Source organism: Eumetopias jubatus, unplaced genomic scaffold, assembly GCF_037043125.1.
Source record: "Eumetopias jubatus isolate StellerSeaLion01/CBP00866 unplaced genomic scaffold, mEumJub1_p1.0 scaffold_13, whole genome shotgun sequence".
Lineage (NCBI taxonomy): Eukaryota > Metazoa > Chordata > Mammalia > Carnivora > Otariidae > Eumetopias > Eumetopias jubatus.
This window is the reverse complement of record NW_028274819.1, coordinates 88,710,211-88,782,299: the sequence shown is the minus strand read 5'-3', so window position 1 is coordinate 88,782,299 and position 72,089 is coordinate 88,710,211.

Here is a 72,089-nt window from a genome sequence, read left to right as displayed (position 1 = left end):
GATGGCTGGCTTTTGTTTTTTTTTTTGTTTGTTTGTTTATTTTGTTTTTACTGGGAAACCAAATTCAAACAAAACCAAAAGGCTCGCTCTTAAGTACAAGACCCTGAGAACAGGGACTCTTTCTCTCACTCAGTCAATTCAAACATCACCGATTAAGGTTTTGCTGTGTACACAGCGCTGTGTGTGAAATCTCTGGAAGAAACTGAGGTACTGTGGCTGTCCCCTGGGTGCTCACAGGCCCGCTGAAGGGACAAGATCCTCAGACCAAGTAGAGGGAAAAAGACAAGACAGGGTAGTATCATCCTAGGAGGCTCTTGTGGACATTTACCATTTTTGTCAGCTCTTCGGGGAGCCACCCTTCCACAATGCCTGTGGTCCTGGTGGGGCTGGCCACCACAGTCTCCTGTAGCCCAGCTTCTACCAGAGGAGTGAATGAGTGAGCTCGGTCCCTTTTCTACTGAGGACTTGTGTTTTGAGTGGGGAACAGAGCGACACAGAAAGGGTTTAATCTCCCCAAAGTTGCCGTGTGGTAGAACAGAGCCTTAATACCAGGTCTGTCTGGCTCTGAGCCTACGCTCTTCTCCACAATGTCACTATCACCACCAGGAAATGAAGGGAACAAGAAGTAAAAAAAGTGGAACCCAGAGCTTACCATGGAAACCCCTCTGTGGAACTGCCAATGCCAAAAGAGGAACCGGAATATGGATTCATGAAACTTAGCCGGGGGAGAAATCATTTGTAAAGAAGGACCCAATGTAGCCCTCAACTCCTGATAATGAGCAGTAGACTGAGGGTAGGAACAGTGCCCTACTCCTCTTTTCTCACAGTTCCTAGCATGTGTTTATTGAACAGTCTAATGACATGCTACCATTTCCTTACAACAGCAAGAAACAATCACAATTAAAAGCACAGGCTTTTTGGGCACCTGGGTGGCTCAGTTGGTTAAGCATCTGCTTCGGCTCAGGTCATGATCTCAGAGTCCTGGGACTGAGTCCCACGTCGAGCTCCCTGCTCAGTGGGGAGCCTGCTTCTCCCTCTCCCTCTGGGTGTTCTCTTTCTCCCTCTCTTTCTCAAATAAATAAATAAATAAATCTTAAAAGCACAGCCTTTCAAGTTGGATAGATCTGGGTTTAAATCCTCCCTTCACAAGAAAATGTGGCTTTTTTACTTGGAAATAATTGGAAATGGATTGCTGTCTCACACCATTATGAATCAATACCAAATGGATTAAGAATACAAACATCAAAGCAGAATTGGAAAACTTTCAGAAGACACGCATAGGTGAATGTCCTTATGACCTTGGGATAGGTACCGATCTCTTAATCTGGACACAAGCTTTGCTAATTATAAAAGAAAAGACACATAAAATATGACTGCATTAAAACAAAGTCTCCAAACTTGAAGGCAATACTGGAAATATGTATGGCTAATAAATGATTAGTTTCAAAAATATGTAAAGCACTCCTACAAATAAGGAAAAACTCAACTCAATTTAAAAATGGGCAATAACTATACAGAAGGGTTTCACAAAGCAAGAAACATATCTGGAACGAGGTAGTGCAGCCTGTGTCTGTGGAGGACTTAAACAAGATGAAAATAAAGGAACATTTTGGGTTTGCTTCAAGTTTTAAGTAAAAGTTGAGTTTCATATTTTTTTTCAAGAAACACATAAATCTATAAAGAGATGTTCACCTCACCAATCATCAGGAAGAGACGGATCACATTTCATCTCCATGAAATGCCAGTGTACACACATTTGATTGACAAATCTAAGAAGTCTAATGATACCAAATGTTAGATATGAACAGGGTGTCACATTCATTGCTGGTGGGAAATTGGAAAACCATTTAGCGTTATCTTGTAAAGTTGGATGCCTGCATACCCAGCACATCTATTATGTATATATCCAATTTCTGTATGCATATACCCAAGGGAAAATTCAGCACATGTATACCAAGAGACACATACACAAAAAATTATCACAGTCAAATTTATCAAAATAGCAAAAAACTGGAAACAACTAAATACGCCTTGGAAGGAGAGTGCATAAACAAATTGTAGTATGCTTTAAAAAATGGAATGTTCTGCAGCATGAAAACAAAAGAGCTGCAGGGGGACTCTTTCACATGGACGAATCTAAATAGCATCATGTTGAAGTCCCAGGAGACCACATACAACATGACAGACTTGTTATAAAGTTTGAAAACCATTCAAAATTAAAATGAAACTAAGCCAAGCTGAATAATATGCCACTTAGGCACCCATTATTGCTGGGGGCAGGAGAAATTTTTTAAAAGAGGCAAGGAGGGACGATGCCTGGGTGGCTCAGTCAGTTAAGCATCTGCCTTCGTCCCGGAATCGAGTCCCGCATCAGGCTCCTTGCTCAGCAGGGAGCCTGCTTCCCCCTCTGCCTGCCACTCCCCCTGCTTGTGCTCTCTCTCTCTCTGTCTGACAAATAAATAAATAAATCTTTAAAAAAATAAAAGAGGCAAGGAAATGCTAAGCCCAATATTCAGGGTAGTGCCTATCTCTGGGATGGAGATAGGGAGTAGGAAAGAAAGAAACACATAGGAACTGTAAGTTATTGGTAATATTCTAGCCTTGGTTTGGGCAGTGGGTCCAGAAGTGTTTATTATATTATTTAGAGTGCATACATACATAAAATAAGGTAAAATAAAAGATGGCCTTCAAGGGACAAATGAGGATAATGAACTAATGATTACGATTAATCCAATTCTGGGAACCTAAGATCCCATCAGTCAATCAGTAAGGAGGAACTCCTAGGCCCATCATGTGGTAATTATACAGGCCAGATGTTGCTTACCCTATCTTAATCTCATTTTTCTTGACTGTGGGGAACTAAAAATCATGGGCTATTATAAGGATTAACTGAATAACAGGGGGAGCTAATATATTTTTAGAGCAGCTTTATTGAGGTATAATTCACATCCCATACAATTCACCCACTTAATGTCTACAGTTCAGTGGCTTTTAGTATATTCAGCATTGTGCAACCACCCACAATCAATTTTGGAACATTTTTATCACTCTAGAAAGAAACTGTGTCCATTAGTGGTCATTCCCCATAATCCCCCATAACACAGTACCCAGCCCTGGGCAACCAGGGATTGGGTATGGATTTGTCCGTTCTGGATAGTTAATATAAATGGAATTGTACAACATGGGGTCTTTTGTGATGGGAGCTAGTATTTTTATCTCTCCCTACAGCAGAAATTCTTCAAGTGTACCTGTGTGAATCCCTGTTGCTCTATAAATATAACTTGGCTGCTCATATAAGTGTTCACTGTAATCATGACCATCAAAATAACTTTCTTTTAAATGACTGAGCACTATGTATCACGTAGACACTGCATGATGTTGTCTTATTCAACACAAGTCTAACAATGCCCTATGTAGAAGTCAGGGTAGAAAAGCCAAGTCACTTGGTCAAGGTCCCATCTTGAAGAGGTATCCCATCGAAGCAGGGAGCCATACCTCTCTCTGTCTGACTTCAGGACCTTAATCACTACGCAGTAATGCCTCTGTATATGACAGCCTATTGGGGGGAGGATGGTGTCATGAGCTTAATTTTCATACAATGATGTTTTTGTTCTAGTGAAGCTAATTTGCAGTGTCCGTTGGAATAAGGAGGGTTAAGGTCTTGAGGTATTCTTGGCCTGACTAAAATTATCCAGTATTGAACCTTTTTTTTTTCTAGAAAAACTTACCTGTGGGAAGAGCAGTGATTATCATCTGAGAGAAAATGTGCCAATGAGTGAGTCGTAGACTGTGACTTAAGGGTTGGTAAAACATAAAGAGCTCGCTAAGTCCTTAATTATTGGTGCTCAGTGAAGGGTTCATTTCCTGTTCTGCGTTCCTGTGGGTAACAAGTCAGAGAAATAGGAGCTTCTATATTACGGGCATTGGGACAGATCTTCTCTGAATGTCTAGCAGCTCCCACGGCCTGCATATTGGAAATAAATGACAGATAACAAAGAAAGGAGATGGGGGAACAATTTCAACCTAATTTGATTTAACAGATATTTTTAAATTACTGTGTATATTGTTACTCTGCTAGGCCACGGAAATCCTCAAATTTCTGTAAAGGAGGGGTCAGTATTTTTGTTGGAAGAGGATATATACTCAGGAGGGTATTTTTTGTGCTCATTTTATAAAGCAGAGAAACTTTTTATCTTTGGTTACACATTTGTTTGGAGGAAAGGTTGTTGCTTTTGGAAATTGTACATTCTCACAGAAAGACACAAAATTCACCTCCCCTTCTTCCTTATTTTGCCTCGAGGGAGCTTAGCAGGGCCTGATTAAGCAAGGAGAGTCATCAAACTTTCTTCGACAGGTCAGAAATCCCTGGGGTTGAGTTGAGCTCTAGGTGAAGGGTTCACATTGGTGTCAAACGAGTTCGCGTCATCTCGTCACTGTCCATCCTTGACAGGACAACCGTTTCACTACCCTCACACCGACAGCCAGCAGACAAGCGTTCATGCTTGACGCCTGAAGAGAGAAACACCTGGCTGTGATTACCTGCAACTACACAGGTTTTTTTTGAATACAATTTTTTTAAAGATTTATTTGAGAGAGAGAGAGAGAGAGAGAGAGCATGCATGCAAGCAGGGGCAAAGAGAGGGAGAGAATCTCCAGCAGACTCCCTGCTGAGCTCAGAGTCTGACATGGGGCTCCATCTCATGACCCTGAGATCATGACCTGAGCCAAAATCAAGAGTCAGACATTTAACAGACTTGCCACCCAGTTGATTACAGTTGATTTGTTATTAAATTACTTCATGATCTATTTCCAGGAGAGCGGAGACTTCAAATGGATCGCAGGCTCTACAGGTCCACATTTCTGTCCCTGTCCCCTGACCTCCTTCCCACCTACCTCAGAGGTTTCTAGCTTTTTCCTCTTTGCTGAGCACCTTTTCCTTCTCCCACACCTCATTGTAAAAGGGGAAAACAAGGCATTGAATTATATGACAACTTCAGCCCAAAGTGGCACAGCAATTCTCAGTCTGCTTCCCGTTCCAGCTACTAGGAAGAGGTCTGAATTCATACCTTACTTAATCAGGGAAACATTCCTTCCACTCTGAGAAAAAATAAAATAGCCTTAGAAGGAAAACTGGCTAGTTCCTAACAATAAGGAGAAAATCACCAGCGGCTGGTGGGTGTCTATGCAGGGTTTGAGCTGCCTCGGTTTATTGTTACCTGGAGTGGGTTGTGCTGGAGATGGTATGGGATGGTAATGGAAAGCAATAAAGATGGGAAATATGAAAGCACTATATTAAATCTGGAGTGATCCAGAGGTTTCTCTCCCAAAGTCACTAGTACATAAGCCCAATGAGGGCAGAGATTTTGTTGCTTAGAACTTACGGGGCACTCAAACTATTAAATGAAGGCACAAACCCAATATAGACCAATGATGTGGGTCATCAAACCTGTTTCCATTTACTGACAGGATTTAGGGCAAGGAGAGAAGGCTAGAGGTCAGTTCCTCTCACTCCCGCCCTCAGGAAATCTATTGCATCTGTCACTACCACCTCCCCTACTACCATATTAGTAGTGCTAATTATACTCATTGCTATTATTAATTGTCTATTCTATGCCAGATACCATACCAGGCAATTTACATTTATATGTACATTTAAATTGAACTTCACCTACCTGTGAGGTAGGTATTAGATTCCCATTTTATAGTCAAGGAAGCTAAAACTCACAGAAGTAACTTGTTCACAATTAACAATCAGCAAAATAGGAATTATAATGTAATCTGACTGACTCCAAAGCTCACTATATATTTCTAAACTACCAAGATGTAAAGGGGAGAACGGTATCTATTTCTGAGTTGCTCTTAAGAGGTTCTAAAGGGAAACCATGTACCTTGTTATGAAAAAAAAAAAAAAAATCAGCCCCAGTCAACTCCAACATGAGTCAACCACTTCCATCCTAATGTTATTATTTATGGTGTTGATGTTGTGGGTTACTATTGCATTCTTCTAGAATTCATCTCAAGTTTGTAATACATGATCAGACATTTGTATGTGGTCTCACTAATTTATATATAGCGTTATCCATTGTGTAAATATTCACAGTAAGATCAAGAATCTGGCACTAATCTCCAGAGACTTAAAGAATATTTAAATAGTTCCTTGATGCAACATCCTTATTGACGGATTACAGTAAGACATTATGAACCATATTGCTCCTATCCTGGAAGTGATAAATCATTTCACCATATAAAGTCTTGGAGTCGGAGCTAACTGCTCTCCCTTCTTGGCTTAGGAGCCCCCACCTGGGAAGCAGAAGCTGGGGGTGGGGCGGCGCTCAGAGGATGGGAAGGGGGGAAATGAAGGTAAAAGGGAGGAGCTCTCAGGTTAATCCTGTAGGTTCATTACACCGGAAAGGTGGGTCCAGGAAAGCCATGTTTGGCAGGTAACGGGCCTTGCCTGGATGACTCAGCAGCCTCCAGCATGGCAGCCAAGCTGAGTCGGTGAAAGGAAGCACAGTTCCTCCAGGCCTGATGAGTGAGGTTATAAAGAGCTCACTGAAATGCATTTCAAAGCCATCCACTATCCCAGTAAGATGCTTCAAAACCAGGCTCAGAACTAATCCAAAAAGAGGGTGTCTTGATCCAAGTTCACAATGCATGCGAACAAGTCACCCAGCATCTGCCAGGAGGCCTTGGTTCTGTGCAAATGGGGAAATTAACAAAGTTCCGCTGAGTGTGCCACCCATTAGTAAAGGGCCACTGGGCTCTCAAAGGCTCTGGGATTTAGATACTCAGCCTCCACAGTGAGGGTCCTGGCTTCTTCCACTGAAGAAGAAAGAGAACAGCCAGGGAGTTGGCTTCTTCCACTGAAGCATCCCAAAGTGCTTTCCCAGGGAGGATTATTTATCTCATTGGGTCGATAAGGCTCAGAGAAGCCAAGTCTTGCCCAAAGCCAACCAGCAAGTCAGTTCCTGAAGTGGGAATTGAGATCCAAAGCTCCCAGCCCTATTGTGGCCATTGGATGGCACCCTCTGAGGGGCTCCTGAGGAGAGCAGAGGACATGGGGCGAGCCCTCTTGCATGGGAACTGTGGCAGACTAAGGGAACGGGACCCATGCGGAGGTGGAGCCTTACAGACCCAACAGCACGCAGAAAACAACTCAGAGCATGCATCCTACCTGAGGTATATCAGCGGCATTCTCTTTGTAAATAAGGACATCAGTATTGAGATTAGTGGTTGTGTAGTCATAAAATACTAGAGTTGGAAGAAGCCCCGGGAGAGCATCCATCCAATTTCTTTTGTTGCCTGGTGAGAAAATGGAGATCCAGAAAGATTAACTCGATGCTCAAGGTCACACAGTTGGCTCATGTCAGAGTGAGGGTTGGAGCCTGCATATCTTAAGTATTGACCCTCTGTTCTTTCTAAATGCCAAAAGTTCTGACAATAATGAAAATAATTACCTGATCTTTGACAGCACCTTGAAACTAAGTGAATCACCACCTTAAACAGTAGCTAGTCTTCCCCTGCACTTTCCTGCTATCTGAACAGAAATGGCATGAGGAAACCAGAGGTAAAGGGGTGGTGTGCACTGCTCAGACCTGTAATCTAAGATGGAAAGCCTCCTGAATCTTCTACTCCATTGGTCTTGGAGAAAATGAACACAGCCATGGAAAGAAATGGTGGTACATTTCACGGAGGCTCTCAGAGAGCTGGTGAAGCTGGTCTCACGGGCAAGGTCAGGCCCACTCTGGGACAGGTATCTAAAAAAACAAAACAAAAAAACAACAAAAAAAAAAGACGTGTCTGGAACAGTGTTCTCAGGCTTCTTGCGTGGGCCTCCACTGAGTGACAACGGGCTCTCGGCAGAGGTGGCAACTGGCAGCGGGAGGCTCTCCCATCGCTCACCCACCAGGTGTTCTTCCCAGCAACCACATCAGCTTGGCAGGGAGTGCCGCATCCAGGGCGTTGGGAGGGGCAGAGAGGTGCAGCTCCCTCTCCTTTGCGGTCCAGGTGTCAACAGATGGGATATGGATCTGCCCCTCCCTTAACAAATAAATAGGACTTTTACAGGCTGAGTAATCCCACATGGGATAAGCCAGACTGTCAGTTATCTCAGGTTTTCCAGCCAGGGTCTGCCCTCCCCAGTCTGCCCTCCCCAGACCCAGAGCCCATCACAATTCCTGTAAGGAGCGGCATTTCTAGAACGCCGGCCATCCCCTGGGCAGCCATGAGGCTGCATGTGCCCCCACTGGAGTTATGGGGAGCCAAGTCTTCCTGGGAGCTGCCGCTCATCCTTTAAATCCCCCCCCCCCCATTTAGCAAATGTCCTGCTCCCGTTCCCAGTCTTTACGCTCATGGTTGTGTGCAGGTGCAGGCAATCCCTCCCGTTCAGCCCCGAGAGACAAGAGTGAAATTGCTGAGAAGACGGATTTAAGGAAGGAAAACACTTCCTTGTTGAGAACGGCATCAGCCCCAACCTTTTTACGCTCCTAACCACTGCCAGGCTTTAGTGAAATAGACCAAGGGATGAGCTCCCTGGCTGTTCTCTTTCTTTGGATTCCCTTCCAATGCCAGGCCTCTGAGCAAGAGGGGCAGTCTGCTGGGTCCTGAAAAGTGAGAAGGGGACACTGGCAGGTGGACAAAGACCAGGTTAGACGCTAAGTCCTTGAGTTCAACAGTGCCTGCCTTCTAGCCCCCTGCAAGAGAGAGAGCTCATGGAGTTAATGTGGAAAGAGTGTTAGGAATTCAGAAGTCCTGCGGTCTGATACGGGCTTAGAGGTCAGTAAACCTTCCTAAACCTGGGGTTCTTCATCTGCAAAATGGGGATAGTAATACCTCCCCTCCTCCCTTCACATAATTGTGAAAATTAAATGAGTTAGAATAAATGAGAGCTTTGAATCGCTGACGAGTACTGCACTCCAAGTGAGTCCTCATTTTGCTCTTTTGAGCAGTTAGTTCACGGCATCCGCACCCTGCCGGTGTGGTTGAGCCACTCCCAGCCGTTGCTGAGTTCCCCAGGTGGGTTCCCACCCAAGGGAGGGTAAAGGAGGTGAGCCCTGGGGTTCTCGTTTGCCTCCCTCCTTCCTATAAGTATTCTACAAGCACTGAGCCAGGCACTGCTCGGAGAGGAAAATAAGACAAAATCCCTAATTTCAAGGAAGGACAGTAGAACCAAGCCCCTAGTCCTAGCCCATGGTGGCGATTGTCTGATCTAGGGGAGAGTAAAGTTTGGGACAATACAAACTGTCTCAGTCTTCAACAAGCACCTCATGGATGGATACCAATAACGATAAGAGATCTTTCTGGACCTTTCAGGCCTGAACCCCAGCCGAGAACCCACGGAAACCAGTGATCCAACCCATTGTGAGTGGTCACCCACTTCCCATCTTCTCACTGGTCAGAAAGGCTGGAGCCTTTGACTCACACAAGCCTGCTTTGCAGCATGGGGTCACGTTAGGGTCAGCTGTCAATCCCTAACACTAGAAAAGCTCACCTCTGACTTAGTCATGATCTCCAGGGTTTTCATCTACAAGCAATGAATTGGCACTTTCCACTGAGGGATGACGATTGGACCCTGTAGAGCCTCCTTAAGCTCCATGACTTAATGACTCCCCAGGTTAATGGAAGCAAAAGCCATGTAAGAAGTCACAGCTGCCAGGAACTTTTGGTGAAAGAGCGAAACTTTCTGAGCAGGTTGGGGAGTAGCAGCGCTAATCCCCCGAGCCGTCCCCCTCCCCCGCTCCCCTTGCCCCCCCCCCCCCCCCCCCCCCCCCCCGTCTCAGGCTTGTTTTGACAGCTCGCCCAAGCTGGGTCCCATGAGAAGAACATCAATATTGCTCCTTTCCCTTTTCACGTCTTTCGTCTTTCGCTCCAACCCATCGTTTGCCGCAGGGGGAAGGAAGAAACAATCAAGCATTGTCTTGTTCTGGCCCGGTGTGTCAGGGCCTCATGGAATAAATATTATTTGCCTGGGAGGGGAACTGGCTGGCAGACAGCTCACAGTGTAAAGTAAGGGCTGGGTAGGACAGGGAGGGCGGTGATGTTTGGGTTTGGTTTTATTAGGAGTTTAATCTTTTTCTCCCTTGGTTCTGTGGGTTTTGTTCCCCCGGACAGGCCATTAAGCATGAAGCCGGTCTTCTGCAGGGCCCCTGCCAAAAAGAAACAAAAGAGATTTTTTTGCAGCGTGTGCCCTTGGTCACTCCCTCCATGTCCAGCTCTGGGTGAGCCAGGGGTGTGCCTTCTGGCGACTCTCACAGGCCAAAAAGAACATCTTGGAACATTCCACCTGCCATGGCAGCCCCTCAGCAATTATGGTCGGGACAGCAGCCCCCGTCTGGAGAGACAGGGGCCCCAGATATCCCAGTCAGTCTGCATCTGTTGTGTTCCTACTGTGTGCAGTTCAGTAGATGCTCTAGTATGCTGCATTTCAATTTTCCTTTGCGCCTTTTGCCTGAAGAAAGCCTCCCATCTCTCTGGAATAGAAACTGAAGATCAGTCACTGACTAAGAGGCCGGCATTGGAGGGACTGCACCAGAAAGGCTCTCAGGAGGAGGAGTGGGTAAGAAACACAAGGGCCTTTCTGCCTTGGGACAGCCACAGAGCAGTGGGGGTAGGAAAGGGGTGTCTCTCTGCTGTGCAATCAAAAGTCCCCCCTTCCCCTCACCACAAAAATCCCTCACCCCTAAAATCCATTCTGAGTGCAAGCTACCTACCCAACCTCTGTAATAATAGCTCTTCATGGCCGAGAACTTACTGTATGTTGGACATCATGTGAAGTGCTTTTACATATAGTATCTCATTTAACAGAATGGCATCCCCACCTGTCCAGTTCCATAGATGAGAAACCGAAACTTGGAGAGGCTGTGGAACATGTCCAAGGTTACACAGCTGATTAGAAGGCTCTGAACCCACCTCTATCTGCCTCCACAGTTTTATGCTTTCAGAGGCACTTCCCATAAGCAGAGACGGATTTGTGAAGACCCTCCTACCTCCAAGCCAGCCAGGACACACCTTTGCTAAGGGGACAGGTACCATCTGTCACTGTGGTGAGAGGCTCCCTGGCCTCAGAGAAGGGCAGCCATGCCCTGGGCTTTGGGGCCATTGTGCCGTCTTCACCTGTGGGAGACCCTCTGTTCCCAGAGGGCAGAAAGCCTGTCTGTGGACTCTACTTAATTATTTCTGTATCCCAAATTATTCAGTGCTTTCCTCGGTGCCATGTACAATTAGGGATTTAATACATGTTTTCTGAGGATGATAATGATCTCATCATGCCAGCCAGGGAAATAAATATTGCCCCCCTTCTCTTAAGGAGAAACAAAGAGCCACAGAAGGCTAAGCCCTCCTGGGCACTCAGTGCCGTGTGTAGAGGGCATGGGCATGTGAGTTCCGCAGACCTTGCTTTGGATCCTGGCTCAGCCATATACTAGCAGGGCGCCTGGGGCAAGCCAGTTGACCCTCTGTGAGGCTGAGTTTCCCCAGACACCTACCTTATAGGTTAGTGTCAAGATTAGGTTGAGAAAATGCCCCCAAAGCTCCTTGACTGGCAGAGTCCTGGTTCAGTGTTAGTTTCCTTATCAGTGCATCTCTTTCTTTCAGTAAGACTCTCATGGTTCAAGAATCTTGATTCTCTTCTGCCTTGGGGACATTCCCACCACCACACACAGCTGGTGCCACACCGGGCTCACAGGCATGAGGCCCAGACTCGGGGCCACTGTCCCCCCTCAGTGGCACGGCTGAGACCAGGCTGGAGCTTTGCAACAAGATGTAACTCAAGCAAGGAATAACAAAAGGGGACATAAAGCCAGAAGAATGTGCCAATAAGTCACAGGGTGACTTCTGCTCCTTGTGGCCTACTATAGGGAGGCCTCTCTGTCCAGCCCCAACTGTCTCCAAGGAGCACCCTCCAGCCTGTCTAGGGTCCTCAGGGTCCAGGCTGAAGAGAAAGAAGTTGAGGTACTAGAGTGCTCTCTCCCACCCAAGACCTACTTTTGGAGTTCCCGCTTCGAGTCTGAAGACAGGCCTTCTCCCCAGATGATAGCCAGAGTAAGCGTTCCTTTCCCAGAGTCCCTGCTTCCTTACACTCAGGAGGATAACCATATCAATCCAACATCAATAAACCCTGCATCTATCCAAGAGAAGGGGACATTTATGACAAGTGCTTTATCTTGATGCCATCTCATTGGATCCTCACATCAACCCTGTCAAGTAGTTTTGTTTTGTTTTGTCTTTTGTTTTAAAGATTTATTTATTTATTTTAGAGAAAGAGAGTTGGGGGAGGGGTAGAGGGAGAGGAGAGAGAGAGAGACTCTCAAGCAGACTCCCTGCTGAGCAGGGAGCCCGATGTGGGGCTCAAACCCACGACCCTGAGATCATGACCTGAGCTGAAATCAAGAGTCAGACGCTTAACCGACTGAGCCACCCAGGTGCCCCCTGTCAAGTATTTTTGGATTATCATTCCTAACCCGCCGTTGAAGACATTTTAGCTTGGAAAGATTATGTGAATTGACCAAGTTCATGGCCGGCTAGCAAGTGGCAGAGCAAACACTCATTCTAAGCCCAGCTGTCGGGTCTCTCTGTCCTTAAGCCCAGGATACCAGCCCTAGCATCTGCACCTTCCCTAGGAATGAAGCTGGGGCTCTCCTACACAACAAAGTTTCCTGGAAGTACTGAGTGAAAGAAATGAGCACCGGATGAAGCCACAGGCATGAGGCAAGGGGACCTGAGAGTTGTCCCTCCCTCTGCCAGGTAGTCGATCAGAAGACCAGGGTTCAAGTGCAGGTTTCACCACGTGAAGAGTGTACAGGTCAGAAACATTACCCTCAGTGCCTCAGTTTCTGCATCTGTAAAAATGGGGGAACAAATGAATTAATATATATAAAGTCCTCAGAATGGTACCCAGTACATAGTAGTTATTAAATAGATATAGGTATTTTATCAACGTTGTGTTGTTGTTACTATTATTTCCTCTCAAAGTTCTGTGAGGAATAAATGAGGCGATGGATGTGGAAACACGTTACAAGCCGCAAAGGTCAGGGATGAGTACTCACATATGCTGATGGGATAATAGGAAAGGAGACTTGGCTTCACGTGATGTGTTCCAAGAGTCTCAAAACCTTCAACGTGAGACACAGAACTACTCCAAAAAGCAATCTTCTGGGCGCCTGGGTGGCTCAGTCGGTTAAGTGTCTGCCTTCAGCTTCGGTCCTGATCCTAGGGTCCTGGGATCGAGTCCCGCATTGGGCTCCCTGCTCAGCAGGGAGTCTGCGTCTCCCTCTGCCCCTCCCCCTGCTTGTGCTCTCTCTCTCTCTCTCTCTCTCTCTCATGTACTCTCTCTCTCAAATAAAATCTTTTAAAAACAAAACAAAAAGCAATTATTTGCTTTCTGGTTGTTTTTGTGTGTCCTACCTCCATTTTAGACCAGATCTTTTCTGTCATGGAGCTAGCTGTTTGCATTTCATTTAGTTATCCTCGATCACTGCATACCACAGGTGTCAAAGAAGCAGCACCTGGTCTAAGAGGTCCTTGGATGTCTTAGTGTGAACAGAGAATACAATGCAGCTCTGTCTCTTTCTCAGGTAGTCCAGGTGCGTCCTTTCCTGACAGTCTGGAGGAACCCGGCAGGCAAGCCACCCAGCCAGGGGTGCTGCTAGCTGGTTAATGGCCACGAACCGCAAAATACCACCCTTCCAGGTCTTGTAGCAAAAGCTCCTTGGCCAACATTGGGCCAGTTTCAAATGTGTCTGGTCAATTAGCCAAACAAGAGTTACTTGAGAGCAAATTTGCACCCAGCACTATGCTGGAAACACAGGGTTATGTAAGGGAAGTGGCTACGCCATGGTCCCGGCCCTTATAGAGGTCAGTCTGGCTGGTGAAACAAGGCCAATGAAACCGAAACAATGAGAGAATTATAAAAGATGGTGATATAATGAAGGGTTAGATTTTACGGCACCGAATGTAAATGCTGGAGTATAAAGGGAGACAGACAAAAGCTAGAGGCGGCAGGAAGGCTCATGCAGGAAAAGGTTCGTTAGCTGGGCCTTGATGGCTGTGTAGGAGTTGCATTGGTGGAAGGCATTCCAAGCCCGGGAAACTACATGAGAGAAATCTAGGAGGTCGAAGACACCAAGGACTGTTTATGGGACAGAGGCGAAACTGGCATGATTGGAGCAGCGTCCTTATTCCCAAACCTCTCCCCTGCTTTGCAAGAACCAGGAAAATGAATTCCTATTGGAAACACAAGTAGTTGAAGTTGGTCCAGTCGGTCCTATTTGGCCTCCCCCATCGATAGCCCTGTATAAACCCTGGCGAGCTACGTAACCACTTTGAAACTCACTCTCCTCCTCTGTAAAACGGGGATGACAAGAGCTGTTGAACAGAGTGAGAATTCAAAGGGAGGGTATGTGGAGGCTCCCAGGGCCAAGTGCTGATAGGCAGGTGATGAGGACCATTCTCCCCTCAAATTCCAGAGTCAGTAGCTCCCAGCTCAGGTTCTCTGGAGAAGTGCCCTTCCATGCTCTCCCAGGAGCTACTGCCCATCTCTCCTTGCAGAGAGCAGCAGGAGTTGCTTTGTCTCTCTACCTCTTCAACTAAGTTCCAGGCAGAGGATAAAGACAGAGTTCTCTGCTCTTGAAACTCACTCCTGCCCTGCAGAGGAGGGTGAACCCGATTTGTGTGAGTCTCTTGCTGTTGACATTGATCCATAGAGGGCGCAGGAGGACGCTGCCTGGGACCCACCTACCCGCAAAGCAGACTGCACCCTGACCTTGTGGGATCCTAACAGATGCCCTCAAACTTGACAGGGGGCCCTTCAGAGCTAGGCCTCTCTGAATGAAGCAAGCTGTCCTGGGGGGGGGGGAACCCTGCTAGTTTTGCCACTCTCCTTTTTCTCTTCCTTGAGAAGAGCCAGGAAGGTGGAAAGGGCCTTGGGAAAACTTCTCAAAAGTGCTCACTGATCCGAGAAAAAAAAGTGGCCCGGTAAGGAGCTGCCCCAGATTGGGAGCACCCGTGAAAGCGTGAGCCAGAGAAAGGAATGATCGCCTGGCCCTTCTGCGCAGCCTTGCGGCGAGACTGTGTCTGTAAAGAGCCGCGGAAGGCAGTTGCTCAGGGTTGGAAACAAACAACACACTGAAATGCCTTGGGACAAGGAGCATCTAGTCGATCAGCCCCGAGGGACAGGCCCGCACCTCCTGACACTGCTCCTCGGTCCGGTTTCAGGCCACTGAGTCCAAGTTTCTGCCACAGACCCAGGGCTGAGGCTGTTTCCAAAGAGCTTGATAATAGTTTTCCACCTGTGCCTTGCCCCAGCCCCACGGCCCAGCGCGCCTGCCCTGTTTCCGCCCGTCGGGCCGGGCCCGCAGTCATTGCTGAGAAGGGAGTCACGGTCCAGCGAGGCCGGGCCTGGGGGGCGGGGAGGGAGGAGAATGGGGGGGCGCCCGGGGGTCCGGAGGGGGCCGCCCCGCCCGCCCCGCAGCCCGGCCCGGGAGGGACCGGCACTGCCTGCGGGCGGAGAAGAAGCCGCCGGCGCCAGCACGCGAGACTCTGGCTGCCCGGGCTCCGCACCCTCTCCGCCCTCCCCTGCGCCCGGGGCCGTGAGACCGTCCTCTGGGCGGCTGCGCTCCGGGACACTGCCGGGACCTCCGCACAGACACCCCGCGTGAGAGGGGGTCGCGGGGGAGGGGGGGCAGGGCGTGCGTGCACACGTTGTCCGTGCGTGCGCAGGCGTGAGCCTGGGAGGGGGGGCTGCAAGGCGGGGCAGGGCGTGTGCGCGCTGGTGCGTGCGGGTGCACTCGAGAAGGCGTGTGTCCGCCTATGCGCCCGTTGTGTCCGTGAGTGTGCGCCCGTGCGCGTGTGAACGGAAAACCTAACAGAGAATTCCATGCAGCCTAAAAGACAGCCCCAAGCCCCTGGATGGGAACCCCTAGAATGTAAGCTCCATTGGGGGGGACTTGTGTTTGATTGTTCACTGCTACATCCCCAGTACCTCTTAGGGTACTTGGTACATAGGAGGTGCTTAATAAATCGTCGTTGAGTTAGTGAGTGGATCCCAGAAGTGGAGGGAGGCCATTCTGGAACCGGAGAGAGTGGAGAAGGAAAGCACATCTCACCTACTTGGCTGTTCTGGGTACCAGCCCTGTCTGTCCCGAGTCAGCCCTTCTCCGCAGGCAGGTTGTACCACGTTCACTTCCCTGCTCCCACTGGTTCACGCTTTCCCCTTGACCGGCCTGTTTCCCGGGTCTCCTACCTGTTAGCCCACAAGTGACAGAGCGCGGGAGACGGCCAAGCCGAGGAGCAGGGCGCTGCCTATAGAGAGCTACCGAGGCGGCCTCCCCCTTCTGGAAGCACAGGGTAAGATCCGATGAGACCCGGCGCTGTTCCTTTGCTGCTCCGTTGGGGAATTTAGACTGGGAGCTTCAGTTTCTCCACTTTCAAATAGTAGCTGTTACATTTGCCCCACAGAGTTGTTGCAAAGTCAAGGAGTCCCTAGAAGGAAGAGTTCTGGAACACATGGTAGGTCTTACAGAAAGTTTGGTTTCGCAGCAGTCTGGGAGTGTCCCGTGTGTGGCGGGGGATTGGTTATGGTTTGATAATAGCTACCAGAACACCCTTCCTTTTTTCACAAGTTGCCTTGAGGGGAATTTAATGGCTGTTAAAAACTGAGGCAGGGGGCGCCTGGGTGGCTCAGTCGTTAAGCGTCTGCCTTTGGCTCAGGTCATGATCCCAGGGTCCTGGGATCGATCCCCACATCGGGCTCCCTGCTCCACAGGAAGCCTGCTTCTCCCTCTCCCCCTGCTTGTGTTCCCTCTCTCGCTATATCTCTCTGTCAGATAAATAAATAAAATCTTAAAAAAAAAAAACTGAGGCAGGCTTCATTTCTAAAACCTTCAGAGGTTCTCTGCTGTGAGTCATGTATTCAGCTGGGGCCTCCTCACACTCAGGAGGGAGGTTTTTCCAAGTCACCTTGCCACCAAACTGGGGTGCTCCCAGGTCTGGCCTCTCCGCTTGGGGACCTTCTCCTGCCCACACGGGCTGCCTCCATAGCTACCCTGGAGGAGATTAGCAAATTCTTCCTTCGCTTGGAGAGAGAGACACTAACGTGAAAATCTAATCCTGCAGTAACATTTTTCATCACTAAAGGAAGGATCAGCTTTCACCCTTCTCAACCTGATTTAAGGACTCACCAGAAATAACAACCTTCATGGAGTAATTAGGAAATTATCCTCTTACAAATTGGTAGATGTCTCCTTTCTTTTCCTTGGGATAAGGAGGTTGTTTTTCTTTTACCCTGGTGAAGCTGGTGCGATTAACCACACCACCCGGGTAATTGTTCACTTGTGGGTAAGTTGATAGCCTGCCCTTCCAGGGCGCGCCTGCCAACACTCTCCAGAATAACATGTTACATCCTCTCTGCAGCCCTTCCTGATGAAAAGAAAACTTCAATCATATTTAGTTAAAGGAGTTCTTTAAACCTGGCCTGTCAGTACCCTGGAGGTGGAGAATGACACTGAGGTTAAGGAAAGGTTTTGTAGAACTGGCTAGACATGAATTTGTTTAAAGGGATTGGGTGCCTTCAGTCTGAGCCTAATCGATGCTGACTGTTCCTGGGCTTGTGGAAAACTGAGTCCAGGAAGTCCTGAAAGGCCCCAGGAAGAATTTTCAGTTGATAGCAATGAGAAATCCCCAACTGTGAAATTTCTAAGTCCTAATCTGTTTTAATTTAGAAATCTACAATTTTAGTAGAAACGAGACCAGAAGCCCAAAGGTAAAAATGGAATTAATATCAGCCTCCTCCTTCCACTTTGATATGTTCCGTCTCACTCTGTACCTTCCCAAATTCTTTCTCTCTCTCTGTCTTACACACACACACACACACACACACACACACACACAAACATGCACACGCATGCACACAGAGCAACAACCAACAGGCTTGACAGATCTCTTGGATTCATTAAGAATCTTCTGGAGTTTTCAGTATGCTAAAAAAGTGCTGAAAGATATGTCTGTGTATATATGTGTATGTGCGTGCACACACTTATCTTTTAGGGCTTCTGTTTAACACTTGATATATTCCAGGAGTTCTTACATTCTCTCAGTGCAGTCATAAAAAACACAGCAAAACAAACAAAATGACGCTCTGTGGCAGGTGTTGTTACTCTCCCCATTTCGCCAAGGAGGAGCCTGAAACTAAGACTCAGGGAGGGGCAGTGACATAGGTGATGTCCTGCCGTCAGCGTGCAACACAGCCGGCATTGGAGTGGGTGTTCCCTCCCAGGGCATTAAAAATCATCATCTCATCGGACACTGGTGTAGAAAGGATCTCATCATAAAATCAACGCTGTATAGTGAATGGCTGATAGCAATTTCATGTGCTGCCCCTTCCAGAAGTATTTGCCCTGAAATAGGAAGCAATTCATAATCCAAATGAAGAGAGCTCTAATGGTAAAAATTTCAGGCGCCAGTGACAGGCTAGTAAAGGAAATAAACATAAGGATTTAGATGGACAGGAATCTCTTGACTTACGAAAGTTGACAGGAGTTTTATTTCTAGGAGCCCCTACAGGCCTCCTGGATGTCTCTCTGCTCTCAGCTTGTCTCCTTCCAACCTGCTCTGTGTAGTACCAACTGCTCATACAAGGATCAGAAGGGAAGGCTCCCTAGTACAATGCTTCCCAAAGTGTACACCCAGGACTAGCAGTGATTTTGGTACCTGAAAGTTTGTTAGAGATGCAGATCCCCAGGCCCTCAGATCCACTCAATCAGAAACTCCTGGGGAGGGGATCAGCAGTCTGTGTTCTAACAGGCCTCCTAGGTAATGCTGGTGCACCCTCAATTTTGAGAACCACGGCCTTAGAGCCTACAAGAGGATGCCCAGACACCTCCCCAAAAGTTAACTGACCCCAATAGGTCCGTTAGAGTCTAACTACACCCCCAGACTCTGTTTCCTAAACATTTCTTAACCAACTGAGCCACCCAGGCGCCCTGTTTCCTAAACATTTCTTTTTCATGTATCTCTGATACATGGTGCCTGTTATTTTGAAAGGGCTTGCTTTCTTCTTTAATTGGCAAACTCCTACTAATTATTTAAAGCTCAATTCAAAGATTTCCCCCTCTCAAGACTTCACCTGTTTTCTCCTAGCAAAGTTTCACTCACCCATTCTCCTGTCCCCCTACAGCACCTGTGCGTACCTCTCCTTCCCCCTACAGCACCTGTGTGTACCTCCCTCTACAGCACCTGTGTGCACCTCCCCTGCCCCCTACAGCACCTGTGTGCACCTCCCTCTACAGCACCTGTGTGCACCTCCCCTGCCCCCTACAGCACCTGTGTGTACCTCCCTCTACAGCACCTGTGTGCACCTCCCCTGCCCCCTACAGCACCTGTGCATACCTCTCCCTATAGCACCTGTACATACCTCCCTCTACAGCACCAGTGTGTACCTCCCCTGCCCCCTACAGCACCTGTGCATACCTCTCCTGCCCCCTACAGCACCTGTGTGCACCTCCCCTGCCCCCCTACAGCACCTGTGTGTACCTCCCTCTACAGCACCTGTGCATATCTCCCCTGTCCCCCTACAGCACCTGTGCATACCTCTCCCTACAGCACCTGTACATACCTCCCTCTACAGCACCAGTGTGTACCTCCCCTGCCCCCTACAGCACCTGTGCATACCTCTCCCTATAGCACCTGTGTGTACCTCCCTGCCCCCCCCCCGCACAGCACCTGTGCGTACCTCCCTCTACAGCACCTGTGTGCACCTCCCCTGCCCCCTACAGCACCTGTGCGTACCTCCCTCTACAGCACCTGTGTGTATCTCCCCTGCCCCCTACAGCACCTGTGTGTACCTCTCTCTACAGCACCTGTGCATACCTCCCCATTCCCCTACAACACCTGTGCATACCTCCCCATCCCCCTAGAGCAGCTGTACATACCTCAACAGCATTGTCCTATTGTGTTCCTTTGGTTTCTCTGCATACCTTTATAGTGGACTGTGATAATGTCTGGGATTTCATCTTATTCCTCTCTGTATCTCCAGCACCCAGCATTGTGCCAGGAATGCAGTAGGTGCTTAATAAATACGTATTGAATAAATGAATAAGTGAATGCACAATCCCAAGTATTATAACAAGCATATTGAGTAATAGAGACAGGCGACTGGCCTTTGGGCACATACCTGGTTGCTTCAGAGCCGGATCTGACCCCAGGCATCCTGACTCCCAGCCCAGGATAGCAATTGTAACTGTTTCACCTAGACTGGGCGTCTTTAGGTAATGTAATTGTTAAACAAGAGAATCGTTTTTGGCTACTTCGTGACAGATAATTACGCCAAACACACAGAACTGGTAAATTTCTTCCCTTTAGGCTATGGAGCTGCGACTAGATGAGGTCACAGGCTCTGTCAGTTATCTCTGTATCTGTTTGTCTTTATATATGGCACTAACCTATCGCAATGATATCTAGACCAACTATTAAACCATTTATAATGCCCAGGAACCAATTTGTAGCAGCCAGCAATTAGCTCTATTCATGTTTTTAATTTTTCTCCCTTTGAAGTTTAATGGATGGTTATTATGATGTAGTCTTCACTGCCTCCGAGTCTGCAAGCTGCTCGCAGCCCGTCTCCAGCTAAGTATTAGCTTCTAGAGAGAAACGGCACAGAACCTAAAGAGACTCTTAGGATCTGTTTCCAAGTCTGCTGCTTTGCCTGGGTCTTCTTTCCTCACGAAGAGAATCAGGATGAAAAAGGATAAGGAATATACCCATTTGTTCATTCATTCATGGCAACACACGTCGAGTGAGCCTTCCTATGTGTTAGGTACCGGGGACACACAGAGAATGAGATATACCTACCTTCACAGAACTCCTAGCCCAGTGAGGGAAGCAAGGATTGCAAATAGGAATCTATAGTGTGATGAGTGCTGTTGCTAGAGGAGGCACAGGGGAGGGAAGTGTATCTACACTGGGAACTCCAGTGTGAGTAGCCAGTTGAGACGGAAGGGAAGGAGAGGTCTGGAGGGAAGAGGGAGGAAGGCGCTCCTGAGAAATTGAAAGTAGTTCCCATGGCTGGACTCCTCTCGATAGACATTGGCGCTTCATCTTGGGTGGGATGCCTTGAAATCCGGTAATGCACGAGAGGCCCGGGCTATGAAAGATGGAGAGCAGTTACAGTCTGGTGTGAGGAAGGAAGGAGACGGTAGGAGCCATGATTTCTCAGCAGTGACTTCCTTGTGGGTGGTAGGTACAGCCGACAATTTGCTCCTTGTACCAAGGAGAATCCATTTCTTCAAGCCGTTTGTGGCTTTGGGGACTAAGGAGGTTGCCGAAGACAGGGAGTTGTGAATAAAAGGTTTTGAAGTCATCATTTCTCTTTCAGATAGCCCCTCTCCTCAGAGCTTAAAAAACATACTCAAAAGTCTCTTTCATCCTAAAAAGAAAAATTGACCTAACTCAACATAAGCCCTCCCTCACCCTGTGACAGTTGCAAGCTCTTTCTCTCTTCCCTTCCTTTGTTAACCAGGTTCACCCCCTCCTTTCATTCACTTTTCCGTACATGGCTGCCATGCTTGTTTCTCTGCCCCCAGAGAACCACTACAGCAGAGGTTATCAGTGGCCTTCGATGGCCATATCCGATGCCTTCATTTATGTGTTCAACGAGATTTTATTACGCATCTGCTCTGACCCAGACACTGTTACAGACCCTAGGATATGGCGCTGTAAAGCCTCTCTTGGAGCTTACATGTTACTGGACCCCTTTTAGTTCTTAGGTCCCTGTAGCATCTGCCTTTGTTGCCTTCTGGAAGCACTCGCTTGCCTTCCGTGACACTCGTCTCCGATGGTGCTCCTATCTTTTATGTCATTCCTCCTCAGCCTCCTCTGTTAATTCCTCTTTCTCACCCTATTCATTAAAACCTGACATGGGGTAGGGTTGTGTTCTAGCCTCTAGACTTACCCTCCAAGAATGGATCATTTTCTCTGATTTCAGTTCTCAAACGTGTATCTCAGTATCCGTATTATTAGCTCCCTCCAGACATCTGCCCGTGGATGGCACCTCCATGTCAGCATAACTACGCTGAACCCCATGTGCTGTTGCCCCCAGGCTGCTCCTCCTGAGTTTCCCATCTTAGTGAATCCTGCCACGTGGGGCTCTGTGCTTAGCGGGTAGTCTGCAGGAGATTCTCTGTCTCCCTCTCCCCCCTCTCCCTCTGCCCCTCCCCCGGGTCATGCTCCGGCGCTCTCTCTCAAATAAATAAATAAATCTTAAAGGAAAAAAAAATTTTTTTTAAGTGTAAAGGGCTCTTAAAACCAAAAAAGTTTGAGAACTGCTGACAGAGAGGATTAAGGACCCAATTTAAAAAAAAAAATGGGCATTTTTATTATTAAGCTTTATGTTAATTTTACAGATTAATTTGACTCTTAATGTTCAGGAATAAGATACAGATAGCAGATAAGTGACAGCTTGGGAAATGATTACAACAGAAGTTAAATCTCTAAAATTGAGAAATGTTCATACTTAAATGATGATTCGGCTTAATGATAAAAAAAAGTTTTGATTTTGATATAATCCAGTTAACCTATGTTTTTCCTTTTGTTGCTGTGCTTTGCTGTTGCATCCATGAAAACATGGCTAAATCAGTGTCACAAAACCTTTCCTCTACATGCTCTCCCAAGAGTTTTACAATTTTAGCTCTTGCACTGAGGTCTTTGATCCACATTTAGTTAATGTTTGTTTATGGTATAGGACGGTCCCACATTCTTTGTATGACGTATCAGGTCATTCATTAATTGGCCTCCACGCCCTCACTCTCTCCTGTGCCATCCCCAGCATGGCATCATCACCCTCCCACTCCTGCCATGGCCACACTTCCACCATCCCCACGTGTTGGGGGAGGTTAGCCAGAGGATGTGAGCTCTGATTGACCCGGACCCCAGCCGGCCCCCAACAGTCAGACGCTCTTTACCCCCTTTCCTGTCCTTGGAATGTGCTTCCCACTTGCTTTCTCTACTCTCAGAAGCCACCCAAGAACATAACCTTCAGGTGGCAATGTGGTGCCGAGGCCACCTGGACTGAATATGGGACTGAGCTCGGTGAGAGCCTCCATAAAAACCTCAAGATTTGGCCCATCATGAGTGCAGGGACCTACTGCTCTTGCGAGTGCCCAAGACAAGCCTCCTATGTAAGTTCCCTTGCTTATTAAACCTGCCACCTCCTAACCTGGGGTGGCCGGCCTCTTTTCTTCGGTCTCTTCCTGCCCTCCGCATGTGGAGGCCAGTTTCAGATTACCTCCAGAAGCTCCCGAGGAGCTTGCCAATCGACACCATGGGCCTGGCTGTCTCCAGCCTTTATGCTTTTGCTTACCCTCTGCCTGGTCTGCCCTTTTCTTTTTGTTGCCTTTCTGTTTCTGACTCTCAAACTCCTATTCATCCTTGAGAAAGCACTATTGTCATCTTTATTTTTTTTAAGATTTTATTTATTTATTTGAGAGAAAGAGAGTAAGTGAGAGAATGAGAGCATGGGGGGGGGGGGGACAGAGGCAGAGGGAGAAGCAGACTCCCTGCAGAGCAGGGAGCCGGATGCGGGGCTCGATCCCAGGACCCTGGGATCATGACCTGAGCCGAAGGCAGACGCTTAACCGACTGAGCCACCCAGGTGCCCCACTATTGTCATCTTTAATGAGACACCCTCGACTCCCTCAGGAAGACTAAATCCCTCCCCGCTTTATGTCCCCTAGGTCCTTCTATCCGAGCACCCCTAACACCAGTGCTGGTTCTCCAGCTTAACATGCAGGCCTTACCCCAGGTAAACTTGCGGATGGTTCCCCAGTGTTAGGCAATGGATTGCTTCTCATTTCTGCTGTTCCTAATGAAGCTGTCCTGGGCCTGCTTGTACGTGTCTTCTTGGGCGCTTGTGCAAGAGGAGATTCCTGCAAGGGGGATTACGGTGTCACAGGGTTTGTGTCTCTTCACCTTTAGCAGGTATTGCCAAGTGTTCTCCAAATGCATCGTACTGATACGTACTACCACCCGCCATGAATAAAACCTGTTGATTCCCCCACATTTTTGTCAACACCTAGTATAATCAGACTACATTTTTTTAACTGATGAAATAATATCTTACTGTTATTTTCCTAATTACCAATGAGGCAAAAATCTTCCTGTCACCCACCCAGGATTCCTCCTCTGAGAATTGCCCATTGAGAAATATCCTTTGTCTGTTTCTCTGTTGTTTGTCTTTTTCTTACTGATTTGTAATTCTTTATGTGTTCTGGATACTAATCTTTTTTCTGCTGTATGCCTTGCAAATCTCTCTTCCCTGCGTGTGACTGGTGTTTTAACTTGGTAGATGAAGTTTTTTATTGTACAAAAGTTTTCATTTTTAATATAATCATATTTATTGATTTTTTCCTTTATGGTTGTAGCTTTTTTTATAGTTGAAGTTTTTAATGTATTATTTAACACAGTCTTCCCCATCATAAGTTCAGAAGATATGGCATATATTTTTGTCTAAAACTTTGAGAGTTTTACTTTTCATATTTAGGTCTTTAATCCTTCTGCAATACTTTTTTTGGTAATGTGTAAAAAAAAGATGTACTTCTATTTTTTCCCATCTGTATAACCAGTTGGTCCAAATCCACTAACTGAATATTTCGTCCTTTCCCAATTGTATTGAAATGCCATTTGCCATTGGTCTTTTATTTTATTCCATTGGCCCGCTTCAAGGGTCAACAAAAATTTTCTGTAAAGAGCCAGATACTAAATGCTTTATGGTTTGTGAGCACTAGAGTCTCTGTCACATTACTCACCTCTGCTGTCGTAGTGCAAAAGCAGCTAGCAGGTGGGGCTGTGCTCCAATAAAACTTTATTTACAAAACAGGCAGTGGGCTGGATTTGGCACATAGGCCTTAGTCTGATGACCCCTGGTCTGTTTATCTACTGTTGCACCATTAGGACACTGTTTCAATTATGTGGAGCTTCGATCTTTTATCTTTCTGTTTGGTAGAATCCGTTTGCCCTCCTTATTCTACTCTAAAATTGTCAAAGCAATCCTTGGCCCTTTATCCTTCCACATAAATAAGACCACCTTAGGAATTCCATCAAAATCTCTGATTTGAAGGGAGGAGGAGTTTCTTCTATTTTACTTTTCTAACTTCTCGAATTGAACAGTTAACTCTCAATTTTCGGTCTTTCTTGTTACACACTTTCCTTTAGCTGTTGCCTATCTGGGTCTCACAGGTTTGGTTGCTATGTTTTCAGTTGTTGTTATACTTTCTAACACCCGTTATGATTTGTTTGAACTATGGATTATTTAAAAGTGTGCTTAAATTGTACAGATGTAAAGGAGTAGTGAGGTTTGTCTATTAGTTATTAATTTCATATTTAATTACATTGAGCTTGGAGAATCTGGTTTAATTAAATAAACTGCGTTTTTTTAATTTACTGCAACTTGCTTTGTGACCTAGTACATGATAAAATTTTATAAATATTCTAGAATGCTTAAAAGAATGTATGTTCCCTAATTATTGGTAACCAAGTTCTATATTTTTCATTTAGATCAAACTTATTACCTGTACTATTCTAAGCTTTCCAACATGACTATGGATTTCTCCATTTTTCCTCATAGTTCTGAACATTTTTACTCTTTCTATACATATTTAAGGCTATGTAATTGTGTGCTATTGGGGGTTTTGAGGAGGTCTCCAATAAGTACACCCTCTTTCCTGCCTGAGTCTGATTATATTGAGAAATAAAACAAAAAGTAAAGATGGACAAACTATCACCATCACTGATGATAAGGCTAAGACATATCTTGGTTTGAGAACCAAATGGCCCTGCACACAAACCCCAAAAGGGGCAGACATCCCCACCCCCAGGTGCAGGCAGCTCTAGGCCAGGGCATCCCCGCCCAAGAGGAGCAGAGCCCCTGAGGACCACTTGCTTCCGAGAGGGTGAAGACAAGGGCAAAGTGAACGCCACGTGCCATTTATCAGTGCCCACATACCAATCAGGCAAGTTACTCCCAAGGGCTGGGTGAGTCAGGTGACAGAGGGAGGTAGAACATGCTTCAGGAACATCTCTGCTCATGGAAGTGAGGAGCAAATAGTGTTTCCTTTAGCCCATGCCTACACATTTAAAAAAAAAAAAAGATTTCATCTTCCTGCTGAATTTACTTTTTCTATTACTGTGTACTGACTTTATGATTAATCCTACGTTTTGATTTAAAAATATCTATTTTGTGTGACATTAAAGAAGTTATGTGGCAACTTTTAAAATTTAGTTATGCCTCATTTATCTTTTTTTTCAACCCTTTACTTTTAACCTTTCTGTGTCATTACATTTAAGTTGTGTCATTTTCAAATAACATCAGCTGTTGGTGGTGATTGGAATTTTTGAATAAATGTATTTTGTTTGTTTTTCTCTTGAAAATGTTTAAACGTATGCAGTGAACACCACTATACCCCTCAACTAAGATTCGCCAGCTGTTAAAAATCTTGCTAAATTCATGTTCTGTGTGTGTATGTGTGTGCCTGTGTGCACGTGTATCCATATCACGCTCTTCACAATACTTCACTCCTGAATATTTCAACACCTTTCCAAAGAACAAAAACATTTTTTATGCAACTATATCACCATTACCGTAGCTAGGAAAATCAACATTCATTCAATAATATCTTGTGATACTCAAATTTTCCAAGCTGGTTTTTCATCTTTGATTTAGGATCCATTCAAAATTTATGTCTTGCATCTGGCCATATGTCTCTCCAATTTCCATCAACCTAGGTATTCCCTACCATTTCCTTCTGTTCTCCATTATATTGACTTCTTTAGAGAGTCCAGGCCTGTGGTCCTGCACTAAGGTCCCCATTCTCAGTTTGTCTGACTCTTTTCCCATCATGACATTCATCTTAAACATTCTGGGTAAGGACACCATATAGGAGATGGTGTGTATCGGTGGGTAATGCCAAGCTTGACTCCTTGATTAAGTGAGTAGCTGCCAATTTGCTCCATTGTAAAGGCACATTTTCTCCTTTTTAACTAAAAGGTAATCTGTGTAGCGATACCTTGGGACCAAGTAAATATCTTTCACTCAGTTATTTGAGCATTGATTGATCATCCTTGCCTGCATAAATGGTTACGTTGAGGAGTTACAAAATAGTGATTTTGAGATTCCATCCTTCCTTCTGTATTTGTCAGGGAGCATTCTTCCATAAAGGAAGAAATTTCTGTTCTACCACTTCTGTCTCTCTCCCACTTTTGCTCTCTCTTCCTTCCTTACAACTTCATCGAGGTATAACTTTCCATACTACAAATTGTACATATTTGAAGGTTATACTTTGGTGACTTTTGACATGTATATGCCCCGATGAAACCATCACTACAATAAGACCTGAACATTTTTGTCACCCCCAAAAAGTTTCCTCATTTTCCAACCCCAGGCAACCACTGATCTGCTTTCTGTCCCTACAGACCTGTTTGTATTTTCCGAAATTATACATAAATGGAATTGCGCCCTAGATACTCATTTTTTTGCCTGGCTTCTTTCATCTAGCATAATGATTTTGAGATTCATCATTGTTCCTATTTATTGCTGGGTATTATTCTCTTGTGTGAATGTACCACAATTTATCTGTTCATCTGTGGATGAGCATTTGGGTTGTTTCCAGTTTAGGGCTATTGCAGATAGAACTGTTGAGAGTATTCTGTACAAGCCTTTGTCTCAGCATAAGTTGCTATTTCTCTTGGGAAAAATACCTTGGAATGGAATGGCTAGGTCATATGATAGGTATATGTTTACATTATTAAAAATCTGCAAACTCTGGGTGGCCTCATTGGTTGAGTGCTGGATCTTGGTTTCGGTTCAGGTTGTGATCTTGTGGTCATGGGAACGAGCCCCACATCGGGCTCCATGCTCAGCGTGAAGTCTGCTTCAGATTCTCCCTCTCCCTCTGCTCCTCTCCCCGCTCTCTCTCTAAAAAAAATAAAATCTCTCCAATATGGATATACCATCTTTCATCACCAGCAGCAGTGTATGAAAGATCAAGTTGCCCCACATGCATTTCATATGTGGTATGGTCAGTCCTCTTCATTATAGTTGGGTGTGTGCTGGTATCTAATGGGGATTTTAACTTGCATTTCCCTGCTGAGTCATGGTGTTAAGTATCTTTCCATGTGATAATTGCCCATACATATATCTTCTTTTGTGAAGTCTCTGTTCAGATCTTTTACCTTTTTCCCTACATTGCTTCTCTTCTTATCAGATTTTTTTTAATCTTTACATTTTTTTATTCTTCTTATCAGATTTTAAGATTTCATTTTATATTCTGCATATAGGTCTTTTGTCATATATATATATATGCACATACCATATATATATATATACACATATACATACTATATATATATATATAGTAAATATTTTCTCCCAGTCTGGCTTTATTTTGTTTGCTCTTTCAAAAAACAAGAGTTTTTTTTATTTTTATAAAGTCCAGTTTATCAATTTTTTTCTTTTATGGTTGATGTCTCTAGTATCCTCTCCTTTAGTATCTAAAAATATTTGCCTGACCTAAGTTTATGGAAGATTTTCTCATATATTTTCTCTTAGAAGGTTTTTTTTTTGTTTTAGACTTTGTATTTAGATATATGGTTCACTTAAAATTTATTTCCATGTATGGTGAGAAGTATGGTTGGTGTTCATTTTTCTCATATGGATATTCAGTTATTATAGCATCATTTCTTTAGAAGACTTTCTTTTCCACCATTGAATTTCCTTTGCATTTGTGTTGAAAATCAATTGAGTTTATATTTGTGTCTCTCTTGCTGGGCTCTATCTGTCCTATTGATCCATATGCTTACCATTTTGCCACTACCAAACTATCTTGATGATTGAAGGTTTATTTTAAGTCTTGAAATTAGGTGCTATAAGTCTTCCTACTTTGTTCATTTTAGACATTGCTTTGATTATCCTAGGCCCTTTGTATTTTCATATACAATTTAGAATCAGATTGCCAATTTCTGCAAAATAGCCTGCTGGGATTTTAATTGGGATTGTGTTGACTCTGGAGATCTATTTGGAGAGAATTGTAATATTAACAATATTGAGCCTTCTGGTACATGAACATGGTAAGCCTTCCCATTTGCATGTTAGTCTTCTTTAAGTTCTTTCAGGTTTTGTTATATTTATTCCTAAATATTTCAGGTTCTTTGGTGCTGCTGTAGATGAAACCATTTAAAATTTTTATCTTCCACTGGTTTGCTACAATTGATTTTTGTATATTAACTTATGACTTGAGACTTTGCTAAATTCGCTTATTAGTTCTAGGAGTTGTTTTATAGATTTCATTGAGTTTTCTTTGTAAACAGTCATATTATGTGCAAACAGGGACAGTTTTACCTCTTCCTTTCCTATCTTGATGCCTTTTTAAAATTTTTATTATCTTATTGCAATGGCTAGGGCATTTAGTACAAGGTTGAATAGAAGTCATGAAAGTGAGGTCTTAAGGGCAATTTAGTCTTTAATTCATATTAAGTAGGATGTTATCTGTATGTTTTTTGTAGCTGCCCTTTATGAAATGGAGAAAGTTCCATAGTTTCCTGAGTTTTAAACATAATTCTCTCGGAATTTACCAGCTAGTATTCGTCTATAAAGAAAAACACTCCTGGGGCGCCTAGGTGGCTCGGTCATTAAGCGTCCGCCTTTAGCTCTGGTCATGATCCCAGGGTCCTGGGATTAAGTCCCACGTCGGGCTCCCTGCTCAGCGGGAAGCCTGCTTCTCCCTCTCCCACTCCCCCTGCTTGTGTTCCCTCTCTCGCTGTGTCTCTCTCTGTCAAATAAACAAATAAAATCTTAAAAAAAAAAAGAAAAAGAAAAACACCCCCTTTTCCTATACTTCTTTCTCAATCTCTTCTTTAAAAAAAAAAAAGACGATTAACTTGTAAATTATTTTGTTCCATTTGTTGTAATCCATTCCCATCTTTCTGATGCTCAAATTATCCCAATTTTGGCCACTGGGAATCCCTTCTTGTCAATTCCTGTGTCCTTTTAATATATCCTGTTAATCTTTGAGCACTTGCTTGCTTAATGGCACAGTAAATGTGTCAGGTTCACCTTGTGCTTTCCTTGCCCCAGACACAAAATCGTACATTTCCTTAAGCAACTGTAACTTCTTTTAGTGAGGAATGATATTTAGAAACCAAAAGATGGATGCTAAGCATATTCATTGTTACCTTAGATGCCACTGCTTCTATATACTTTCAGAAGATAGAGCTAACACACACACACACACACACACACACATACACACACACGCACGCACACGGTTTATATTGATAACCCCAAATAAAATCCAATAGTATAGGGTTCTTCTTTTTAAAGATTTTATTTGTTTATTTGACAGAGAGAGACACCGCGAGAGAGGGAACACAAGCAGGGGGAGTGGAGAAGGAGAAGCAGGCTTCCTGGGGAGCAGGGAACCCAATGTGGGGCTCGATCCCAGGACCCCAGGATCATGACCTGAGCTGAAGGCAGACGCTTAACGACTGAGCCACCCAGGCACCCCTAGTATAGGGTTCTTCTTTACTGTCCCTTATTCCATGTTTGATTCTGCCTTCTCTCACAAAACATGTTTTCCCAAATATAATATCTTTACTCTATCCTAAATATTACTATTTTCATTGGGTTACTACATCCCACGTGATCAATACATTTATGCATGGAAATAGTGAAGAGCACCCTAGTGAATACCCTGGGTTCCAGACATAGTCCTCCTTGTCCCCATTATATAGAAGGAAAAAAGCCATATTTCCCTTTTCTAATTCAAACCATTTATGCCAGCCAGTAGAGTGACTCTCTCTCGAGACTCTGAGACCTGAAAGGCCCCTGATGGCCATTGGAAAGTCTCAGCTTCCAACTTAACCATTTTTCATGGTGAAAGTATTTTGCTACCTTGGGCATTATGATCTCAATCCTATCGAGCCTAATGATGCATGGATAGAAAGCAAAAAGTCTTAAGGAAGTTATTTATGGCACTATAAAGTGCTTTCTGCTCATGCTCTTGGATAACATCCTAGCCTTGCAAAATGTTGTCCCCGTTTGGTTTCATAAATGACCAGGCTATTTTGTCATTCTCCCAAGCCTGTAGGTAATGAGCCATGAAGTAAGACCTTTGAAATCTGAAGCCATGAGCCCATTGCCACTCTCTCTTCACTGTAAATACTTTTTCTGATTGGAGGGTATGTTGAGTGTAATGCCATGACAACAAATCAGGTTTTCTTTATGTCCACAAATGATGATGCAGGCATCATCTTTACTGGCAAAGACAATAAATCTGTTTCTATTCTTATGAAAACAAACCACTGCCCTTCAGTGATGTAAGGTATCTAATGTAATCAACCTGCCATCATGTGGTAGGTTGCTATCGCTAGGTAATGCTGCCATATTGGGACTGAGTGTTGCCTTTTCCTGTTGGCAGGTGTCATTTGGCCGTATAGGTAGCCAGAGTATCTTTGCTGAGGAAAAGTATGCTGTTGCACCCATGAATGATGTCCACCTTGCTACAGAGGTAACTATTTTTCATGGGACCATTGAGCAAGCACCAAGGTAGCTGAAGAAGGAAGCTGAATCATGTTCACAAGATGGGTCATCGAATCCGCTTGATTGTTGAGTACCTCCTTTCCAGTGGATGCCCTCTAGTGGGCAGCTATCTTCATGCAGGAGTGCAAAAGATCCATCCACATTCCTGTCTCCCAAATCTCCTGGTTATCAATCTTCCAATCTTGTCTTTCCAGTCCCCAGTCAGCCATCCAACCTATTAGTAACTGCCCATAAATTAGTGTAGAGTCATACCTCAGGCCATCTTTCCTTCCACACAGAGAGCAATCAGATGTATTTCCAGATATTCTGCCCAATGGGGGGATTTTCCTTCACCATAGTTTTTCGGGATATTCTTGACTGATTGCATTGCCATGCAGGAACAATCCATTTCTAGCCAGCGCCAGTATACTGTGCAGACTCATTTTAAAATTGGTCCTGTGATCATTCTGTTAACTGGTCATCAAAAAAAAAACCACTCCATGAGGTCGAGGTTGTAGCTATGGGTCGAGGGTGTGTTGGCAAAGGAGTAGGAATAAATACCATGGGAGTTGAAGCCACCTGTTCATGTAATTTATTTGTGCATTCCAGACCCACCCACTCCATTTAACACACTGCACATATCCAGTTTTATGATTTACTGGATCAGACAAAACCCAGCTTATGATGGGTGTTTCAGATCACATAGTTACTTGGTGTCTCTTGGTCAGGCACTCAGCTTCTACCAGAGCGTGCTAGAAAGCCAATAACTGCTTTTGTCATTATTAGCAAAAAATAAACAGCCTTACTCCAAATTCTTAGGAGTCCATGCCATAATTCTCTCATTGGGTCTTCCTCGAGGCTCCATAAGCATCTCTATTTACCAGAGACACTAATTACTATTAGAACTGCTAGGTCGTAATATCCAAGTAGAGGGAACCTTGCACTGTGGTCTGGATCTGTTTTAGAGTTCCTTGCTCTGGGACATATTCAGAACTGATGGCTTTTTTTTTTATTTTAATTTTTTTATTTAAATTCAATTAATTACCATACAATGTATTAGTTTCAGAGGTAGAGATCAGTGATTCATCAGTCTTACATAATGCCCATTGTTCATTACATCACATGCCCTCCTTAATGTCCATCACCCAGTCACCCTATCCACCCACCCTCCTCCCCTCTAGCAACCCTCAGTTTGTTTCCTATGATTAAGTCTTTTATGGTTTGTCTCCCTCTCTGATTACTTTTTGTTTTACTTTTCCCTCCCTTTCTCTATGCTCCTCTGTTTTGTTCCTTAAATTCCACATATGAGTGAAATCATATGATAATTGTCTTTCTGTGATTGACTTATTTCGCTTAGCATAATATCCTCTAGTTCCACCCATGGTTGCAAATGGCAAGATTTCATTTTTTGTTGGCTGAGTAATATTCCATTGTGTGTGTGTATGTGTGTATGTGTGTGTGTGTGTGTGTGTATCTACATCTTCTTTATCCATTCATTTGTCGATGGACATCTGGGCTCTTTCCATAGCTTGGCTATTAGGGACATTACTGCTATAAATGTTGGGGCACAAGTGCCCCTTTGGATCACTACATTTGTATCTTTGGGGTAAGTCCCTAGTAGTGCGATTGCTGGGATGTAGCTCTACTTTCAAGTTTTTGAGGAAACTCCATGCTGTTTTCCAGAGTGGCTACACCAGCTTGCATTCCCCCCAACAGTGTAAGAGGGTTCCCCTTTCTCCACATCCTCACCAACATCTGTTGTTTCCTGACTTGTTAATTTCAGCCACTCTTACTGGTGTGGGGTGGTATCTCATTGTGATTTTTTTTTTTAAAGATTTTATTTATTTGACAGAGAGAGACACAGCAAGAGAGGGAACACAAGCAGGGGGAGTGGGAGAGGGAAAAGCAGGCTTCCCATGGAGCAGGGAGCCTGATGTGGGGCTTGATCCCAGGACCCCGGGATCATGAACTGAGCCAAAGGCAGATGCCCAATGACTGAGCCACCCAGGCTCCCCTCTCATTGTGATTTTGATTTGTATTTCCCTGATGCCAAGTAATGTTGAACATTTTTTCATGTGTCTGTTGGCCTTTTGTATGTCTTCTTTGGAGAAATGTCTGTTCATGTCTTCTGCCCATTTCTTGACTGGATTATTTGTTCTTTGGGTGTTGAGTTTGATTAAGTTCTTTATAGATTTTGGATACTAGCCCTTTATCTGATAAGACATTTGCAAATATCTTCTCCCATTCTGTCAGTTGTCTTTTGGTTTTGTTGACTCTTTCCTTTGCTGTGCAAAAGGTTTTTATCTTCATGAAGTCCCAATAGTTCATTTTTGCCTTTGTTTCCCTTGTCTTTGGAGGTGTGTCTAGCAAGAAGTTGCTGTGGCCGAGGTCACAGAGGTTGCTGCCTGTGTTCTCCTCTAGAATTGTGATGGATTCCTGTCTCACATTTAGGTCTTTCATCCATTTTAAGTCTATTTTTGTGTATGGTGTAAGGAAATGTTCATTCTTCTGCATGTGGCTGTCCAATTTTCCCAACACCATTTGTTGAAGAGACTCTTTTTTCCATTGGACATTCTTTCCTGCTTTGTTGAAGATTAGTTGACCATAGAGTTGAGCGTCCATTTCTGGCTTCTCTATTCTGTTCCATTGATCTATGTGTCTGTTTTTGTGCCAGTACCATACTGTCTTGATGTTTACGGCTTTGTAATGGATCTTGAAGTCTGGAATTGTGATGCCACTAGCTTTGCTTTTCTTTTTCAACATTCCTTTGGCTATTCGGGGTCTTCTCTGGTTCCATACAAATTTTAGGATTGTTTGTTCCAGCTCTGTGAAAAAAGTTGATGGTATTTTGATAAAGATTGCATTGAATGTATAGATTGCTCTAGGTAGCATAGACATTTTAACAGTATTTGTTCTTCCAATCCATGAGCATGGAACCTTTTTCCATTTCTTTGTGTCTTCCTCAATTTCTTTCCTGAGTATTTTATAGTTTTCTGAGTACTGATTCTTTGCCTCTTTGGTTAGATTTATTCCTAGGTATCTTATGGTTTTGGGTGCAATTGTAAATGGGATCGACTCCTTAATTTCTCTTTCTTCTGTCTCATTGTTAGTGTATGGAAATGCAACTGATCACTGTGCATTGGTTTTATATCCTGCCACTTTGCTGAATTCCTGTATAGTTCTAGCAATTTAAGGTGGAGTCTTTTGGGTTTTCCACATAGAGTACTATGTCACCTGCAAAGAGTGAGAGTTTGATTCTTCTTTGCTGATTCAGATGTCTCTTATTTCTTTTTGTTCTCTGATTGCTGAGGTTAGGGCTTCTAGTACTATGTTGAATAACAGTGGTAAGAGGAGACATCCCTGCCATGTTCCTGACCTTAGTGGAAAAGCTCTCAGCTTTTCCCCATTGAGAATGATACTCGCTGTGGGTTTTTCATAGATGGTTTTTATGATATTGAGGTATGTACCCTCTATCCCTACACTCTGAAGAGTTTTAATCAAGAAAGGATGCTATACTTTGTCAAGTGCTTTTTCTGCATCTACTGAGAGGATCATATGGTTCTTGTTCTTTCTTTTATTAATGTATTGTATCACGTTGGTTGATTTGCGGATATTGAACCACCCTTGCATCCCAGGAATAAATCCCACTTGGTCGTGGTGAATAATCCAGGTGATCTAATACTGTTGGATCCTATTGGCTAGTATTTTGGTGAGAATTTTTGCATTCATGTTCATCAGGAATATTTGTCTGTAATTCTCCTTTTTGGAGAAGAATAGGTGAACAAGGGAACAAAATATTAAAATGGCAACAATGACCCCAGAAAAATATACACTAAACAAATCAGAAGAGACTCAAAACTGAAAAAATAAAAAATTAAACAAACAAAAAAAGAGAATATAATCTGACAGGTGAACAGAACAGAGCAGTACACTGGATCCTGTGTGCATTTTGGTCTGTTTGTTCAAAAACTAGATCCCAAAATTGTAAAAAAAAGGAAAACTTATATATGTACAAAAATAAAAAATTGAAAACATCGAAAGGATAGAATGTAACTGTAAAAATGACAGTAAAAGGACAAAAAAAGAAGAAGGAATATAAACAGACAGGTGAACAGAACAGAACAATACACTATATTCTGAGTTTATTTTGGTCTGTTTGTTAAAAGATACTACATACCAAAATTGTAATGAAAGTAAAACTTTAATATATATACAAAAATAAAATTAAACACAATGAAAGGATAGAATGAACTGTAAAGATGAAAGTTAAAAAAGACTTTAACAAAAAAGAGAAGACAAAAAAAAAAAGAGAGAGAGAATATGATCAGACAGGTGAAGAGAACAGAGCAATACACTAGATTCTGGGTATATTTTGGTCTGTTAGAAGAAACTACATTCCAAAATTATAAAGAAAGAAAAACTTATGTATATACAAAATAAAATTAATGAAAGGATAGAATGTAAATGTAAAGATGAAAATTAAAAAAGATTTAGAAAAAAGAGTTGATAAGAAATTGGTTGAAAAAGGAAAGAGAAAAAAATTAAAATTGAAAGACTAAAGAATCATGGGAAAAACAACCATGAATTCTATATACTATTTTCCCCTAGCGCTGGAGTTTTGCAGTTCTCTATGATCGATGAATTTGGTCTTGGCTGGATGTTCTTGCCGGTCTTCTGGGGGAGGGGCCTGTTGCGCTGATTCTCAAATGCCTGTGGTGGGGGGGATGTTGCATGGCCCTTGCCAGGGCCAGGCTAAGGAAGGGGCTCTGGTTTTCTCTCTGTGACTTTTGTTCTTCGAAGGCTTTCCACACAGCTTTAGAGAATGAGAATGAAAATGGTGGCCTCCCAGTCTCTGGCCCTGGAGCTGAGTCCTGGGGTCCCCACTCCTCAGTGCACCCCCAGAGAAAAGCAGTCAATCACTCCCATCTCCCTGGTCTCCGGCCACACTCCGTGCTCACCCGGCCTGTGACCGAGCATTTCTATCTCTGGCACACAACCCCATGTGGAGTCTCCAAACCCAGCAGATCCCTGCGGTGCGCTCCCGCGCCGCTCCTCCCAGGGGGAGGAAGGGGAGTCTCCCCGGATCTACCGCTTGTTGGGTCCCTGCTGGAAGAGCAGTGGGCCTAGTGTGCCGTGGATCATGGTTTATGGCAACCCCGAGCTGAGAGCCCACTCCTTGGCTCCGTCTCTGCAGCGGGTTTCCCCGCTCCGATACCTGGGAGCTTTGCTGCACTCAGGCACCCCCATCTTCCTGTGACCCTGAGGGTCCTGAGACCACACTGTCCCAGCTAGGATTCTGCCCCATTTTGCCACTTGAGCGTGTTTCAGGCTGGGACATCCCTCACTGGAGCAGACTTCTGAAAGTTCCAATTTTGTGCTCCACTGCTCTATCACTTGCCAGTAGCCAGCTGATGGAAGCTCCCCAACCCCGTCTATCTTCCCATATATCACCTCGGATTCACAACCCCTACCTTGCAGAAAGTGGTTGTTTTTCTCTTTGTAGAGTTGCAGCTATTCTTTTCTTTGATTTCCGGTTGAGTTCGCAGGTGTTCAGAATGGTTTGATATCTAGCTGAATGCCTGGGACCAGACAAATCTAAGTTCTCCTACTCCTCCGCTATCTTGGACTATCTCCTCAGAACTGACAGCTTTATAAATTATTTGGGAATAGATCTATTGGTACACTTAGTTGCCCTGCATTTTTTTTTAAAGATTTCATTTTTTAAGTAATCTCTACACCCACCATGGGGTTCCAGCTCACAACTTTGGGTTGTTGCATGGGAGTTGCATGCTCTACCAACTGAGCCATCCAGGCTCCCCAAAGCCAGTGGTACACTTAAATGAAGTATATGTTTGCCTCCAACAGCTAAAGAGGTCCATCAAATAAAATGCCTCTTTCTGCATAGTAGGCAGTGCAAGCTACATCAATTGGCTCACTTTATAAGAGGATATCCTGACATTATCTAGGCCAATGATCTTTTTTTTTTTTTAACTGGTCTTGTTGTGTCCTCAAGTTTCATGGGGTTTATATCCCATCTTCTGGCAAGTATGTGTTTTATTAAGACATTTAAGGTATGTGATATTTCCTGCTCACCAGATCTAATTAGCGTAATATCATTGTGAGGGCCAAAGTAATGCTCTGTGGAATATCAAAATACTCAAGATCCCTTCATACTAGATTAGGAGAGAGAACAGGACAGTGAAGGTGTACTTCTGAACCTGCCACAGAATGCAAACTGCTTCTGATCATCCTTATTGATGGGACTAGAATAGAAAACATCTGCTAGGTCCAAGCTGCATTCCAGAGATCAGGAGATCCATCTACTTTCTCCATTAAATACACCAGGCCAGCAACTTAGAGTTACCAGATTATTAAGTTTCATTCTCAAAGACCCATATAACTTTTTCACCAGCAAACATGAGCATTAAAGGCAGATGGTGTAGGAATCACCACCCTCTGCATTTAAAAGTCCTTGGTGGGAGAAATGTATCTCAAATTCCTTTATGGACGGACCATTCCAGGGACTTCTTTTTGGCCCATTGCAACCTAATAGCTTTCAATCCATAGATCAGATAACCAATGTGGAGATTTTGTTAGTTACTAAGCATGTCTAAGTTCCACCATACATTCAGGGGCTGGGGAAATCCCTATAAATTGGGTTCTTTATTTCACTGGACCCACCGTGAGCGAGCCTGAGTCAGAACTCCATCTATCACCTCATATCCATATGCCTCCAATCTTAACAGTGAGCTCTGGATGCATTTTCAAATCCAGGAATTAGAATCAGCCCAAAGCCAATATCTAAGAATACCTAGAAGTTCTGTATATTTATTTTCACTGTGCACAGTCACTCTGGTAAATGCGTACCAGCTTCTCAGGGAAAGATTTGCAGAAATAGTTATAGTATATACATTGTGACAACATTGAAGTCCCTTTTCCACAGGACTCAAATTTCTCCTCAATCAAGAGACTCCAAGTCTTTTTGAACTGAGCTATGTCTGATAATTAGGTAAGAAACTATGAAACCCCACTATAGTATCGTGAATCATGCTGTTGCCCACCAGACCTAGAATAATTCCTTTTATATATTCCAGTGAGCACCATTGCATATTGACTATCCATTCTGTTCCTTCATAAGCCTGATTAATTTGCTCTCATACAGATCCATGTGAGTAAAAATATAGATTGCCTCTACCCCAATTTGTCCAGCATGTCTCTGATGGCTAAGCACCACCACCAGATCTCTCCAATGCCAGGATCCATCATTTCTACCAAAATGAGGGAACCCACCTCTATTGCATCATCTGCCTCCATGATCTCTGGCCCATGTCAGATTACTACACTTTTTCAATAATTCTGGTGCTCTCCTGAGCAATGCAGTTATTATATTTTAATGAAAGGGATATCTCCTAGGACCTCCTGGGGGGATAAACAGCAGCTGAGCTCATGATAAGTCCATTCCAACCTTCTCAGCTCCTAAGCCTTTAGACGCTTTTCTCCATATTATTGGTTACAGGTTCTTGCTATTTGAATATGATACATGAGTCAGAACTTGTTCTAAATGCACAATCCCAGGCCCAGCCCAGACCTACAGAATCAGAATCTGCATTTTAACAAAATTGCCAGGTGATTTTCTTCATATTAAACTTTGAGAAACCCTGCTGTACACTATTATTGAGTCCAGGCTTCAATTAAGTGCCACTTCTAGGTGTTTGAGTCAACATATTAAATCTAGAATACCAGGTGAGTGCTCCAATAGCAATAAATTCTGCCTGACCTAATTTTATATTCTATATTCCTATATTTCACACTTTCAGAACCCACTCCCATACATTCTGCCTATAACGGAACACCTTAAAATATGATCTGGCAGAGAAAGAGAGCCTGAAGCAGAGCTACCCCTGTGGTATGCTGGGTTCTAGGCAGATACAGTAGGGCTCTTTTCTACATAAACAGTTTAACTTAAAAATGTATTGCAAAGTTCATGGAGACCTGTGTGTTGAAGTAATTTATAGTATATGTGCAACTCTTTGGAACCTATATGAATTGAAATAACTATGTCTCTTTGCCTCTGCCATTTTCTAGAACCATTTCTCTAATGCTGGTTACATCATTACCCATGATATCACATCATCCATCCATCTTGCTGCTCATGAACACCGGCTTCCAGTGACTCTCTCAAAAGTGGTTATTGTGTTTCATTCAATGACTATAGGTCAAGTTTATCCAGAGTATGCAGAATGAAAATGATAATTTGTTTTCTGGGCATGTTAAACATACCTTTCAAGACTGACCTGGGAGAGCAAATTGATACTACATCAATCAGGAGCAACAGAGGATGTGGGTTAGGAGATGGGTAGCAGTCTTGAAAGCCTTCGGAGGATACAAGCACAGCCACTCCCAGAGGACTGCCTGGCATATGGCTCAGAGCCTATGAAGAGGGTGGTGGCCACCTGGTGAGCCAGCAGTGAAATGTACACAGGGTAAAGGACACTTGCTGTTGCCCCCACTGCCTTTGGGTACTACTAATTAGAGTCAGCCCCACTGTCAGAACACATTCAGGCAAGATATAATGGGTCTACATAGAAGGCACAAGCCCAAAGGTCAATGGTCCAGTAACCTAGAGCTCTGAACTCATCCTCTGCCTGATGTGAGTCACCCAAAATCAGCATATCAGCACCATTCTGTTCTGTTGGCCCGATCCTAAATGGATTACAGGATCAAAATATTCCTCAAAGGTGATAAATAGGGCCTGGGGCCCATGCAGGTCCCAGCCCAAGCTCAGAGCTCCCTGCTCAGATTGCACGTTGATTCCAGTTAGTCCCAGGCACTGGAAGAAGGCTGAGAACATTTTGAGTAAAACACTCACCTTTTGGGACCCACGTAGTACCCAATATGGCCTGGGGCTCCTTGCCTAGACAGCACTACCAAGTCCAGCCAGTTCCATTCACTGAAGGAAGAGTTAGAAAATTATGATTCAGTTAACCTGAGATCATGCAGAACCATGTGCAGGCCATGGTGTCCTGCTGGTCCTAGCTGTCCGAAGCACTAGACGGGGGCCTAGACGATTCTGAGGAAGGCATTCCAAAACATGTCTCTACTCCATTCCCCACCACCACACACACACTTTAGTGCAGGGCCCAGAGCAGGGGTCCTGCTTGTCTGGATCTAAAGGCAGTCCTGGTTAGGGGAATAAATATTCTGCTCTCTCTTTTGGGAGATCTTACCACACTCTACCCTTACAGTGATGAACCCAACCAGAAGCCAAAAAAGCAAGTGACCTTGAGTAATGCAATCTATAAAGATCATCCTCCTGGGACAAGAAGCAATGTGAAGAAAGGTGGAAGTAGTCTGGAGAGGCAAACTGAAAATACCTAGCACATAGATTGACAATTATTTTTACTCATCCTTTTGATGGTATTGGTCCATTTTCTTCATTTCTATCACTGCTAATAAATTGATTTCAGTTGAATTGTCACTCTGTAAATATTCTGGATAATTTTCTCAGCTCTGTATTCTAGTTCTCTAATTCTCTTTCTGACTCTATTTAATAATCTGTCACTTAAATAGTCCATTTGAGTTTCTCATTTCAATAACTTATTTTCATTTATAGAAATTCTATTTTTTACCTTTCCTTTTAAAATAGTGTTTTTTATAGTTTCTCTTCTTCCTTTTATCTCTAATTATTTGGTTTGTTTCAAATAAAGCATAGTTCTTAGATGAAATTTTTTTTTAAATGTTTGCTGGCTCTTATTCATGATGAATTATTTCCTTGCATGTTTTGTGATTTTTAATTGTGCGTTCATCTTTGGTGGGGTTGTACTTTCTTTTTTGGGGGGGTTGTACTTTCTATGCAAGTCTTGTACAGCCTGAATTATGGCGGTATTCCCTCCAGAGTGGTCCTGCATTTGCTTTGCCAAATGCGTTAGAGCTATTACTGGACAAGATGCAAATTTTATGTTAATTTCTCAGGCTTGGGGTTCCTAAACCACATGATTCAGTAACATTGGGACTCCAGTCCTGTGCATGGTGGAGGCTTGGCCTTTAATTTCTCATAAAAGGAATGTTCTTTCCATCAGCACTCTTGAGAGCAATAAGCTCTTGTCACCTTCATAGATGGCCTTCTTTCTTTACATGGTTATAAAAATCTAAGCTTAATTCCTGGTCTGAAACTGCACCGTCCTTCCAGACTCCCTTACCACTCTCTACCTAGCCCCCATCCTCTACCCTATCCCAACCCCTGCCATTGCAATGTCAGCTTCTGGCTTATACCCCTGATTTTCAAGGTTCTTGTTGGATTTTCTGTTTCTCAGTCTTTTTGTTTGTGGCACCTAAAAACTTCCTTGTTTTTTCTTCTGAGCTCAGCTCTGTTTTAGAGTTTTTAGTTATATGTTATCTAGAATTTCTAGGAATCTGGGGGCACCTGGGTGGCTCAGTCGGTTAAGCTTCTGCCTTCCACTCAGGTCATGATCCCAGGGTCCTGGGATCGAGCCCCACATTGGGCTCCCTGCTTCTCCCTCTCCCTCTGCCTGCCTGCCTGTCTTCCTACTTGTGATCTCTCTCTCTCTCTCTCTCTCTCTCTCTCTGTCAAATAAGTAAATAAAAATAAATTTTAAAAAATCTTAGAATTTCTAGGAATCTGCAGTGGGAAGGTGTCTTGTTGTCTCAGCCCACAAGTTTCCAGAATCAGAAGTCCTCATCGTCTTTCTGTTTCAAATAAATTTAATTCCTCTAAGTTCATCAAGAATTGATTGAGAATCTAAAATATGTCAATTCATTGCTAGACATTAGAGATAAAGAACTAAATAAGACTCAGTCACTGCTTTTAGGAAATTTGCCATCAAGTGGGAATCACAAGCATATTTTTTTAAAAGATTTTATTTATTTATTTGACAGAGAAAGACACAGCGAGAGAGGGAACACAAGCAGGGGGCGTGGGAGAGGGAGAAGCAGGCTTCCTGCAGGGCAGGGAGCCCGATGGGGGCTCAATCCCAGGACCCTGGGACCATGACTTGAGCTGAAGGCAGACACTTAACGACTGAGCCACCCAGGCGCCCCATCACAAGCATATTTAAAAATTATAATAAAATTAGGTAAGTACATTCCATTTTACAGAATAAGCAGTGGAGAGGATGGGTCAAAGGATACATGGCTAGAGTCCAGAGACCAATAAAGTGATTATTTGACAACGAGATTATGGAAATCTGTACTACTGTTTCCATGTAGGAATTCCCTCCTGACATTTCCTTAAGATGTTTATGCTTTTCTAAACCCTAGACCTAAAAATAATAATAATAATCAGTTGAAAAATCAGAAAAATGAGAGAAAGTATTATAATTTGCCTGTGAGAATTACAGCTTAACTATTAACACTAGAAGCACTAATGGCTCAAAGAAATCCATTCAACATCAAGTCAAAGACAAGAGCAGGTAACATGGAGCCACAGAGTCGAATAGTGAAGTTGACATTCTGGGAACCAGAGCCGAAGTGTGTAAGAAAGAAGCAGTCACGATCCAGTCAGTCTTGCTTAGGGCTGTTGACATGCTATAGGTGTGTTTCTGAGGCTCTGTCTGCTAACAATGATGTCATTCTTGCAAATAAAATAAATATTAATAAGTTTATACACATCGTATACTTTATACAAATTCTCTCAGTGGTCGTGCAAAGAAATTAACAAGTTTTTGGAAGCAAAATAAGTCCCGAATGGGCAATTTGGGCATGCAATCCTGTGGGGTGCTGTTGAACTTGTTAGAAGATCTAAATGTTATGTTATTTGAATATTACCAAATGTTCATTAGCATTCCTAGTGTTTAAATATTCACCAGAAGCCATAGGTCTTTGCAAGTATTTTGACAAAAGAAATATAAAGAGAAAGGCAGATAAATGTTATAGAATGTTCTAATAAGAGACCAGGAACTGATCTAAAATTTGAATTTAAAAAAGCATGGCAAATGGCATGCTTAAATGGCAAAACAAAAACCAAGGCAAGCAGACAAAATATTTTCATTGTTCAAAAGAGAACATGAGGTTATTTGAAGCAACATGTTCACTAACACCCAATTTGAAGATGTTTTTAACACATCTTCATCTAACCAATTCAACTAACCTCAGCACAAGGTAAAAGACATTTTCTGACATCTAGAATGTTTGTCCTAAAACAAATCCACTATTGGTCAAGAAAATTCATGCTTGTGTGATTTATAATTTTATTTTAAGAATAATTGTAAAATATTAAATATTTGCAATACTGTCTTTTTTTTATATAACATAGGTTTTTATGGATGAATCAGTAGAGAAGTTTGATACAATATTGAGAACATGACAAAACCAGGAGACACAGTGACAGAAGTTGTAGGGGAGTATGAGGCCACGTGGTGTGAGACAACTCCAGCGCTTCTCATTGGAAGCTGTTTTTCAATAGTTTCCTTTTTCAACATTTTTTTCTTTTCTTTTCTTTTTTTAACTTAAATTCAATTAGCCAAGATATAGTACATTATTTTTTGATATAATGTTCAATGATTCATGAGTTGAATATAATACCCACTGCTCATCATATCACGTGCCCTCATTAATTCCCATCACCCAGTTACCCCATCCCCCCACCCACCTCCCTTTCTGCAATACTGTCTTTCAATTCTTAAAATGATTTTAAAATCAATGATTTAAAATTATTACTCATGGCTAAAATTAACAGCACAGGAAACAGCTGCTGTGGAGAAAGAGGAAACTTCTTGCACTGTTGCTGGGAGCACAAACTGGGGCAGCCACTCTGGAAAACAGTATGACGTTTCCATAAGTTAAAAAGTTAAGAATAGAACTACCCTATGACCCAGCAATTGCACTACTAGGTATTGACCCAAAGGATACAAACATACTGATTCAAAGGAATGCATGCACCCTGTTGTTTCTAAGAAAGCAGCATTACCAACAATAGCCAAATTATAGAAAGAGCCCAAATGTCCATCAGTTGATGAATGGATGAAGAAGAGGTGGCATATATATACAATGGAATATCACTCAGCCAATAAAAAGAGTGAAATCTTGCCACTTGCAATGACATGGATGGAACTAGAAGGTATTGTGCTAAGTGAAATACATCAGAGAAAAACAAATACCATATGATTTCACTCATATGTGTCATTTAAGAAAAAAAACAGATGAACATAGGTGAAAAGAAAGAGAGAGAGGCAAACCATAAAATAGACTCTTAACTAGAGAGAACACACTGATGGTGACCAGAGGGGAGGTGGGTGGGAGGATGGGGGAAGCAGGTGATGGGAATGAAGGAGGCCACTTGTTGTGATGAGCACCGGGTGTTGTATGGAAGTATTGAATCACTATATTGTACACCTGGAACTATATTACACTATAAATTACCTAACTGGAATTTAAATAACTTAAAAAAAATAAAATAATTACTTGGCATGTATGTTGTGTTAATGCTCCCTTCTAATTTTATATCCTCATTATTTTATCATCTAATTATTATCAACTGTCTATATTAGGCAGAGGTCATTTTTCGTGTTACTGAATTATGTAATTTGATCACAACATTTTGGTTCATAATAGTAATAACCAAGCATTTATTATTAAATCTTTTTCTTCTTCACAGAAAACCTTTCAAATGTTTCTTATAACACTATCACAGAAAAACTACACATTGTTTATTATGGTGGCCAATCTTCATTATTTAAAGACACCCAAGCAAGGTGTTATGAAAACTGTGATTTCGGAAATTCTGATTTCTGGTTTCTGCCTCACAAAACTTATCGTGTCAGACATTTGGAAACACTGGCCTGTGCTAGGGCAGTCACAGTGGAAGTGAAGAGGAAAGAAAACAGAGATCCTGAAGAGGTAGAATCATTGGGCTTTAGTGTCTGAGCCAATGTGAGGAATTGGGGAGAAAGGAATCTAGAACAAGTTCTAAGTGTCTGATTTTGTTGACTTGGTTGATGTGGATTTCAGGAAGAAAAGCAGCATGGGGCATTGAGATTGTTGGAGCCTAGAAAGTCTAGGGAGCCTGAGTCATTTGTCTGCGGATGGCCTCTGGTGTCTGGAACTCAGCGAAGAAGTTTGTTCTGGAGATGGAGGCTTGAGACAGCAGTGAACAGAAGGGAGTTAGAATCATGGGCAAGTCAGTATTTGTTTCTGACTGTTTCGGACTTGTTTAAAACATCTAAAATATAATAGAAGAGGTGGGTGTGTGGGAGCAATATGTGATAATTATTTTATAACTTTCCCAACCTTACACATCATCTTAGTCATTTTGGCAAACAAAATATGACAGCGGGTCATGGCTTTTAGCCTCTAGACCTTCCAGAATTACAAATTTATATACTTCAAAAAGTAAAACAGAAATACTGTTTGGTTCTACTTCAAACTGAAACCAAAATTTTAGCCAGGGAAGAAATCTTATTTAACCCTTCCTTTTCCTTGAATTACAACAATGTTTACACAAATGGAGAGGAAAAAACTGATAATAAGTTAAAGCAACGAGGAAATGCTAATTATTTTTTTGTAACTGAACATCCGTGACTGTGTTCTGATTTGTATGCTGTAGAGCTTAGAGTTAAAAGCCAAGGCTCCAGAGTTAGACTAATTGAGGCTTGGATCTTGACTCCTCTGCTTCCGAGCTGTGTGACCTTGGGAGAGCTGCATGACCCCTCTGAGCTTCAGTTTCCCTATGTGTAAAATGAGTCATCCTTGACTTCCTCCATTCTCTAAGCCCTCCACCAGTCATATACTGAACAATTTCTTGTATCTGCTACCTTCTCAAGCCCAGGCTAGGGAAATCTCAATAGCCTCCTAGTTGGTGTCCCTGCATTCAGTCTGACTCTCTTGAAATCCATTCTTGATCCTATAGCCAGAGTGATTGTTTGAAATCCTAAACCTGATCATGTCACTTGACTATTTCAAAGTTTGCAGTATCTCCCCATTGCTCTTAGGGCTTACCACCCACCTTCCTCCCTCAATGGGGCACCTACCGAAACCCTCCCTGAACTCCCTCTGGCCTCTGGGCCGATGCACAAATTGAAGACGGTCCCCATCTCCTCCACTCCTTGCCCTTTGGCTGCCTAACCCCCTTTTATCCTACAAGCCTCAGCTTGGAGACCACTCAGGGAGTCTCTCTTCTCTCCCACCAAATTTGAGATTTGGTTCCCTTCAAGGTATTCCTATAACACTGTATACTTCTCTCCGTCCTGTTTTCCTCACTGTGTATTAAATTATTTAATAATTACTTACTGTAGCAGTCAGCAGTTTATCAGGAAAATAGAAGCCACTCTGTGTATTATGAGTATTAAGAGTTTTAAGATAGGAAAGTACACAACCATTGTGGAAGCAAAGATCAAGCAAGCCATTGTTAATGTCCTCAAGAGCTCACCTGGGAAATTACGAAACCTATGAGTCTGTAAGGTGCTCCCACCAACAATTTCAGTCTGTATCACAAAAAAGACAATTCTCAAAAAGTCCATCTGGAAACTGTTTGAACTTCACACTTCTCTGTGCATCTGTTCACATTCTGCCTCCGGAGAATAATGGTCTCTGTCTTCCCCCTTCCTCATATAAGAGCCTCTCACTGGATGATCTCTCTTGGAACCATGTAGAGAAAATTCTGGGAAATGTAGCTACCAGCTTCTCTTCTACAAAGCAGGAAGACATCAGAAAGGAATGTCAGTGATGTTCAAGTTCACAACACTCGGTTCAGCACACTTGTCTTATGAAAACAGTTAATTACAGTTACCTTAATGACATTGATGATATCAAACTGAATGGATATTTATTTGTTCACTGAGCACCCATGCTCGTTTTCCTGTAAAATCACAAAAACCAAATGGTGATGCACATTCATTATGGTCCATATGATGAGTATTATGGCTGAAGCTGAGTTGTTTGTGTACTTTTCTATGACTGTTAAGTGGATAGGTGAGTCACATCCTTGTGTCCTGCACATAACCCATTAAAACCAACAGGCCTCTACAGACCTGGGGAAAAACAGGGCTGTCTTGCACTCCTAGAATTCATTCCTGGCAAAGGCGCTATAAGTCAAGATGATGTAAGCTGAATCAGATTTTCCAGTAGAAACTAAGCCACATGCATTGCCAACAGCCAAATGACCAACTTTTTATAGAAAATGATCACAAATGCAACAACGAACTAAATGCAAATTATGTATCTGCACACACCTCAGTACGAAACTTTATGAAATGTGTAGACACCAACCAGGGCAACATAGAAGCTGATCACTGTAGTATAATAATCAGTTAAACCTTTAATATCTTCTTAATGATTTTTTAATATTTACCACAATGACTGGAAAGTGAAATTGCATTTTTCTAGGGAATCTTTGGGTACATTCTCATAAGAGTCTTTAAATAGAACTTCGGAGAAATTTAAGAGTTTTCAGTGGTTTCTCAGAAATAAATCCAGGGATGTATACTCCTGCTGCCAAGTTGTTAGTGCACAAATAATTGTCCACTTAGTATTTGAATTCTGGGTTTTGTTTTCTGAACTGCCACCCCATAAACACTAGCTAATCCCTCACACCCAATCTTATGCCAGGCATGCTTTCTTTAAAAACTTTGCTTTTAAGACATACAACCTAACCTTTGCATTGAAATTTCCATCATTTTCTCTCCTATTATATTGTTTCACAGTGTCAAGAACTCTCCGTTCCTGGCCTGGAATTATAGCTAGACTCATTAATATACATCATTAGGCTGGTCGTGAGTCCAGAATTCATCCTTTTGCAGCTACAGTTGAGTAGAAGCCTCTAGGGGAGAAATGTACTTTCCATTAAAAAAAAAGGCGGGGGGGGGGCGGGGAGCTCTAAAAGAGTAAGTAGTTAGAATATGTTTAAGTTAAAGAGCTGCTTCTTTTCTCCCTAAGCATGCTGGAACATAGAGATCCAAATTTGTGGTTGTCTTCCAAAGCGGCGGCCGTGGTCGAAGTTTTCTGATTCCTTAATTGTCTATAGAAATGGTGTAATCAAGCTGATCAGTCTCGTTCACTCTGTGCTCCCAGAACAATTTTCAGGTGTCTGTAGCCTTTCTTTTCTTCCTCTTTCTGTCTCCTCCCCTCCACTTTTATCTGCTGGAGTCCCGTCTTTCCTCTTCCTCTGCTGCTACCAAGCAGGAGGGGTCTGTGAGTGCTGGCGTGCATGGCAGGGACAGGGATGGTGGAGGCCGACCAAGGCAGCCAGGACAGGAAAGGCAGGCAGAGGTGGAGCCCAGCTGGAAGGCAGATCCCAAACCCAAGCCACAGAACAACAGCCCTGCACTGACAAACATGACCTTTGTGTTCCCCAAAGTCACTGACGAGGCGAATAATGGTCTCCGGTACCTTCCGTGTTCTCATCTGTGAAATGAGTGGGCTGCAGTTAGTTAGCCCTTCTTCCCACTCTGACATGCTTCGGCTATGGGATGTGTATTGTCTGCCTGCTGAAAGGAACAGTGGCATAATTTACTAAGCCAGTAAAATGTAAATATGTGCCACAGGCCAGTGTGAATATAGGTAGAGAGCGCAAACACCCATTTGAGTGCGAATACCATTTGCAGAAGGTGAAGATACCGGCTCTGGTTGGACACCTCCTGGGAAGAAGCTGTGGTGCAGGAGGTGGGATTTCCAGAGACAGCTGAATAATGAGAGAAAGAAAGACAACCTAAAAGCTTCTAATTCAGGGTGCCTGGGTGGCTCAGTTGGTTAAGCGACTGCCTTCGGCTCAGGTCATGATCCTGGAGTCCCGGGATCGAGTCCCATATTGGGCTCCCTGCTCAGCGGGGAGTCTGCTTCTCCCTCTGACCCTCTTCCCTCTTGTGCTCTCTGTCTCTCATTCTCTCTCTCTCAAATAAATAAATAAAATCTTTAAAAAAAAAAAGCTTCTAATTCAAGTGGTCACGTCCTTTAAAGCTCTGGAAAATGTTGGTCCTCGTTATATGAGCTTGTCCACTCTGCCTTCAACATCTTCCTCGTACCACCTCTGCCCCTCCCAAGTTGTCACGTCTCATCGACTTCCTGGAATTCTCTCCAACATGGAAACTTTCCTAACTGACTGGCACGACAGAGTGATTTTTTCCTGCTGAAAGCGCTGTCCCATATCCAAAACCCAAAGCCCTTACCCCATCCTGAGAACATCAGAGCCCCTGACCTGAGGCCAGGATGTAATGGGTATCAATACTGGACCCAAAGCTCTTAAAGGCTGTCCAGGATTTGTTTCCCCATTGTGAGTTTGTGCTGTTTAATTTAGACCATAAACTCTTAGAAGGAAGGTGCCACATCTGTTTACTTCATCTGATTTGGCTCTGAATTTGCGCACAAAACAGGTTCTCTTTGGATTAACTGTTGATGGAAAAAGATGTCCTCAGGCTTAATAAAGGTTGATCACAGCTCATATCATCCTTCAGAATTGTGGCTGTTGAGATGATCCCTGCGGACCTCCTGCTGTCACACTCTATAAATGTAAGAATGACCGAGGTCCCACGGACAGGGGTTGGAGCCCTGGTGCCCAGTGCTGGGGTCCAGGCTGTCTTGGGTGGTCCCCTGTTGGAGCTATTCCCTTCCTCTTCTTTGTTTTCCTCCTTCCAAGAGAGGAAGTATCTGGGGGTGCTTGTGTGGGTCTTTCTCCCTAGATTTGGCTGCACTCTGGAGTTTCCTCAAAAAGGGAGGAGCCAAATCACCTTTCTTGTCTGAGAGATTCCTTGAGATGCTGGTGGGTAGAAGAGAGGCCAATCAGAGTCCCTACTTTGCAACAGGAAAACGTGAGATCAGAAAAGCATGAAAGAACTCATTCTGGGATTATAGTAAATAGATGGGAGAGATGAAAATAGGCCCCATAACCCAATTTGCTGAGGACAGACAGTGGATCGCTAGATAGAACCAGCAACAAGAGACCTGAGTCATCTAGGCCAACCTCTTCATTTTATAGGATCTTGAAATCCAGAGAGGAGTAGTGACTTGCCCTCTTATGCTAGTGAAAATCTCCATGTTTGGATCCAATCTGATCTTTTGTGCTTCTAATAGAGATACAGTCATTCTAATTCCAAAATGACAGCATTTCTTCTAGGGTCCCAAAGAGCCAAGGAATGTGGGCAGGGCCAATATTACCTACCCCACACCCATCTGCATCAACCCCATATCCAAAGTCCCAACAAGTTAGGTCAGCAAAAAAATAAGTAAATTTCAGCTAACTAAATAATCACAAGGTATATATTTTAAATTCCCAGGCCAGAAAGGTCACAGAATAATCCAGAAGGAAGAAACTGAGCAGAAACAAATGCTATACAACTGGAATAATTGACTAACTATAAGGAAGAAAAAATAAATTCCAGATTTCATGTCCATATAACCCAAAGAGTATCTCATTGATGTAAACAAAGTATGTATGTTTTTCTAATCCTGCTTTTATGTCTGTTTCCTTTCTGGTGATCATTTCCAACCAGCTGATCCCATGGTTCATGAAAGCCCAGGTTTTAGACAGATTCCCTAGTCTCCACTTCCAGAATTGGTGCCCTGAAGACCCTCTTCTGTAGACTTCTGATGACTTCTGGAGTCATCACTGTAAGGAAAACATGGGGCACACCCCAGCGTTCTGGGCGGTGGGCTAGGGTTGTGCTCATTTGGGCAGATAGTCTGAGAAACATTCATAGAAACTCAAGATGTTTGTGCCATTAGGGCCGGGCTATGAAAATCAGATGCACTCTCCATGCTCCTGTCATTAAACACTATAACCCCTAATACTGACGGAAGCCCCCTACAGCTGGTTGACAGGAGCTATTATGAAATTCCCCCCAGTGACCTCAAGATTCCTGCCTTGAAGAACACAGCATCCGACTTGGCTTGTCACCCAACTTTCCTAATGGCATCTGAAGAAACTTTTTCTCTGTCCTGCCTCTTAAGAGGGCATGTTACCCATTGGAAATTTACTCCAGGGTGCTAGGCGGGGAGAGGCGCGGGGTCAGCTCACATTGTGTGGAAGCACTTTAGAACCTCGATTTTATAATGTTTGGTGTCTTTGGGACAGAGGAGTGCTCTGTAAATCAAGCCCTTCTCCGTTTGTCAGCCCTGTGTCAGTGTTTGCTGAGTCCTGAAGTCAAAGGCAAGTTGGAACAGTGTGGAGACTTTGGCAAAGGGCTTGTTCCCCCATCTCTAGCTCCCCATTCGAGTGAAACAATTCTAGGGTGAGGTTGGCCCTAGGAATTATTTCTCTGACTCATATTCCCTTTGTGCTTTTCACACACTCAGAATGCAACAACTCTGAGTACCTCATAGCCCTGGGCAGAGAGAGGCCCAGGGTTCAGGCAAAGCCCTACTGGGGCCTACTCCCAAGGCTGAAAAGACAAATAGGGAGACAGCTCTCCACGCAGATTTCTTTCATCACCCCAAGCTATTTGGGGACACCTTTGCCACACACTTCGTGAAGAAGCCACAAATGGGTTCTAGCTCTCAAAGGTGGGAATAGGCCTGCTGAAGATTTATTTTTGACACTTAACGACTATTGAATGGAAATATTAAAATAATGTTATTTTTCTTCCCATTGCTAAAACCATGAAGGAATATCCCTTTTGTAGTCAAAGTAATAATTTGTTATCATGCAAAAAAGTATTTTTGTTATCACATTTATCAGTAGAAACCAAAGCTGAGAGAGAATTAGGCCAGCCAAGGAAGGATGCAGGTTGTCTTGGCGTCTGCCCTTGTTGTTGGAAAGAGGAGCAAGGGGACCCTTCATCCTCAGAGACTTGGGCTAACAGGAGATACACAGATCCTGGCCCAGAAAAGCAGCTGGACTCTAGGGGCATCTTGTCCCATGTTTCCTTTTTGATCATCTGATTCAGCACACATTTCCTCTCTTGGAACAGAGGGTATAAAGATGATGCCGATGAAATACCCATCTTCAGGCCACTCACAGTTCAGTGGGGGAGGTGAACCCAGAACAGCTTCCCTATGATGGGTAAGTCCTGAGGCAGGTTTATTCAGGGAGTGCCAGTTTTCCTTTCCCAAGGACAATGGGCTGAACACATCATGCACACAGGCACATGCACACCCGTGTGGGCACCACACATGCTCAATCGGAACAGAAGCTATGTGTTGTTAAATGTCTCCGTTTATGACTGAAATAGCAGGAGTAATGCAGGTGGAGCGAGAGAAGTTCTGGCAGCACTGAGAAGGAGAGTTTGCACAAAAGCCACCTGTGTTCTGCCACTTTCCTGGAGGTGTTCCCACTCCTGAAATCTCACAAGCACTGGCTCAGTCTGGAACAAAAAAGTGAGTGTACAAATCCTGTAAAATGCACAGCACACTGCCTCCATGTGGCAGCTGTCCTGGTCTCTCACACTCGCGGAGGAAGAGAGACAATAGGTCATCAGCTCTTCGGAGCTCAGGATTCCCAAACTCTCTGCCCCCCTCCTTGACTGGTCTTCTGTGACCTTAAGCCTCTGTCTTATTATGCCATAAGAGTTCTTTGAATAAAATGTAGAAATGGGGTTTTATTGAGTCTAGGAAGATGATGATGCCAAGTGGCATTCATTCACTAACTTGATTGTTCATTATGTCTGCATTTCACAATTCTATTTGGGTGAGTATTCTGTGTTAATATGTTGGTGCAAAAGTCACGGGTATGCAGAAAATAGAGATGAATAAAATGTGCCTGCCCTTCAAGGAGTTTGCCCTCAGTGTGAGAGACCTAAAGTTAATCAATTAGCAATAGTTCAAGGACTTAGTAAATTTAATAAAGAACTTTAATAAAAAATATATCGGTAGAATTTCTAGCAACAAGCTTGCCTACACTGACTTGGGCATTCTCCCTGATTTCATCTACTCATAAAAATGCTAGCTAAACAAATGAACAAGAGAAAGAACTCAAACCCAGAGAGAGTGGAAAGTGAGAGCTAATGTCATAATGGCCCAAGAGGTTCTTCAGGCCTGCATACAGGCCCCAAGGACTGTGGACCGGTTTTTCATGTTTATACTGCTATCAGTTAAATGGTCTTGAGCATGCATGAATTTGGAAACTATAATTGAATCCCCCTCCATAAAGCCCAGTGATCTGAAGGGCTTCCCAGCCCCTGGAAAGGGAACTAGGAAAATTTCATCCATCAACCTTGGCAAAGAACCTTGACATCCACTTGAGGCCTTCTAGAGTTAAAACAAACAAATAAAACAAACAAAAGTCATCGGTGAGAAGGCAAAACTGTGTTGTGTCAGGGTATGAGATCGAGATGTATGCTATATATACAGATAGAAACCCCAAACCAAGCTATCCGCATAACATAAAAAATACATTTGGGGCACCTGGATGGCTCAGTCGGTTAGGCGTCCAACTCTTGATTTCAACTCAGGTCATGATCTCAGGGTCGTGAGATCAAGCCTCACATTGGGCTCTGCGCTGGGTGTGGAGCCTGCTTGGTATTCTCTCTTTCCCTCTTCCTCTGCCCTCTGCCCCCCTCCCATGAGCGTGCTCTTGCTTTTTTGTCTCTAAAACAAATAAACAAACAAACAAACAAACAAACACTCATATATTCTACACCATTGAAATCCCTTGGCTCCAGTAGAAGAAATTGAAAAGTCACATTGTAGAAGGGCTAAACCCAGATTAGACAGGATTTCCCTAGGGAAAAAAAAAGTTGTGCTAAAGATAAGCTCATAACCAAAATTTATAAACCACATGATGAAACAAACAACCATGGGGTGAGGGAATGTCTATGGGTGTTAAGCACATGCAACAAACAGACTTAGCACCTCAAGAACTGGAATAATTACAAACTTGAAAAAGATGATAATGTAGGATGTTTAAACTGATCAGACCGATCAATGAAGAAATGGAAACTGTAATCACAGTTTGGAGACAGTTTGGAAACATAAAAGTAAATTCAATAAAGAACTACATAATACTTTTACGAGTGAAAAATACAGCCCCTGAAAGTTAAAAACTCAACGGACAGGTTAAATAGTCAATTTGTTTGGTACAACCACGTAGGAAAAGAGTGCGCCATTATCTCGAAAGTTGAGCATTCCCATATTCTATATCTCAGTAATTCCATTTCTTGGAACATAACCAAGAGAAACCCAAGAGACATGAACAGTGATATTTACCACAGTGTTGTTCATAATAGCAAAAACCTGGAAACAACCCAAATGCTTGTTGACTAAAGAGTGGATAAATAAACTGTGATATAATCACACAATAACACAATGGGACATTATGGTGCAGTCAAAACAAATGAAGTGCAGGTACATACAGCACTATGCATGAATCTTAACAACATAATTGTGAAAAAGTACATCCCAGTAGACTATTGTAGCATAGAATCATTTTTATAAAGTTACACTTTATAAAAAAGTTTGAATACTGTGCTTTCTAGGAATCCAAATATTCTTAAGATATGATTTTAAAAAATTGTAAGTAGAGGAATAATAAGCACAAGGTTCAGGGTTGTGATTTCCTTGGGTGTGAGGAAAGCACTGGGACAAAAGTAGGCGGAAGCACGTAGGCAGATTTAAGTTATTGCTAACATTCTAGTGCCTTTTTTAATATATATTATTAATGAATAGATCCGTATCTAAACAAGCAAAAGAAGGCCATGTATTAACAAATGAAGAAAGTATGTAGTGAACCAAAAGGATTAACATCCATCTAATTCTGTGTACCTGAGATTTTTTAAATCCGTAGTCAGACACAGCTGAAGACACCTGGACAATGGCAGGGTAATTGAAATTACCCGTACAGAGATAAGAGATGAAATAGGCATCTGGAGTGAAACACAGCAGGGCGCCTGGGTGGCTCAGTCGGTTAAGCATCTGCCTCCAGCTCAGGTCATGATCCCAGAGTCCTGGGATCAAACCCCATGTGGGGCTCCTTGCTCAGTGGGGAGTCTGCTTCTCCCTCTCCCTCTCCCTCTGCCCCTTCCCCCCAGCTCATGCTCTCTCTCTCTCTCTCAAATAAATAAATAAAATCTTAAAAAAAAAAGTGAAATACAAGGAGGGAAATACAAAAAGGCAGTTGGGATTTGGAGAATAGGCTGAACAGGTGAAATACACATCTATTAGGCATTCCAGAAAGCATAACACAGAGATACAAAAGCATGATGTAGAGTATAAAGGGAGAGAGGAAATGTTCAAGGAGATTATAGCTGAGAATTTCCCAGAAGAAAAACATAAGACTCTAGATTGAAGAAATATACCAAGTTTCAAACAGGGTAAGTAAAAGGCGATATTAACTTAAAAGTTTAGTAGTGATTTTATTTTTTTAAGATTTTATTTATTTATTTGACAGAGAGAGACAGTGAGAGCAGGAACACAAGCAGGGGGAGTGGGAGAGGGAGAAGCAGGTTTCCTGCCGAGCAGGGAGCCCGATGCGGGTCTCAATCCCCGGACCCTGGGATCATGACCTGAGCCGAAGGCAGACGCTTAATGACTGAGCCACCCAGGCGTCCTTAGTAGTGATTTTAAAGGGCATCAAAGATGAAGAGAAAATCTTCCGAGGAAAGATAACACACCCCTCCCCGCAAAGACAGCTCGAACAATAAAGAAACATTATCAATTGTAAGAGCCCAGAGAAAGAAATGATTAATTGCCCCTGTGACTGAGGGAGAGCGTAACAGAGCGTGTGTATTCGCAGTTGAGCTCAGACGGACTTGGAAAGTGGGAGGAGGAAGGAGGAAGAAGAATTTCATGCCTAGTTAATGGCAGGAACAGCGCATACAGGGTACCCGGTTTGTTCAGACCCTCCAAAGGAGAGCTTTCCCTGGAGGCTAAGAGCAGTTCTGGATATTATGGAATAAAAAAAAGCCCGAGCCATTCATTAGTCTGCTTTGCTTTTTGCCTTTCATCCAGTACCCCAGTGCGGCCTGTGGCATACTTGGGAAAAAGGCCTGCCCGACACCACCTGTAAATATTCTTACTGTACCAGCCTTTCAAAGCACTACAACCTTTTTTCTTCTTTTTAAGATTTTATTTATTTATTTGAGAGCGAGAGAGAGTGCATAGGCAGCGGGGGAGGGGCAGGGGGAGAAGGAGAAGCAGACTCCCCGCGGGACAGGGAGCCCGATGTGGGGCTCGATCCCAGGACACTGGGATCATGACCTGAGCCGAAGTCAGAGGCTTAACTGACTGAGCCACCCAGGCGCCCCTTCAAAGCACTAAAACTTGACTGCAATAAATGATTTGGGATCCATGTGACCAAGATTCAGAATATCTGAAGGGGGTCTTTTACTTGAGGCTTTGTAAGTACAGCCTAAAGGGTTAGATGAAAATGGCTCCACACAACTAGAGAATTATATATAACATACTATCCTTTAAAAACTAAGGTTATCTCTCTAATAAACCCAAAGCAACGTACTGGGTGGGTTTATGATTAATTCCAATCCCTCCTCATTAAGGAACTGGTGAAATTCAGCCTGGTGTTTCTCAGCTTTGTCAAGATCCTCTCCTTTCTTCCTCCTGGCCCTACCTTGCCTGCTAACCCTATTCTTAGTCCACATTATTCTGCCCCAGACTTGGCATTTCCATATATTAGATTAGAATTCTTTCAACAACTGGAAGAAAACGGTCATTTTCCTGTCTGCAATTTCTTAAGTCCTCAATTTAAACACAAGTACAACAGTTATATTTTTATAGTTCCAGTTTGTGATCCTATTTGGAGCTTCACGCTTCGGCATAGTGCTGGAACAAAGGAAATTTAACTTCTGGTGTGTTCTTTGTGTTACCCCACGAATGGCTTCTTTCTCCCCTGATGTTCTAAGTGGCCGTCGAAGAGGTTCTATGGGGGTGTCCTTGACTTCTGTCAGGATAAAAGTGACTTTCAAGTTGAGTACCACCCAAGTTGAGTATCCAGTGTCGCAGTCACTGACCATTCCAACTAATACATGCACTGCATTGGCACCAGGAAAACTCCAGATGGGGCGGGGAATTACTTATGTAGTGTGACACAAGGACCCATCCTCAACATATCTCTTCTGTCCAATATCCTTTACTCTGCTTCTTCTGACCTAAAATTCCTGCTACTTGAGCCAGTGGGGGACAGGACCACCTTGGAACTTTACAAGCATACCTCAGAGAGATTGCTGATTCCGTTCCAGACCACGGCAATAAATAGAATATTGCCCTAAAGCGAGTCAAACAATTTCTTTGGTTTCCCAGTGCGTATAAAAGTTATGTTTACATTGTACTGCAGTCTATTAAGAGTGCAATAGCATTATGTCTAAAAACCGAGGTAAATACCTTAATTAAAAAATGCTTTATTGCTAAAAAATGCTAACCATCATCTGAGCTCACAGTGAGCCATCATCGTTTTGCTGGTGGAGGGTCTTGCCTCCGTGCTGGTGGCTGCTGACCATGCAGGGTGGTGGTTGCTGGAGTTTGTGTGGGGGGGGTGGCAAATTCTTAAAATAAGACAACAGTGAAGTTTGACATGTCGACTGACTTTTCCTTTCATGAACAGTTTCTCTATAGCATGTGGTTTGGGGCACAGAGGCCTAGCTCTCAGCCTGTCTTGGCTTTTGAAATGCTTTCCTCGCTGAACCAAACCATTTCTAGCTCTCATTTTAAAGTGAGAGACACAGAACTCTTCCTTTCACTTGAATGCCTAGAGGCTGTTGTAGGGTTACTAACTGGCCAAATTCCACTATGGTTGTGTCTCCAGAAATAGGGAGGCCCAGGGAGAGAGAGAGAGAGACGGGGGAACAGACCCTGGGTGGAGCAGTCAGAACGTAACATTTATCGATTAAGTTCACAGTCTTACACGGGAGTGGTTCATGGCACCCAAAACAATTACAGTAGTAACAGCAAAGATCCCTGCTCACTGTAACAAATACGCTAATGAGGAAAAAGTTTGGAATATTGTAAGAATTATCAAAATGTGACGCAGAGACATGAAATGAGCAAAAGCTGTTGGAAACATGGCACCGATAGACTGTCTCAATGCAAGATGGCCACAAACCTACAATTAAATAAATAAATAAATAATGTATCTGTGAGGCGCAATAAAGTGAAGCACAGTAAAATGAGGTATGCTTGTATATTAAAGCCTCTTATATGCCACTTAAACTTGCCTTTTTTCCCAAGGCTGATAGAAGCTGGAATTTTAGCAACTCTGACCCCTCTTAAAGATTTATTTATTTAGTTGAGAGAGAGAGAGAGAGAGCACGAGCGGGAGGGGCAGAGGGACAAGGAGAGAGAATCTCAAGCAGACTGCTGAGCATGGAGCGGGACTCGGGGCTTGACCTCACGACCCTGAGATCACGACCTGAGCCAAAACCAAAAGTCGGACGTTTAACCAACTGAACCACCCAGGTGGCCCATCATTCAGCAATTTCTAAATGATTAACAGTGTGCCTTAACACCCAGGTGCCCCTAAGCGCCTTTAAAAGAGATGAGTCTGCCACAGGAAAAAAGTTCTGTAACTCTGTATGGTGACAGGTGTTAACTAGATTTATTGTGGTGATCATTGTGCAACATATACAAATATCAAGCCATTATGCTATATACCTGAGACTAATATAATGTTGTATGTCAATTATAACTCAATTAAAAAAAGAGAGAGAAAGAAATCTGGACCACTGGCCATGCTGAACACGTCATAAAATTTAAGACTTAAAAAGAACGTAAGAAAGGATCTGTTTCTGGCTCAGCCTTTTTGGTTTATAGGCAAAGGAACTATGGTCTGGACAGGAAAATGATAATGATTCACATATTTCTGAACTTCATTTGCTAATATTTTGGTAAGGATTTTTGAGTTTACATTCCTGAGGAATATGGCTCTAGTTGACTTGCACTGTCTTTGTCTAGTTTTGGTATCAGGGTGATTCTGAATTTATGAGAATAAAATGAGGTGGGAAGTGTTCCCTCTCTTTCTATTCTGTAAAATTTGTGTTGAATTCATAATATTTTTCCTTTGGCTGCTTGTTAGAATTCATGTATGAAATTGTGTGGGCCTGGAGTCTTCGTTATGGGAAAATTTTGAATGACACATTCAACTTATTTAATAGTTATAGGGTCATTCAGATTTTCTATTTCTTTTTGTGTCCATTTCGATAATTTGTCTTTCAAGGAACTTGTCTATTTCATTAGGTTATTAAATTTATTCCAATAAAAGTATTTATAATATGTCTCATTATCCTTTTATGATTTCTAGTACTTTTGTGATGTTCTCTCTTTCATTCCCAATACTGGTCATTTGTGTCTTTTCTTTACCAGTCTAGCCAGAAGTTTTCCAATTTTATTAATCATTTCAAAGAAATCACTTGTTTCATTGATTTTTTTTCTTTTGTACGTCATTAACTTCCACTTTTCTTTTTATAAGTTTTTTTTTTGTAATCTTCACACCAAACATGGGGCTTGAACTCATGACCCCAAAATCAAGAGTCACATGCTCTTCTGACTGAGCCAGCCAGGTGCCCCATTTAACTTCCACTTTTTATTATTTCCTTTCTTCTATTCACTTTGAGTTTAATTTGCTCTTTTCTTGCTTTTAAAATGGAAGCATAGGTCATCTTACACCTTCTTTTCTAATATAAGCATTTAAAGTTAAATTTCTTTGTAAGTCCTGGTTTAGTGACATCCCCACAGGCTTCTATGTAATGTTTTCATTTTCATTTAGTTAAAAATTAAAAAAAATTTTTTTTCTGATTTCTTCTGGATTTCTTCTTTGACCCATAGGTTCTTTAGAAATGTGTTGTTTAATTTTCAGATATCTGGGGGATTTTTCAAGTATCTCTTTGTTATTAAATTGTAATTTCAATTTTGTGATCAGATAACATAATTCTAGTGTTCATAAATATATTAGGAATTGTTTTATAGCCTAGTATATAATTGATCTTGATGAATAGTCCATGTGTACTAAAGAAGAATGTGTATTCTGCCACCGTTGGAGGTATTGTTTGAAAAATGTCAATCTGGTCAAGTTTGTGGCTAGCGCTCTTAAGGGCTCCTCCATTTTTAGTGATTTTCTGTTTACTTGTTCTGTCAGTCACTGAGAGACGAGTTCAAAATCCAATGATCATTTTGGATTTACTATTTCTCTCTTCAGTTCTATCAGGTTTTGCCTAACATATCTTGAAACTCTGTCATTAGGCACATAGAAATTTAGAATTATGCTTTTTTTAAATTAATTTGTACCCTTATAATTATGAAACATCCCTTTTTATCTCTTGTAATATTCCTTGTCCTAAAATCAATTTTGTCTGTTATTAATATAGCCAGCCCAGCACTCCTATGAGTAATGTTTGCACGGGATATATTTCCCCATACTTTTAGTTTTAACTTTTTAATTTTTTAAAAGTTTTATTTATTTATTCGAGAGAGAGAGAGTGTGTGTGTGTGTGTGAGCAGGAGGAGGGGCAGTGGGGGAGAGAGAGAGAGAGAGAGAGAGAATCCCAAGAAGACTCCCTGCTGAGCGCAGAGCCTGATCCGGGGCTTGACTTCATGACCCCAGAAGATCACAACCGAAGCTCAGACCAAGAGTCGGTCACTCAACCAGCTGAGCCATCCAAAGGCCTCCTTTTTAAAAATAACATTATATTGGGGGCCTGAGTGGCAAAGTTGGTTAAACATCCAACTCTTGATTTCAGTTCAGGTCATGATCTCAGTGTCATGGGATCGAGCCCACACTGGGCTCCACACTCAGTGCAGAGCCCGCTTTCCCTCTCCCTCTGCTCCACCCCCTGCTCACAAGCACGTGCACTCTCTCTCTCAAATAAATAAATAAATAATAAAATCTTTAAAAAATAAAAATAAATAAAAACATTATATTGAGCTATAATCGGCATATTAAAAGTGTACATATTTCATGTATACAACTTTTGATGAGTTTGGAAATAAGTTTACACTCGTGAAACCATCACCACAGTCTGTGCCATAAACGTATCTATCAACTCCAGCTTTTCTCCTGCCCTCCTTATTATTATTATTATTATTATTATTATTATTATTCTGTGGTAAGAACACTTAACCTAAGATCCACTCTCTAAGCGAATTTTAAGTATAGAGTATGAACTGTAGGCTCTGTGTTGTACAGTAGGTCTCTAGGTGCTGTTCATCTTATATAAGTGAAACTAGATCCTTTGACTAATACCTGCCTGTTTCCTCCTCCCCCCTTTCCACCCCCAGAGGCTCTGGCAACCACCATTTTACTCTCTGCTTCTACGAGTTTGATTATTTTAGACTCCTCATGTACATAATATCATGCAGTATTTGTCCTTCTGTGTCTGGCTTGTTACACTTAGCATAATGTCCTCCAGTTTTATCCATGTTGTCACAAATGACAGGGTTTCCTTCTTTTTTAAGGCTGAATAATATTGTATATTACATGTGTATACTACATTTTCATCGTCCATTCTTCCTTCAATGGACATTAGTTTGCTTTCATGTCTTGGCTACTGTGAATAATGTTGTAGGGAACATAGGGGTGCAGGTATCTCTTTGGGATCTTGATTTCAGTAAACCTTTTTTCTTTATATTTGAGGGCCTCTTCTTTGTATTTGAGTACATTTCTTGTAGGCAGGATATAACTTGGGTCCTGCTATTCTAACAAATCTGACAACTTGTCTTTTATTTGAAACTTTCTGACCTTTGGTCAGTGCAGGACACTAGGAGGGGAGGGTGTTAAGTGCCTCTGTCTCCTAACATTTGCCCATCTTCCCTGGTCAATGTTCCTAACACTCGATTTTTACCCTGAGAGTTTCTCAGGATACTCAGGATTTCTCAGGATAGGACATCCAGGTGCATTAATCCAACCTGCACTAATGACAAGATTTGCCTTTTCCTGGGTGCACTGGGCCCTACAAGGACTATGATTTGCTCCAACTGAGCACGTTCTTGTATCTCTCTGGTGCATGGGAACAGATATCAGCCTCTTTCTCAAGGCAAAGAGAGGCTCTGCTTCCAGCCGCTATGTCCCCTCTGGCAAGTCTTTGACATTCTAGATCTCATTGTCCTCAACTGTAAAATGAGGAAGTTGCACCAAAGGACCTCTAAAGCCTCTCCTAGCTCTCATCTTCTATGGGGCTATAAATTCTCCTTAAGGATCATTATAGACCAACAGCAGGGAACATGAACTAGAAAGTTCTGAGAATTAGCTAAGAAGAGTGCTACAGGGCCACAGGTGGGGCTATGAGTTGGGCCTTATCTGCCCCATTGCCTCTAGGCTTCTTTTTTCTAGACTTTGGCTCCATGGCACCTGTGACAGCAGGTTCTTGTAGTTTGCGGTTAACAACAGTAACCCCTGGGGGTTAGATGAGTTGGGCTCAGTATCTTCTTCCTCCTTCTTTTTTTTTTTTCTTAAGATTTTATTTATTTATTTTGAAAAACGGAGAGCATGTGTTGGGGGATTGGGGGCGGGAAGGGACAGAGGAAGAGAAGCAGGTTCTCCCCTGAGCAGGAGCCCGATGCGAGGCGGGGCTCTATCCCAGGACCCTGGGATCATGACCTGAGCCGAAGGCAGACGCTCAACCAACTGAGCCACCCAGGCGCCCCCTCCTTCCTCCTTTTCTTCTCACTTCATCCCACCCTTGTCCTACTAGAACCGTATATGCAGTTGTTGAATAAAGCCATAGGAAATCAAGTCCAGGTTCCTTAAGCCCTGAGTTACAACCCTTTGAAGAAGTCAATTATCCAAGAATCTTTAGAGCTGCACTTTTTAATATGGTGGCCACTGGTCACATGTGTCTACTGAGCCCTTGAACTACAGTTAGTCCTAACTGAGATGTGCTATAAACATGAAATACACACCAGATACATTAGACTTACTATGTAAACTATGTCATCAATAATTTTTATATTAATAGCATGTTGAAATGATAATACTTTTTATATAATGGGTTAAAATGTGGCATTAAAACTAATTTCTCCTGTTTCTTTTTACTTTTTAAATAAGGCCACTAGAAAATTTTAAATTATGAAGATGGCTCACTTTATATTCCTGTTGGACAGCACTGCTCTCTAGAGCATCAAACTTAATACCTTTTGGTGATCATAATAAATCTATTTATAAAGGGAAACATCCTGTAATTGGACACTCATTATCCATTATGTAACTTCAGCTAACTCTATTGATTTTTTTCATCCCTCTTTCCCATAGAATTAAAAATAATCAATCAAGACGAAGTGAATAAATCTTTTCATGTTTTTTTTTCTTTTCTCTTTCAAATCCCTGGAGATTTTGGGGGGGAAGAGAGTGATAGCAGGATGCAAGATATGGTAGGAAAGACTGAGCCTTTGGAGAAGTTTGGGTTTGTCTGTTATTGAGAACAGAGGGAATTTGGCCAGGGGCCAGTTGTTCATCTAGAAAATGAATTGTAAATGCACCTGTTTGCATCTATAGCTTCCCCATCTGTACTGATGCTGAAGTTAAAGACACACACATACACATTTAACTGATTATGTTAGGCAATTTTCCTCCTGGTTGTGTTTTCTCTATTATTACCATCATCGGTATTGTGTCTCTTTCCCTTTCTGTCTATGGCAAACTTTGTGAACCAGACAGTGTTTCCCTCACACTGCAGCAGCTTCAGAAATAACCAAGCTTGCGGGGTGGGGGCGGAAGGAATTTGTAAATGAGATTCACATCCTGTAGTGTTATGGAAGCTGAATGTGAGGGAGATGGGGAGGTGTGGGGGAGGGCCCCAGGGTATGAGAGTAGGAAATACACTTTCTAATTCTCTGGTGAAGAAGTGTTTGGGGCTACAATGACTTCTGTGTCAGAAAGGCTAACTGAACATAAAATAAATACATACATACATACATACATACATACATACCATAGGAAAAACTCAAAGAAAGAAAGAAAAGAGCTCTCAGAATGATAAGGATTGGCTGTCTTTCATTTTGTCCAGAAACACTGTGTTGGGTGAACATAAACTCTTTGGGGAGATGTCTCCTTCCCAACAGCAGACAATGGCCATGACACCATCTCCTCCTCTTCCTCTATGCCCCCATGGGTTGTCCACTCCTTCATCTATGCCCCCATGGGATGTCCACTCCTTCATCACAAACATCCAGAACAGGGCAGGCATGGGCTCCCTGGGTCTGGGAGGAGAGAGCAAGCTCCTGGTTGCTACCGAACACCTTTGAGTGTTCTCTGGGGGCAGAGCTAGGAGAATTTCCACCAAGTCCATGTCTATAGGCAGAAATGACTACGCTCTAATGAGAAGCCAGTCTTCACTCAGCTTCTCACCATATTCCCTAGGAACTACTGCAAGGGCCTCTGATCTCATCAGTCTGCCTCCTGTGTAGCGTACTCCGAACCACCCAGCACAGTACACTGAGTACATTATAGTGTACTCAGAGGATTCTTCCGATGCTTGAAACCCTTCAAACAACCCTAGATAAGTTTTAGGGGAAAGTGTGAAACTCCTACCACGTCTGACAAGGCCTCCCACCTCCAGTTCTTTGCTATTTCTCTCTCATCATCTCTTCCAGGTACTTGCAGCCTCCCGTAAGACACCTTTCCCTCTTCCTCGGACCTTTTTCTGACGTTATTACCCCTATATGCTCAGTTCAACTTTATAGGCACCCATTTAGCATTTATTATGTCTCAGGCACTGTTCTGAGGCCACCAAGGTGAAGTAGACAAGGCCCCTGCCCTCAAGAAAATTATAACACCAGAAATGTTCTTTCCTATTCATCCAGCTGACAAATGGCCAGTCATCTTGAAGGCTCAGTCGTGTCACACCAGCTTTAGAGGCTTTTCTGGCCTGGGCAAGATGAAACTGCCCCTGTGCTTATTTCTGCACTATCTAGAACAGTGCTGAACAAAGGGCCAGTCCACTGTGAGATAAGGAGCTTATGCCAGAATTTAAATCAATGTACTACTTCTTTTATTGAGAAAGCCTTAATTTTAAAATGTCAGCTGAACTAAACAATGTACTTAACAATGCTTGCCAGTAATAAACACTCTAAAGACCAACAGTTGGTGAATGGACCCCAGAGGGAGAGAATAAAAAAAGAAAAGGTAGAATTTTGAAAATATAGTTGCTGATAATTTAGAAATTAAACAATTCAACAAAGAGTTGAAGCTGGTAGTCAACAGAGAAAATAAGGTGGAATCCTAAAAAGTAGTTCATGAGAAGACAGAAAATTAAAAAAGGAATGAGGGGGGAAAGGATAAACAAAAAACAAATAGCAATATGATAGATTTAAGCCGAACCAAATAAATAAATATATTAAGTGTAAGTTGTCCAAACAACTCAGTTAAAAGATTGTCAGTTATGACAATTAGAGACTGTCATATTGAATTAAAAATACCCAACTATACACTGCCCACAAGAAACCTACTTTAAACATAAAGACACACATAAGTCAAAAGTAAATAAATAACAAAAGATATACCATACTAATACCAATCAAAGTAAAGCTGAAGTGAGTACATTAATATCAGACAAAATAGATTTTGGAGCAAAGAATGGTACCAGGATAATGAAGGTCATTTCACAGTGGTAAAGATTCATAAAGATTACATCAAATCCTAAATGTTTGTTCCCCTAATAAACAAGGCTTTCAACATGAAGAAAAAAAGACTGCATTTCAAGAGAAACAAAAATGTTTAATATTGTACTTGGAGATTTCAGCACCCCTCTCTCAATAATTGATGGAACAAATAGGCAGAAAATGAATAAGAATATAGATTTGAACAACACTCTCAACTAAGTTGACCTAAATGACATTTATAGAACACACCATCTAACAATTCCAAAACACACATTCTTGTCGACATTTACCATGGTGTATCATATTCTGGGCCATAAGTACACTTAAAAGGACTCAAGTCACCATTTTCTGACCACAATGGAATTAAATTCAAAATCAGTAACAGAAAGTTCTCTGGAAAATCCCCAAATATTTGGAAACTAATGGAATTGTAAATAACCCATGGGGTAAAAATAGATCAAAAGGGAAATTAGAAAACACTTGAATGGGATGAGAGTGAAAAAAAAAACCAGTATGTGCAAAGAATGGGGTGCAGATAAAGCAGTACTTGGTGAGAAAAATTTAATACTAAATGCCTACATTAGAAAACATAAAGGTCTCTAACGCTCTCAGCTGCTAATTTAAGAACTAGAAAATGAAGAACATTTTAGCGAGTAGAATCCACCAGTATATAAAATAGATAATGATCATGTGGAGTTTAAACTAGGAATACAGAGTTAGGTTAACATTTGAAAAATGAATCACTATAATTTACCATATTGATAGATTCTTAAAAGCCATATGATCATCTCAATATATGCAGAAGAGTTTTATAAAATTACACATCTATTCCTCAGTGAGGTGGCTAGGGTTAGATCATACAGGATCTTGTAAAGACTCTGGCTTTATCTTTCTCCCAGTGACATGAAATGCCATTGGGGGGATTTCAGGAGAGGACTGATATTGTTTCCATTTAGATGTTAATGAGAGCACACTCGCTACTGTATTGAGAATAGACTTGGTGGGGGGTGAGGGGTGAAGGCTGAGCACAGAAGTAGAGGCTCCATTTGGGAGGCATTTACAATGATGCATGTGATTGATGGCAGTACTTGGTAGTGGAGGTGATGACAAGTGCTAGGATTCTGGATTCTATTTTGAAGGACTGAGTTGAATGTGAGGTCAAGGATGACTCCCATGCTTTTGTCCTGAGCAAATAAAAGGGTGGTGTTACCATTAACAATGATGGTGAAGACTACAGGGTGAGTGAGTTCATGGAAGGGAAGGTACTAGAGATCAGGAGGTCAATTTTGAACATATTAACTTTGAGATGTCTATGGGGTGCTCAGTGGAAATGTTAACTAAGTGGTAAGAAATACAAGTCCGGAGGGTAGGAGAGAAGTTCAAACTAAAGTCTAAAATTTCACAGTCATCAGCTTGTGAATGATATTAACATTACAATAGAGGATGAGATCACCAAGACAATGTAGGTAGAGAAGAAGTCTAAGGACCTCTTGCTTGCACGGATATCCAATACTTAGAAGTCAGGGAGATGGGATGTTAGCCCTTAGTGTATGCCAGGCACGTGACAAGCACTTTGCACTTTATAGCTCACTTAATGCTCAACCTGTAAAGTAAGTACTATTATTATAATATTCCCATTTTATAGACTGTTGAAATGGAGAGACAGAAAGTTTAAGTAACTTGCTAAGGATAAGAAATATTGTAAGAATAGAAACAAACGATATTGAAAAAAGACAACAGGACTCAGACAGGTGGAGATGAGCACCAAGAAAAACTGACTCATACTATATCCAGGCCAACGGGATGTGCTGGTAGGGCTGCTTATATTACATCTGTTTAAGAATAAAATTCATGGCAACTAGGCCAAGATGTTAAAGCAGAAATAGAAAGGAAGAAACATAGTGTAAATGGGTAATGAAAGATCCATTCTGGAAAATAACATTGATAAGGAAAACCTGTGTCCTAAGATGGCCGACAGAGCCAGGGAGAGAGTCCCAGTCCTTGCCCCAGGGCACTTCCTGGTTCTCCCTGCTCTGCTCCCTGCGCACACCAGTCCGGGTCCTTCTCCCTGCCCCGCTTCGCGCATGCGCCAGCAGTGCCAAGTATGCGGCAGTAGAAGTGTATAAATTGCCCCTTTGTTTGTGCTCGGAGCCCAGACCTTTGGAGATCACTCTCCTCTGAGCCCACCCGCGATAAATAAACCTCCTATCCTCCAAGATTTCTGAGTGCCGCTTGGCTCTTCCGTGGGGCGATCCAGTCCAGGTTCCATAACATTTGGTTCCCACACCGGGAAACCCAACCGCACAGGCCCATTGTTGCCAGCGATTTGGGGCAATGGCGGGGCCATGATGGAACAAGGGATCCTAACGGAGAAGTCGCGCCTTCCCTAATTTTTGGCAGTTTCCTGCCCCAGGCACCTTGGGCTGGCCCCACTCCGCTGTTCCCGCCTGACTCGAGGAGACTTGGCAGGTGAGGATCTGGTTCCGATGTCGGATTACAGTAAGGCCTGGGGCCCCTGGGGACCCAGACAGGCCCACCCGCCGGGGTGGAAAGGGAGCCTGATCACCTCCCAGAGACCTCTTAGAGGTCTCACACGTAGGGATTCCCAGGGAGGGAATGTAATAACTTCTGGAGTGAATGTGTGAGTGAATGTGCAGTCCGACCTGGCTTGCTCAAGCGGACTGACTCTGTGACTCCACGAGCGGACACCCTTAAGGTCCCCAGAAGCCTACCAAATCTGAGTGGGTCTGTCTGCGATTCTGTGGTGAACAGCATACAGTCTGTGGTAGCAGTGGAATCGTTTCCGATCGTAAGTCACAATGCTGAGACCACTATGGCTAAGCTCCTTCAGGACATGGCCAGATGGGCATCTGATTGGTCTCCTCATCTCAGGAGGCACCCCCCATTTTGTCTGTCTCTGTGCCACCGCACACGGGGTCATCACCATGGGGTCAGGGCAGAGTAAACCTACAGTTCTAGAGACCATGATCAAAAATTTCAAGAAGGGGTTTTTGGGAGACTATGGAGTCAGGATGAACCCTGGCAAGTTGAGAACCCTATGTGAATTGGAATGGCCCACCTTTGATTCGGGTGGCCTTCAGAAGGGACATTGGATGTCCCAACGATTCGTCGAGTATGGCAAGTTGTAACAGGAGAATCAGGACACCCTGGCCAGTTTCCATACATTGACTCCTGGCTAGGAATTGCTCAGACCCTTTCTTGCTAGGTGTGATTCTCTTGCCATAGGCAGGGACAGGCCAGGGTGTTAATCGCCTCATCCAAGCGACCTAAAGAAAATCAGCAAAAGCCCCAGTCTCCACAAATCCTAGCCAAAGATCCCGAGGATGAATCAACCCTGCCCCCACTGTACATACCCCCAAGACTGTCTACACCTGGCCCTTCAGCTCCAGACACTCTGCCGCCATCAGTTTCACCAGCACCCACAGGCCCAGAGGATCCACTGGCGCCCCCAGGCCCAAAAGATCCACTTTCTCCAGGACCAGCAGCCAGGCTGCACCCTAGGCCAGGTGCAAGCACCCTCCAAATGCCAGTACGAGAGACGCGGGAACCCGAGGGACACGATGAAGATGGGACGGTCCAACCTGGCCATTCCATGATGTATTATCAGCCCTTCTCCACCACTGACCTCCTCACCTGGAAACACAACATCCCATCCTACTCTGAGAAACCGCAGGCCATGGTAGACCTCATAGAATCCCTCTTCCAGACTCAGTGGCCAACCTGGGAAGGCTGCCAACAGTTACTCCGCACCCTGTTTAACACAGAGGAAAGGAGGAGAATAATGAAAGGTGCACGGCAGTACCTGGAAGAGCACACACCAGCGGGAGCCATCGACCCTGCTGCCTGGGCTAATACGGCCACACCTGAAGAGCACCCAGTATGGGACTTCACCACAACCAAGGGACAGGCCCACATCCGCTGATACCAGGAGGCCTTCCTCTGGGGAATCCGGGCAAGAGCTAAGAAACCCATGAACATGACTAAGGTATCCTCGGTCACTCAACAACCAGGGGAGTCCCCTGGGGACTACTGCAAAAGACTATGTGAAGCCTACAAAATACACTCCATTTGACCCCAAGGCACAGGAAAGCCAACAGATGGTAAACACCTCCTCTGTAGCTGGAAAAAAAACCTCAGAAACTAGTGGGTTTTGCCGGAATGAACATCACCCAACTAATAGAGATTGTCAATAAGGTCTACATGAACAGGGAGGTCGCCGCAGAACAGGAAGCCAACAAAAAGATGAAAAAGAAAGTCAGCTTCCTTGCCACCGCCCTGAAAGAAAAGGACAACACAAGGATGGGGAGACCCCAACCACCGAAAGGGGGGGAAGCCCAGAACCCCCTTGGCAAGGGATCAATGTGCCTACTGTAAAGAAAAAGAGCATTGGAAAAACGAATGTCCCAACCAGGGAAAGGCTCAGAAGCCCAGCTGCTACAAGGAAGAACCCCAAAAGGAGGACTTCATAGGCCTTTCGGGAATGGGCTCAGACTGAGGGGGACCGGGCTCTTTCCTCCTTGGCCCCCCGAACCCACAGTCAGAATGAAAGTCGGGGGCCAACCAGTGACTTTTATGGTTGATACCGGGGCCGAGCACTCTGTTGTCACCTCCCCAGGTGGCACCTTTCAGCAAAAGGACTGCGACCATCTTGGGGCCACCGGGACGCGGGCGATACAACAGTCCTTTTGCCAGGCTCGCCAATGTGAACTCAGGGGCCACTAGGTCCGACATGAATTCCTTTATCTGCCCGATTGCCCCTCCCTCTCCTGGGCCAAGACATACTCTCCAAGCTTAGGGCTCAGATAACATTTGAGCCCACTGGACACACTAGCCTCCGATTGAACCCAAGGCAAGAGGAGATGGGGTCTCTAATATTAGCAATTACCATGACAAGGGAATAGGAATGGAGGCTATTCTGTGCCCAGGCCCAACCGAGCAGCCCGCCAGAGTTCAGACTCGCCTTCCCTTCAGTATGGGCTGAAGACAATCCACCTGGACTAGCCCGGAATTGGGCCCCTATCATTGTTGAGCTGATCCCAGGAGCCCAACCTCAGAGGCAAAGGCAATACCCCCTTCCACAAGAAGCTAAGGTCGGCATCCAAGAACATCTGACCAAACTCAAAGAAGCAGGTATTCTAGTCAAGTGTCATTTGGCCTGGAATACCCCATCCTGCCAGTCAAGAAGCCAGGAGGGGCATACCAACCAGTTCAAGACCTGCGGGCCATCAACAAGGTGACCATCTCTCTGTACCCAGTGGTTCCGAATCCATACACCCTCCTCGGCCAAATCCCAGAGTCGTCCAGATGGTTCACTTGCCTAGATTTGAAGGATGCCTTCTTCTGCCTCCACTTAGCTCCCCAGAGCCAGCCACTATTTGCCTTTGAATGGTCTGAACCTGATACAGGGCGCCAGATGCAACTGACTCGGATGCGCCTCCCACAGGGGTGTAAGAACTCACCAGCCCTCTTTGGGGAAGGGCTGGCAGTGGACCTTGCCAGCTTGCCAAGAGAGACCACATGATGCACACTCCTCCAGTATGTGGATGACTGCCTCCTCACCAGTGACACGCAAGAAGACTGCACAAAAGGCACAAAGGCCCTCCTACAGCTCCTGTCAGACTCAGGATACCGAGCCTCATGGAAGAAGGCACAAATCTGCCAACAACATGTCCAATACCTTGGTTTTCTCCTCACCCAAGGGAAGAGAGAACTAGGGCCAGAGAGGAAAAGGGTCATCATCTCCCTGCCACAGCCCCAGACAAAAAGGGACCTATGAGAATTCCTGAGGGCTGCAGGATTCTGCCACATCTAGATCCCTGGGTTCTCAACAATAGCAAGACCCCTTTATGATCTCTTAGGGGGACCAGATCGAGAACCCCCTGCCTGGACAGAGGAAGCAGAAGCCACTTTCACAGAGATAAAGACCGCCCTGGGGCAGGCTCCAGCCCTGGGACTACCAGATGTAGAAAAACCCTTCAATCTCTTTGTGCGTGAAAAGGAAAAAATAGCACTGGGAGTACTCACCCAGACTGTTGGACCCTGGCAACAGTCAGTTGCTTACCTGTCAAAGAAGCTGGACCCCATGGCAGCGGGATGGCCA